This window comes from Canis lupus, chromosome 12 (genome assembly GCF_003254725.2).
Source record: "Canis lupus dingo isolate Sandy chromosome 12, ASM325472v2, whole genome shotgun sequence".
Taxonomy (NCBI): Eukaryota; Metazoa; Chordata; class Mammalia; order Carnivora; family Canidae; genus Canis; species Canis lupus.
The window spans coordinates 12,466,748-12,537,718 of record NC_064254.1 but is presented as its reverse complement, the minus strand read 5'-3'; the positions used below and the strand labels follow the sequence as shown (position 1 = coordinate 12,537,718).

Below are 70,971 nucleotides of genomic sequence, written 5' to 3'. Positions count from 1 at the left end.
CTTAATCCTTGGGATAGGTGGGAAGGACTTTGACCTAAGGCAGGAAATGGTGACCTCTTGGTCTTTGCTCTCTGAATGGGGGTTGAGGTGTTCAAGGCCAAGTCAGACCAACCCTGAAGGGACAGTGGCTGGGTTTCCCTTTTCAGACTGAGGACTGCTGGGGGGTGGGGCTGTATTTCCCCCCCGTTGGAGTAGGATATTCCAGAGGAAAAGGCTTTGTCTTCCACCAGATTGGGAGCTGGGGCCCTTGGGTGGCTTGGTCAGTAAGTATCCAGCTCTTGATTTCAGTTCAGGTCTTGATCTCAGAGTCATGAGTTCAAGCCCAGCATTGGGCTCCAGTGCTGAATGTGGAGCCCACTTTAAATAAATAATAATAATAAATAAATAATAAATAAATAAATAAAACCTCAGGGAGCTCCCTGAGGACAGAGCTGTGTCTTTCCTCTCAGAATGAGACTCCCCCAGGCAGGGTCAACAGTGACCTTCCCTCACCATCCTTACCTCTAGGTGTGCCCCACTGCCCTTATGTGCGGAGTGGCTCCTGTGAGAGTGGAACCCCTCTGAGGACTCCAGATCCTCATTGTTCAGGAACCCAGGGCTGGGCTGAGAATAGAAATGAATTGGTTTCACTTTGCCAGAGCAGAGCAAAAGTGGGATAACCTGGTTGGAACCCACTGCCTGGTGGGTTATAGAATCTACTCCTTCTAACACTTTGCAATGTGACTGCCCAGTGTGGAGGCAGGGGATGGAAGAGAGGGCCTCCTCCAGGGCTCCTCCTTCCTTCTCTAGAACACTACATGTACCCTTCTTGTGAGACATTCCCAGGTTGTGAGGGGCTTCAAGATGGGGGGTGTGAGGGGCTTAGGAGCAGGAGGTGGATCTCAATGGGCCCTCCGTGGGCTCTTGAAGAAGTTCCTTCCTCTGTTACCCTGGCCTCAGCCAGGACTTCGCTGTGCAGAAGCAGGAGGAGAGATGGCTCAGCCTTGTGCAGGGCTGAGGGGAATGGGGATGACAAGACCCATGGAAACCGGACCAAGGCTGCCAGATAAGTGGTGGTGGAGTGAGGTGAGTGGGGATGAGGGAGGGGCCTGCAGGCTCCCCTCAGGGCCAAAGCTCTGAGGCCTTCAACCTGACCCCAGGGATTGGTCCCATCACAGTCTCCTGTGGGGAGGCTGCCTGACTGGGGAGCCCACTCCTATCTTCTCTCCCAGACCTGTGTGCACACACCCCAGCCCTCAGCAACCCACAGCACCCAGGCTTGTGTCCCAGATACTGCATAAAGGCCCTTTAGGTCTCCCAGAGGACCTGCCACTGGGCTTTGCATGCAGCCAGCACTGAAGCCAGCTGACTCCATGCTGAACCCTCTGATTGCAGCTCTAGTTTGTCCTGAGCCAAGTGCTCGGAGAAGTGACCCTTTATCAGCACTTTCTTCCTCAGGAGGACGCTACCCTGCCCGGCATCTCTGTCCATCAGGTTCAATCACCCATCACTCCGTGGTGCAGGAATATAGCTGGATAGGCTGATGCTTAGACCCCTGCATCGTGGGGGCTGAGAGAGAAAAGGACCCCCAGTCTGAGGGGGGAGACAGAGCTCTGTCCTTAGGGAGACTCAGTCTGAGGGGAGACATAGCCCTGTCCTCAGGGGGCCCCAGTCTGAGGGGAGAGACAGAGCGCGTCTCAGGAAGTTCCAGTCTGAGGGGAAGACACAACTCTTAAATCAGGGAGCTCGCAGTCATTGAGGGGAAACCTATCCCTTCACCTCCCGTTCACTATCAAAATAACACTGAAAATTTAGAGAAGGAGGAGAGTAATTAATGGCTAACGGCTCCCGCATTGACTTTTCTCAAGTTCCTGACGCATTTCTGCCCTCAGCCAGGGTCAGGGTGAAGTGAACTTGCTGCTCAGACTCTTGCAGGCTTATTTTCACCATGAGGCCCTAAGAACAGGAATGCGTGGGGCCTCTAGCCCTTGATGACTTTTTCTGGAAGAGCTGAGCCTCATGCCTGGCCTCCATAGGGGCTTGTCATTGGCAGCCATTTGACTTAGTCTTTTTTCATCACCTGCATCAAGTGAACCTCACCCAGCCACGTGTCATAATGCACCCCCATTTTCCCAGATGAGGAAACCAAGACACAGAAGCTTCAGAGGATGCCCAGAGCCCCAGAGCTAGGAAGTGACAGAGGCCCAGTTCTGCTTGGCTTCAAGTTGTCTGTTCTTTTCAGGACCCAAGCTTGGGAGGGCGTTGCCCCTCTGTTCACGTGGGGACAAAGCTCCTTTCAGCCCCCCAGACTTTATATAGTCCCACCAGGAATGTGAGGATTGGCTATGAGGCTCCTGGAGGTGTGTGTCTTGGGGCCTTTAGGAAAATAGCCTGTGGATGCTTAGAGAGACCTCAGAGAAGGGTATGGAGCAGAGCAAGGGAGGGAGGAGGGGGAACTTTACCAGCCACCATTGTGTCATGGGTAGGGGCTGCCTGGAAGAATGAAAGAAACAATTTCAGCAAATAACAGCAGATTCTGTGACCAAGCAGGCTCTGCAAACACTGACAGACTGATGGGCTCTATGTTTTGATGGGCCTCACAATGGCAATGGGTGTGAGGGACATTATGGAGGGGAATATCTTGTGGTCCAGAGATGCTAAAGGAAGTTTCTACTTACCTTAGAAGTGAAGGCAGATACTTGGCTCCCAACAGTGGCTCTGCCTCTGTGAGGAAGTCATGGAGAGGGATAGAGACCTTGTGTCCTCCTTGTACAACCCTCTTCAGTGCCTCTGCCTGGCGATCTCGCCCTTAGCAGGCTGTGGAGGTGCCAGGGCAGGAGGGCTACAACTGGGGGAGTCCAGGGGAACACCATGGGGAGCAGGCTGTGGGGCAGGGAGACGCCTAGGTGGAAGCCTGGGCAGCTGGGGCCTGAGGTAGCCTCGGAGCAGGCTGAAAGCCCTGCCTGCCCCAGCCTCTGGCCCCCCTGAGCTCCAGAGCGCCTCAACCCTTCATCCTCAGCCTTGGGAGCGGAGGAGGGAGTGGTCAGGGCAGCAAACTTTTCCAAATGGAAAATGATGAAATCGTTCTGGAAAGCTGACTTTCCCAGGCTCTGGTGGGTACAGCTGACAAGGGGAAACCCGAGCCCTGTGGGTAGGCAGGGGGTCCGGCGGCAGGGGCTCAGAGGCGCCTCTCTATGACAGAGTCATCCAGTGCCTGTTGCCCATTGGCTGCCCTCATTGGGGTGGGGGAGTGGGTGGCTGAGTTACCACTTTAGCCCATGGTCCCCCTTCACTCTACGTAGGCCCAACCCAGCAACTAGAGTGATGCTGTGACAACAAAGTCAATTCCTGTCTCTCTTCAGCTCAAGGCTCCTGTATCACTCCAAGTCAAGGCCAAAGTCCTTACTGGGACCTGCGTGGCCTGTGTGAGCTTACCTGCTACCACTCTGTCCCTCACTCACTCTGCTTCCTTATTCCTTAGATGCGGTAGGCATACTTCTGCCTCAGGACCTTTGCATAGCTGATTTCCTCTGCCTGGATGCTTTTCCCCCAGGATATCCACATGGTTCATCCCCTCACTTCCTTGGCATCTTCAAATATCACTTTTCCAGCAAGGCTTTTCCTGACTACCCTATTTAATATTGCAACCTACCCTCCCCACTCCAGCCCTGGTAACTTACCCCTTTCTATATGACCATGCTTTATTTTTCTTCAATAATCTCCAAATTATTTCTTCTAATATATTTGTAGTGGGTTAAAGAGGCCATCCCCAAATGGTATATCCACATCTAAACCCCTGGTACCTGTGAATATGCCTGTGGTGGGTTGAATGTGTCCCTCTTCTAAAATTTAGGTACACTCAGAACTTCAGAATGTGACCTTATGTGGAAATAGGGTCTTTGCAGAGGTGTTGAAGGCTCTAAAGATGAGGTCATCCTGAATTTAGGGCAAACCTTAAATCCAATGCCTAGTGTGCTTATAAGAAGCAGAGACATAGATATGGTATATGTATATAATGGAATATTATTCAGCCATCAAAAGGGGTGAAATCTTCCCATTTGCAATGATGTGGATGGAACTAAGGGGCATTATGCTGAGTGAAATAAGTCAGAGAAATACAATTATCATATGGTTTCACTGATGTGTGGAATTTAATAAACAGCACAGAAGATCATAGAGGAAGGGAGGAAAAAATAAAAGATGAAATCAGAGAGGGAGACAAACCATGAGAGACTCTTAACCATAGTAAACAAACTGAGGGTCGCTGGAGGGGAGTGGGGCACAGGGTAACTGGGTGATGGGCATTAAGGAGGGCACAGGATGTGATAAACACTGGGTGTTACAGGCAACGGATTGAACTCTACAGCTGAAACTAATGATATGCTGTATGTTAACTAATTGAATTTAAACAAAATAAATTTTAAAAAAACAAAGAAGAAGCAGAGACACAGAGAGACACAGGAAGACGCAGGGAGAAAGCCATGTGAGCCAGCAACTGGAGGGATGCGGCCGCAAGCCAAGGAACTCCACAGATTGCCAGGAGCCACCAGAAACTAGAAGAGGCATGATTCACCCCTCTGGGAGCCTTTAGAGGGAGGATAGCCCTGCCAACACCTTGATTGCAGACATTTAGCCTCCAGAATCGTAGGGGATAAATTTCTGTTGTTCTAAGTCACCAAGTTTGTGGTGATTTGTTATGGCAGTCCCAGGAAACGAGTGCAACTCTCTGTCATTTACTCCTTTATTTGTTTATTATCTATAAACACACCCCCCTCCTCAAATCTGAACTCCAAGAAGACAGAAGTTTTTGTTTATTTTGCTTACAGACGTATCCCCGGCAACCAGCGCAGTGCCTGGCACGTAGCAGGTGCTCAATAAATATTTGTCAAATGGTGAAGTAAATAAGTTAGTTGAGAACAAGCAGTGCAGGAGTGGTGGTAGAGGGGGGCTTCAGGGAATCGACTTGGCTGGCCAGTGCCTGGGCCCATTGAGGCCAGCTCAGTGTGGTGGGAACTCAGCACTTGTTCAAAGGACCACCTGGAAGAAGAGGAGAGGGTGACCTGGGGTCCCCTGGAATGAGCCTCCCAAGACTGGTGGCCTTGGTTCTGCTCACAGAAGGATGAGCAGAGCCTGCCCTGTCCCCTTGTTCAGTCTCCCCAGGTTCGGTCACTGCCGGAGCTGTTGGGGGATGGACTTCTGCAGGGAGAAAGTGCCCAGCCCCACATCAACTTCAGATGCCTCAATGGTTGGTACGAAGATGATCCCAAGCTCTCCCTGCAGCCCTATGCAGCCGTGACTCTAGCCCTTCCTGCTGCAAGCCAGGCCTCCATGGCCACTGCGTATAGAGGCCTGGAGACTGGGGGCTGATGGAAGAGAGTCCCAGGGGCAGGGGGTGGGGCCTCATCCCTCTCGAAGCCCTCAGGTGGCCCTCAGGACCTGGGCTCTATCCTGACCCTCCTGACACTGGTGAAAGACAGCTGGAAATTCTTTGCCACTCCCTCCCGCCAAGAGGTAGAGTCTTCGTTCCATCTCCTTGAATCTGGCTTTGGCATTGTGACTTGCTTTGATGGAAACAATGCAGCAGAAGTGATACTGTGCCAGTTTCAGGCATAGCCCTTAAAGGGCCTGGCTGCTTCCCCACTCCCCTCTCTCCCCCCACGACCCCCCTGCCCTCCCCCCACTCACGCCTCGGCCATGCTGGAGGGAAGTCCAGGCCATTCTGCTGGAGGGGCATGGAGGCCCAGCTGGTAGTGTAGAGGCCCACGGTTTGTGAGTGAGGCCACTTTGATTTCCCGGCTGAATGCCGCTGATTCGGTGACCTAACTCCAGGTGAGACTTCCAGAACAGTCAGGACAACCCCGAGAATTGTGAGAAATTCACAGACCATGGTTGCTTCGGGCCACTGTGTTTGGGAGTGGTTGATTTGCAGCCCTAAAACAGCCCTAAAACACTTAGAGGGCTGTATCTCAGAGGCCCTTTTGATTCCAACATGGTAGGATTTTTGAGAACTTAGCCTGAAGCTGGTTCCCTGGTGAGTGTAGAGACACACACATCTCAGACTTTGTAGACACAAGCTAGAAGGACTTGATTTTAGAATTTTGAACTTCCAGGGAGACCACACCCAGCCCTTTCTCAGCTCCCCTTCCTATCACCTCCCATCAGAAAGTTCCCTCCACACTCACTGGCCTCTGCTCAGCTTCAGCTCCAGCGCTGGCCTCTATAGCCTAGGCAGAGGTTAGGGAGCAGAGCCCCCCACATATGTATAGAATGACCAGCAGTCCCCCCTTTCTCTGTGTACTCCTTGCCAAGGTTAGTGACTTAAAAAGGCTGCTGGTACAATATCCTGTTCCAGATGTTGCCCCGAGATGTCAGGGGATGCCATGGTACTGAGGGCAGTCAAGCTCGGCCATCAGGAGCATAGTGGGAGCAGAGTATGCTCGTGTCCTGCTCCAGAATGAACCATGCTCGCCTGGCAGCTGGGGACAGAGAAGGCCATGAGGCATGGTCACTGGAAGAGACCATGCTGATCTGACCCCCATCACAGAGGACAATGGCCACCTCCAAGCTTGCTGATTCTGTGTTCAGTGGCCTGGGCTGTTTGAAGGGATGGGGAGGCCGGCCAGTGAGGGCCTGAGCAGGACCCCTTGCTCTTCTCACTAACTGTCCTGTGAGGTGCACAGTGGGGGTGCCTCCCCACTTCTGACCCATATCCTTGGGGTAGTGGGAGTGTTTGACAAGGGGGACAGACAGACATGACCCCAGAGATCCTTTTGGACTCGCAGGATCTAAGGTGCAAGGTTTCCCAAGAAACCAGTGCCTGGCCTGTGTCCAGGTCTCTGGTGGTGGCACAGGCCCATTTGGGCTGCCCAAGTTTCCCTTTGACCTCTGGAGACAAAGTCCTTGTGGTCCCTCCTGGGGGTTTCTGGGCCTCTGGATGCAGCTGACAATTTCTGGAAACAGCTCCTGCCTCCTACACCCTGGATGACCCACCAGCCCTTCCCCCACCTGGAAACCCAACCAGGGTGGTCAGGCGCTATGCCCCTATGTCCTATGCACCTGTGTGCCCCCTGCCCACTGCCCCAGGCAGGTGAGGCCAGGCTGAAAACCCTCCTCACCCCTTTCCGTGCCTCCCCCAACCCGTCCCCAAATCCCCCAGCCCCAGCTCAGCGGGGGACTCTCCACGTGACCTTGAGTGATCCTCTTCCTCATCTCCCAAGAGGAAGACTAAAAATTTCCTGAGGCCTGGCTCTGCCATCTGTGCCAGTCTAGGATTCTCTGCAGAAGTGGTGCTCACAGGCACCTCCCTCCCTTCTTCTTTCCTTCTCCCCTCCTTCCTCTCCCACCCTCCACCCTCCCTCCTTCTCCCCTCTCCTTATGTAAGCTAATGAGCCTCTCCAAGCCTCAGTGTCCTTATCTACCAAATGGGAATCATAATACCCACTGTGGAAGTTGGCCTGAGGATTACGTGAGGGAGGGTAAAGCGGAATGGGAGGGCCCGCAGAGGGCACCTACAGCTTGGGGAGGCCCGGACCTGCTCAGGCTCATTTCTGCAAGCGGTAGGCCCCCTGTGTGCCCTAGCGGGGCCTGCATGCCTGTTTTCTGCACCTGCCATGTGGCTCTATGTGAGGGACATGTCGGGCCTGAGCGTGACATGTCGTGGCTGGACACGGCATGCACGTGGTGCCTGTGACCCTGGGTAAACATCCTTTCTCCGCGGCGGCATGAACGCGCTGGTCCTCCCTTGTGTGGTGGACAATGGTGACCTTGTGTGAGTGAGAAGGAAACGCGGGTACTTGTGATTGCTGATTTGGGCCGGGCCCCAAACAGGCTTGGAGAGGGCCAAACCCCAGGGGGTCCAGGGGGCCAGTGCCAGTGTCTGGGGCCAGTGGGTGGGCAGGAAGGGCCCTGGGGGGTGCGGCCAAGGGAGAGCGTGCAGACGCCCAGCTGAGCAGAGAGCCAGTGGAGGAGCCCCATCCAGCTCCTTGAGAAATGAAGTGACACGGGCAGGGCAGGAAATAAAGGCGGGCGGAGAGGCCAGGCGGGCGCGGGGCTGCCTGGCGCTCTGGGAGGGCTCCCCGCAGCTCCAGGCAGAATGGGCTCTGCCTCCTTCCAGACCTAGGCCCCCCGGTGAGGGAAGCATTGAAAGACGGAAGTCAGACTGGCCCTCGAGCCGGACAAAGCAGAGCAGAGTCCTCGGCCCCCGCCGCTCCCTTACAGCTTGCCCGCTCCGAGCCAAGGGCCAAGCTCCGCGCTTTCTCGGGCTGGAGGAAAATATTTCCCCTTTCTTTATCTTTGCTATTTATGTATTCATTTATTTACTTACATTCAGTTTGCCAACATATAGTAGAACACCCAGTGCTCATCCCATCCCGTGCCCTCCTTAACGCCTGTCACCCTGTTACTCTGTCCCCCCACGCACCTCCCTTTTTGCACCCCTTTGTCTGTTGCCCAGAGTGAGGAATCAGTCTCTCATGGTTTGCCCAAGGAAAATGTTTATCACACTCTGAAAAGCCCCGCAGGAGGCTGCCGATGCTGCTGATGGCCTGGTGAAGGCAGCAAGGTGAAGACCGGTATCGGACACTTGGGTCCAAGTTCCTCCAGGCTGACGGCCCGGTCCCCGCGGGCTCCCTGCACTCCATAAAGGTACCATCAGACGGTGCCCTGCCTTGGCCCGGAACCTGTGCTTCCAGCTTGAGACTCCTCTGAGGCCCTGTGCTTGTGGACATCAGCCTGTGGCCACTTGAGGGTCTCTCAGGTCCTCTGATCGGCAGACCTCAGAAGGGAGGCCTGTGGGGACACCTTTTCCCAACAGAGGGACAGAAGCCAACAGATGTTTCCCCCTTTTGCCCTCCTGGGTAGATGGTTTTGAATCACATTTAATAAGGCTCTTATACAGGTCCCCATGAGGTCACCAGTCACCCACAGGGGTGGCCGATGTGATAAAATATCCGAGTGTTCACCAATTCCCTTCTGTCTCACTCTGTCCCCTGCCTTCATCCCTTACTCCTGCTCCCTGGGGTCACTTCCCAAATAAACTATCTGAACCCCAGTCGAAAGCCTACCCAAACTCCACTTTTAGGGGCAACTAGGCTAGGACAGATGCATCCTCTCTGAAAGAGTCTAGTTCTTGGGGGTCCCAGGTGGGCAGCAAGTGGGAGCATGCCCCTGGAAGGAAGCTACCTTTAACTTTCTACCAAGTTTAATATTTTATTTTATTTTATTTTATTTTATTTTATTTTATTTATTTTCAAATTTAATATCTTAAAGTAGCTCTAGGCTGGCTCCCTCAGTGCACAGAAGCCTGCAGCAAACTTGTCATTTGCCTCGCTGCCCTGATAGACTCCACTAGGCCTGAGCATCTCCCCAGACCCTGACAGCCCGAGGGAGAACCTTGTGGCCGGTGCTCCTAATAATTAAGTCTATTTGGCACAGTAGCAGGTGCAAGCACATCCCCTCTCCCATTGGCCCTGTTTTGGGAATTTGTTGGTGGTGAGACTGCTTGGCTTGGCCTCTGATTCATAATTCCCAAAGGCAAGGGCCAGCCTCCTCCATCTGGTTCCTCCTGTATATAGCACGGCCTTCAATCAGCAGAGACTCAGACTGTTCTGTTCGGGGCACATGTAGGTGCACAGAACCTGTGAAGACTGCCCACCAACACCATCCCAGATGGGGGCTCTGAGACGTACTGGCTTCCCTCTGGGGATGCCTCTAGGACAGCAGCGCTGGTGTCGTGGGAGCTGGGCTGGGTTGACCTGCAGTTAGGACCCGGGAACACAAGAGTGTTGGATGGGAATCTGGACTGGCCTGGGGCCTTGATCTTGACCCTACTCCAGGGATAGCCCATATCTCCTCCTTTGAGGACCTTTGAGGTATGAGGAAGCACTGGCTTCTTCCTTGCTGTCGACTGTGTCTGGCACTGAGTCACCAGGACTCCCTCCTCTCCAGGGGCCTTCATTCCCCACGTGCCCAGCTTCTGTCTGGAGCATGAGGGGAAGTTTTGCCTCCAGCCTCGCAATCGCCACCCTGACTTCCTCTTACTCTTCTGTTGAACTTGCCCTATGTGCTCCCTGCCCCCATTCCTCACCCTGTGACCTGCTGCATTTCTCCAGGTGTGGTGAGTGAATGGGGGACACAGGAAAGAGGATGAGGAGTGAGCAGCCCCTGCCTGAGGGCATGCATGTGTGCAGGGGGCAGATCTGGGCAAAAAGCTTCCATAGACCCTGACTCCCAGGTGGAGGACCTTGGAGTCAAACAAGCTGAACCCTGTCTCCTGCTGAGAGACTGGGTGCACCTGGATCTGTCCCCCTGTGCCCTCCCAAGTTGCGGGTGTGCTCCTGGAGACAACAGAGAAGAGCATGGCCCCACGCAAATGGCTGATCCCCAGAGGTTTGTAGACCATGTCCCTGGTGACCCCAACTTCTCCTTTCCTTAAGCTAAGGAAAGTGTGGAGCTGGGGCCCAGAACTCGGAGGATGCTGATCTGAATCTAGTTTTATCACTTCCTGGCTGTGTGGCCTCTGAGCCTGTTTCCTCAGCTGTAGAATGGAGACATGGGACCCCCACCAAGAGTGGTGAGAAGAGTAATCAAGGCAATAAGCACAAGAGGCCTTAATGCAGGTCACACCTTCTCGCCCTGGGTGGTGAGTCCCAGGCTTCCTGTCCATCCCCTTCCCTCTGTTGGCTACACTCCAAGGGACCAGTGTCTGTATGGGGGTATGCTGCTCAGTGCATACAGAGGGGCTGTAACCTTACCTGTCCTCTCCCACTCAGGTCCCACCCACCAGGCAACCAGGTGCCTCTCACCCTACAGAGGAGTGTGGGCAGAATTGGGGCTGTCACTGCTCACCTCTACAGGGGCTGCCAGGAATAAGGCAGGAAGAGGGGTCACTTGGGGAGACATCAGGGTGGGTCACTTGACCAGGCACAAGTGGCTTGGGTAGACGCAGGGGGAGTGGAATCTCTCTCTGGTAAATAAATCTCTCTCTGGTAAATAAAGTCTTAAATAAAAATAGATGCAGTGTTGGGTACGCTGTTGACCATCCTCTCAACTCCTCCGGTAAAACTTGTTAGGTGAAGGACTAATAAATGATATTGACTAGCACTCTGATGTCATTAATGAACACTTACTACGTGCCAGGCACTGTGCTGACTTTTTTGCAAGCATAAGCTCATTGAATCTTCACAACCCGGCAAGGCTGGTAGCATTTGCTTTTTTTTTTTTTTTTTTTTAAGATTTTATTTATTTGTTCATGAGAGACACAGAGAGACACAGAGACACAGGCAGAGGGAGAAGCAGGCTCCATGCAGGGAGCCCGATGTGGGATTCGATCCTGGGAGTCCAGGATCACTCCCTGAGCCGAAGGCAGATGCTCAACCTCTGAGCCACCCAAGTGCCCTGTGGGTAGCATTTTCAATCCCATTAACAGTTAGGGAAACTGAAGTGCAGGAAGGTTAAATAACTGCTTCAAGATCACACAGCTAGTTAAGTGGTAGAGCCAAGGTGAGAGCCCAAGGGGTGTGCTCTTAGCCACCACATTATGGTGCGTTTTCTCAACCCCATTTTGTAGATGAGAAAACTGAGGCTTGAAGATCCTAAGCAAGCTGCCTAATCACACAGCTGGTAAGCGGTGGAGCTGAGATTTCCATTCAGAAATGTCTGCAAAGGGCTGTGCCCCTGACCTCTGGGCTCCCTTGTCCCATAGCAGGGATAGTCATTCCTCAAGATATCATGTGGGGTATGAGCCCCTCCTGCTGAGAGGGCAGGCAAGGACACCGAGACAGGGACATGGCCTGGAGAGGGGCTGTCGTCCCCTTCAATTTGATGGTGACAGTGCTATCAGGGGCCATGGGGACCCTGGGCACAAGCAGTCCCTTCCGTTTAGTGCTGGGTAGGGTTCTTTCTGCAGGGAGCGGCCAGACGTGACCTTGTGCTCAGCCTCTCCACCCTCTCGTACTTTCCCTCCAGCCAGATGTCAAACCTCTTATCTCACTGGGTGTGCATCTCTTCTGGGCTGTGTGAGGACACTCTGGCCCAGGAGGGGTCAGTGACTCAACTAGGGGCTCTGGTGAGGCCTGCCAGGGCAGGGGCCCGCCTGGGGCTGCGTTTCACTTCCCATTTTGCCAACCTGTCACCACGCTCGTTGTCATTGCACGCTCTGTGGTGCTGTAGACTGGGGGGGGCTTTCCGGGACATGGCATTCCTAGTGCTCAGAGAGACGTCTTTGGGGCCAAAGCCCTGCCCGCAGCCATTGAGTGAGCCACCGCTGTGGTCAGCGGGCTTCCTCAGAACCAGTTCCCGATGTTGAAACTTGAGTTAGGGCAGAGCTGCTTGCGTGCTCCTGACGCTCCCTGGGTGTGTGGCAGGGGGGCTCACAGCCCCAGATCCATTCACACAGGTCTGGTGGAATCAGCAGTCTGGGCTGAGTGCAGGGGGAGCGATCCGTCAAAGAGTGGGCCCCGGGCGAGCAGCTGTGTTAGACTCCTGTTTTTCCTACGTCAAAGAAACACAACCCTTACCCTTTGGTTTATCTAGGCAGAATCAGACTCTGAGAAGTGAATTACTGAGCCAGGAGACTGGTATGAGACTGTTCGGAACAACACTGTTACCGACGGCAAGAAGCCAGAAGCTGCCCAGTGCCCGTGAGCCGTGGAGAGGAACAAGGGCCTGTGGCTCTGTGGCCACATGTGAAATACTACATAGCAGTCAAAATGTGTGACCCACTCTAACGTGCAACAATGTACATGAATCTTGGCAACATAAAACGGAGACTAAAAGGTTCCAAGACACAATGCACCACATGATACTCTTTCTAAAGTTAAAAACCATTACGATTTTTAAAAATGTGTTTTATGGAATCCATATGGATGCGATTAAATTCTATAAAGCATTAAGCAAGAGAATGATGAACAGGAGGTTCAGATGACAGTAACCACAGGTGGAGGGATGGGGGTGGGGGGGCCACGGTGTGATGTGGTTATTGTCAAGAACTAGCTATTGTTCTGGATGGTGGGTGTAGGGACGCTTATTGCATTATTAAAACCAACTGACTAACCAACATAGATCAAAGTGGGCTGTGCCCAGATCATTGAGGAGCATCATGACCGTGGATCTTGGGATCCAAATAGAAGAACAAAGCAAAGCAGAAGGCATGAACTGGGAGGGACTTCATGCCCCCCAAAAGAAGAAGGCATTAGGATGTGCTTGAGTGCTGAAGAGCAGGAGCTTGGCAGTCTCGGGACCCATGGGTCCCAGCTCTGGAAGCCTGGGAAAGGGCCTTGTATTAGTTTTCCAGTGCTATATAACAAATCACCTCGAACTTAAAGCCACACCTACTTTTTATCTCCCAGTTTTTGTAGGTCAGTAGTCTGGGCAGAGCATAACTAGATTCTCTGCTCTGGGACTCACCAGGCTGAAATCAAAGTGTCGGCTGGGGTTATGATCTCATCTGAGGCCCTCCTCTGCCAAGTTCCTTCTGGGGCTGAGGGCCTCAGCTCAGATGTCATGGCTGTTCCCCACTATGGGACTCTCCACAACGTGGCAGTTTGCTTCCTCAAGGTCAACAGAAGAGCACCTCTGCTGCTTTGAACCTCTCTTACATCTTCCATCTAGACTCTAGATTCCCTAGATTCTCGTTTAAAAGGTATATCTGATCAGGTCAGGCCCGCCCAGGAAAATCTTCTGGGTGATTAACTCAAAGCCAAATGACTAGGAACCTTAACTGTATTTGCAAACTCCCTTCATCTCTGCCATAGAATGTGATCTAATCACAGGAATGATGTTCCCAGGTCTTGCCCATACTCAAGGGAGAGGATTTTATAGGGGGAGTACGCCCAGGAGTGGAGTGAGGTTTTGAGGACCATCTTAGAATAACGCCTACTATAGCTTCTTTTCAAACCTTGGTTCTCTCCTTCCTGAAGTTAGGAGTATAACCTCTACCCTGGAGGAATTGTGGGAAGATTAAATGAGATGACAGGTGCAGAGGCGCTGTCATCCATTCAGAGATGTTTAGTTTGGGCCTGCACATGCCAGGCGGGCTGCTGGGAGCTCACTGAACATAGCAGTGTGCAACAGGGATGTGCTCCCTGCCCTCGTGGGGCTGATAGTCTAATGGAGAGGCAAGTGGTAGCTGAACGAATAAAGACCATAGTGGGAGAGAAAGGACACAGATGATGAAAACAACAAAATGCTATTGCAAGAAATCGATGAAGACCCACATACACGGAGAGATACTGTATCCAACTCCACATAGTTAAGATATCCATTTTCCCAAAGTGAATTACAGATTTGACACAATGCCAATCAAAATCCTGCTGGGATTTTGGTAGTGGTGGGGGTAGAGATCAACGAGTGGATTCTAAAATTGTACCAAAGGGCAAGGAACTAGAATAGCTAAAACAATTTTGAAAAAAGACAAAGAACAAAATGGGAGGAATCTACTCAATTTTAAGACCATATAAAACAACATTAATGAAGACAGCATTGTATTGGCAAAGAGATGGACACATAGATCCGTGAAACCGAATGGAATGTGCAGAAATTGATCCACACAAATGTGATTGATACGTGCAAAGGTCCAAAGAAATCATGATGGTGAAAAGTTAGTCTTTTTAAACAAATGGTATTGGAACAATTGATCACCCAAAAGAAAACAAACAAAAACAAAAACAAAAACAAAAACCTTGACCTAGTTATAAACATCAATTCAAAATGGATCACAGATCTAAATGTAAAGCATGAAACTATAAAACTTTACAAGGGATAACATATGTGAAAATCTCCCAGGGTTAGGTGGGATTTAGGTTAGATTTTATCATTTATAAATGATACCAAAAGCATGACCCATGAAAGAAAAATTACTAAATTGGACTTTATGAAATGAAAAACTTTGGGTCCACCAAAGACACTGTCAAGAGATCACATAGCCAACAAAGGACTTCTGCTTAAAATATATAAAGAACTCTCAAAATTCAACAGTAAGAAAACAAGTCGCCCAATTAAAAACAATGGGCAGAGGATTTGTACAGACACCTCATCAAAGAGGGCGTTAAGGGATGACAAAGGAACAAGAGAAGATACGCAACATCACCAGCTGTGAGGGAAATGCAGACGGCTGGAGGCCTCAATGAGATATCACTACATGTCTATCAGAATAACCATAATAAACAATATGGACAAACCAAAGTGCTGATGGAGGTGCAGAGGAACTGGGTCTCTCATACGCTGGTGGAAACATAAAAAACGGTACAGGCGCTTAGAAAAACGGTTAGTTTCTTGTAAAGTTAAACATCCACTAACCGGAGGACCTGGCAACCCCACTCCAGCAGAGACCCCCCAGAGAAATGAAGTGTTCTTCATGTGCAACCCTGTCCATGGACATTCATGGCAGCTTTATTTGTAAGAGCCCAAGGCTGGCAACAGTCCAAATGTCCTTCAGCGGGTGGTGGTTTAATTAAGTGTGGTATGGCCAGACATCGAAATACTACTTGATGGCAAAAGAAACAAACATTGATACGTGCAAGAACTTGGATGAATCTCAGACATTCACACTAAATGAGAGAAGCCAGTCGGAAGGTTATATATGGAAAGACTCCATTTATTTGACAGTCTCGAAGAGACAAAATTACAGTGATGGAAAACAGATTAGTGGTTGCCGGGGTTATGGGTGTGGTGAGGGTGTAACTATAAAGGGATAACATGAGGGATTTGGGGAGATGAGGAAACATTCTATGGCCTGATTGTGGTAGTGATTACACGAATCTACACATCAGTTACATTTCATGGAACTGGACACTAGAAGGAAAACAAAAGACATTTCACTGCACGGTAATTAAGAAACAAGAGCATGGACAAGGGCTCTAAGAGAAATGCTTGGCTCTTGGGCAACAGACTCGGGTTTCCGAAAGATCCACGTAGTGTGAAGGCGGCACAGTGCACAGAACTTTATAAATGCTCAACACATAACAGCAGAAAAGAGATAAATTACCTATGAGCTCAGTGAGTCGAGGAAGTGATGTCGCCAAGAAACCAAGAACTAGATTCTTCTAAGTGGATTCCTAAAGTGAAGGTAAGGTGCTAGAAGATGCCCCAAAGCCAGACCTGCCCTGATACAGGTGGGAGATGGGAAGCCCCCTGCCTCCCCTTGTTCCCAGTGGGGGGTGACTGGCAGCCTGCAGGCCTGGGGGGGAGGGCGGTGCTAACCCCAGCCTGCTCTCCGTTGTCAGATCTTGCTCAGAGCTGCCCAGAGGGGCTGGGTCTTCTTGGATGAGGGACCGAAACAGCTGGCTCTGCATGGGGATCTGGCTCCGGCTCTTTCACCTCCCAGGTGGCCCTGAGCCATGACCTACTTTTCCTACCTGTCCATGCAGGTGAACTCCCCTCCCCACAGCTATTTTTATTCCAGAGGGATTCCCAGCTATTTTTACCATCCTGCCTTGTGGGGGAGTCGGATTGTGGGACTGGGGTTCCTGCTGCTTGGGAGACCCCCACGGACATTCCCTTCGCAGTGAGGACCATTTTGCCTTCCCGTTGCCACCCCTGCCCCAGGGTTCTGTCCTGCTGCAAAACTGCAGAAGCTCCACATTACCTCTAGGATAAAGTTCAAACTCTAACTGGACATTCGAAGCTCTCTCTACCTGGAACCCAGTTTCCCTTTGGCCTCATGTCTCTCCACACCTCATGGCCTGCCCGCCCAAGGAGCCAGCCAGCCCAGGCCACTTGCCAGATGCTGACAAGACCTCTCAGTTTCCTGCTTGTGCACCTGCTGCTGCGAGTGTCCTTTCCCTCCCATCTCCATGCCCCCCGCCCCCCCCCCCCGCCTCTTCCATGGAGCCCTCCTTGGTTCCCTGGCTGGCAGGGATTGTGCCCTCCCCTAAAGAAGTATTATTCTGGCCACTCTCTGCTCTTCTGCTTCAGGGGACATCCATTCATGATCTGTCCCTCTCTTCCTGGTTCCTGAGGATGGCCCTTGCCCACCTCTCCACCTGCCACCCCCCCCACCCCCCCACCCCCCGCCTCACAGCATGTGTGTGTGAACATGCTGCTGCCTCTCCTACATCCTCCAGGCTGCCCCCTCCACGCCCGGCCCCATGATGCCTGCTTTCCCTGGGGCAGCGCTAGGGCCCTGCCACCTCCTGACTGCTGGACTTGAGACTCAGTGAATCAGCAAACCCTTCCCAGGGCCTGCAATGGGCTCAGCACTTTTCTGAGCACTCTGGGGAGGGTGTGGGGAGGAAGCCTAAGAGGCCCCGCCTGTCCTGTTGGAGGGAGCCTAGTAGGCAGATCTGAAGCTCCCGGGATCACTCCCATGGTGCCCCCACCCCCACCCCGGGGCACACTCCCACCACCCCTGTAACTGCTGCACCAGCCTTCTCCTCTTCCTGGAGAATGCCTCACCCCCTATGGCGGGTCCTCCTGGCCTCCTCACCCCACAGTCCAGCCCTGGTCCCCCGCCCTCTGCAGTCCCTGCTAGGACCTCCTAGGTTTTCCTGACCTGCTCAGAGCCTTTGCTTGCTACTCCTCCTCCATTGCTTTGAAGGGCTCCCCCTTCTGCTGGTCCTGGAGAGGTCAGACATGCTCCGCTGTCCCTGAACGCTGTAGGGCCTCAGCTGTCAACACTGACAGCTTCCAAATCCTTCCTTCTACCTCAGGCTTCTTGCCCTGAGCTCCAGATCTCACAGCCCTTTGGACTTAACAGGTCTAAACTCAACTCATTCCCCTTCCTTCCCATTCCTTCTCTGTTCCCCTGCCCACCCCCCACCCCCAATCTGGAATTCCCTCCCTCTTCCTCCTGACTTGGGTTTTGAAGCCCTGCAGGGCACAGGCCCCCACCCCTTTCTCCATGACTACAGCCCTCCTGTCCCTTCCCATTCCCACCCACCCTCCGCCGCCCCACTCAGCAAGCTGCACAGACCCAGCTGACCTTCCTTTAAATCTGCTGCTTGCAGAATAAAGCCTGAGAGTGTTAGGAAGGAGGCCGGGTGTGGCAGTGCTGCCGGGCCCTGGGGTGTGCGACCTGCCAGCTTTGGGGCCCAGGCAAGTGCCCTCCCCTTCTGGAGCCTCTCTGCTTCATCTGTCAGGTGTATCTTGGCCTCAGGCAGCTGTGAGAATGAAAGGCCATGATGCTGTGGTGGGTAGAGAAGAGCCCTGGTCTGCAGGGGGCGCTCTGAGACTCGGGCAATAGTGTTCTCAGCCCCTGCCTCCCCTCTGCAGGCCCGCTGCTTCAACACTTGCCCCTTTCCCACAGGGCCACGCAGCCAAGCATCGAAGTCTCTACACATCTGGCCCTGCTTTTCTTTTTATGGAAATGCCTTCTATGGAGATGCCTTCCTCCTACCTGCCCACCTAGCCAGTTGCTTTTCCTACTTCAGGATCTGCTAGGAACTGCGTCTCTTCTAAGCAGCCCCTCACAGCTCTACTGAGGCTCCCCCACAGCTTGCTTTGAGGGACCAGAACAACTCACCCATTGGGAGTCCCTGGGGCCTGGGGCCTGACACCATCTGGTACTTCCAGCATCAGGGAAGAGCCCTGGGGTGGCAGGGGGAGCAGGAGGTCTGTTAGGACACCCTGTCAGAGTCTCCAGGGGACTTCAGTCTCCAGGGGAGGGTGCGACCCAGGAGTGATCCACCAGCTTGAAGCTCTGGTGTAGGCAGGCTGTCCACCCATGTCTCCCCCATGGACGTGGGTCACTGCGGACTTTGTCCCTGGTGTCACTCAAGCTTGTCAGCACCAAGAGGGCCAGGTCCTGCAGGCAGTTCATTCAGACCCTAAGGACCAGACCCGGCCCCCGCATGGGGCTACCCATGACGTCTAGGACACCTTCAGGACAGGTAGGCATATGGAGGCAGATGCAGGTGTGACATGGGAGCCCTCACCAGGGGAATGCGGGAGGAAGATAGAACTTTCCTGCAAGTTCGGGCTGGGACTGGCCCAGAGGAGGAGGTGGAGGGTGAGGGGGCACATCTAGATGGCCCTTGTCTTGCCCAGTGGCTCAGGAGAGTCTGAGAACTCCACTGTCTCATACAGTAGCTGCTAGCCCTGTGTGGCTATTTATGTTAAAATTAAGTAAATTAAAATCAAGTTCCCCAGGGGCATGAGTCATACAGCAAGTGCTTGAAAACCTCACAGAGTGGTGGCTACTATGATGGACCGCATGGATACAGAAGATTTCCATGAGTACAGAGAGTTCTAGCTCAGACTCAGCCCTGCTCTGGAGCCTGGCTGCCCTGCTAGTGCTAAGCGTGGGCAGGTCACTGGATCTCTCGTTCCTCGATTTCCTCTCTGAATGTGGATAACAGTAGTCATTGAGAAAATTAAAGGAGTTAAATGCATACAAAATATGTGCAGGAGCATCTGGTGCGTGGAAAGGGCCCCAGAGTCTGCTCACATGTAGAGAAAGGCACAGCCTCCACCACGGTGTTAAACATAAGGCATGTTCACACTTTTGATAGGTATGCGAAGTTCAAATCTATAGGGAAAATCCACTGGCAGCACTGTCTCCCAGCTACCTTGTCACCCTGCCACTGGCAGCCCATGCTGGCCTTGTTTGCTAGGATGGCATCAGGACCTCCCTTCTGCAGAAGAGGGAAAGGACCTGCTCATGGCCAGCGAGGCGAGAGATAACCCTGATTTCTGATCCCAGGCTCAGAGCTTGCTGCCAACCACTCTAGGTGGGGGCCATGACCTCCCAGTTCCCTAAACTTGCTCCATGCCACCCCTCCTCTGATGATGCATCCTGCTGCCTTATTATCCTGTCACTCCTAGTTCCTTCTTCAGGTCCTCCCTCAGGTCTGTTCCAGCCGCTGAAGTGTGACCCCTATATCTGAGGCTTCCCCCATGGAGACACCACAGGCACTGAAGGGGTGGGGGTAGTGAGGGGGGAGAGAGCTGTGATATGATCTCTTTCCAGAAACCACCCTCATTCAGAAGTCAGTTCATCCTGAGGTCTAACCCTACTCCAACCTACCCTGGGTTAAAGCCTGCTGCTTCTTGCTGTCCTTTGAAGACACGGGGCATTGAATCCAGGGCTTCCACAGCTACCCTCAGCATTCCTGGCTCGCTCCTTGGCAGGGCGGGTCCCACAAGGTGGGCTCACTGCCGGCCCAAGCACATCCTAACCCGAGCTGTCCGAGGAGGCAAGATGTCCGGCAAACTCTCTAAGGGCCATGCCTCCCATTGGACAGATGGGGAACTGAGTCCCAGGGCGAGAAAGGGCTTTCCGCATGGCACACAGCCAGGACTGCAGTTTCTTGATGTTCATTGCAATCCTCTCTTCAGTCTTTCCAGGTCCCTAGGAAGGCACTGGGGGTTTGTAGCATCTAAGAGGTAGAGGAAAAGCAGGCCGAGTAACTGATCTTTATGACTCCAAAGCAAGAAGTTTCATCCTTCTTGTCTCCTGAAGGTCCAACATGGAGTTTAGGAGAGAAAGCAGAAAGAACTTACTGCCAATGGGAAGTGAGAAGCACTGTGGAACTCACTTTTCTGAGGGTAGTTAACAAATACACGGGCAAGAAGGGCTGACTGGTGCAGTGGTACAGGTTGTCTACTGTACAAAGGGCAAGGGGGAGGGTGAAATTTCTCTGACTTGAACTAACATGCTCAAAAGCTTATGCTTTATGCTTATGCTTTATGCTTATGTAGGTGCTGTGGATTAGTCATCCTCGACACCATGCCTGGCCTACATCTAGCCTGAGAGAGAAGCAGTGGTGTCCTGAGGGGCAACTCCCTCCTGCCCACCCCAACTGCCTTGAGTCTCTTGTGATTGAAATCTCCCTGCTGGTCTCAGAGCTGAACTTCCCGCCTTTAATTCAATCAGGAATCACAAGCCCTTTTAATTTAGGAAATGAAAGGCTGGCTGCTGAGCGAGCTGCACCTGATTGACGGGGCTGCCAGCATGGCCAGGCTGGCCTGGGGAGGGGGCACAGACCCGTGACCTCAGCCAGACTCTCTGGGGTTAGGACGCTCCTCAGAGGCCTGGGGAACAAAGGAGAACCACCCTTCTCCTGACCCTCAGCCTAGGAGGGGCCAAGGCTGCAAGGTAGGGGGTGGCTGCCTCTTGGCCCAGAGAAGCTCTGGAATGTCAAGCTCTCACTGCAACCTGGAGGACTTAGGGTAGACAGGAGGGAGGACTTCCCAACCAACTCATTCTTCCCTTAGTTGTTATGTGACCCTGGGTCGATGTTCCAAAGAGTCCCAACAATCTATCTTTCTTTTCCAAGAAAGAAGAGGAGGTGCAAAAGAAATCAATACTAACTTTTTTGGACATTGGTTTCTCATCTGTATGAGGATAATCATGAGACTCAGCCACAGGGCTGTTTTGAGGATTAAATGAGTTAATGAAAGCTCACTGGCACATAATAGCCCCTCATTAAATTATAGCTAATAATATTATTCTGCTAGAGGCACACAGAGGCCCCCACCTCTGCTTCAAAGTGGCAAGGACTTGGAGAAGATTGTGAGGGCCCTGGGCCCTGTTGCTCCCTTTCCTTTCCAGGAGAGAGTCAAGGGCAGCCCCTCCCAGCCCCTCACCAGGGCCTAGCCCCCATTCCGGGGAGGCAGAAGGGGGCAATGGAAAGTTGCTGGTTTACGATTAGAATTCTAGTTGAGCACGTTTTGAGCTATGTGACCTTGGGCAAATCACTACACTGCTCTTGAGCCTCAGTTTCCTCCTTTGGCAAGTGAGCCAGTAGCACCTACCAGCAGAATTGTTTTGATGCTGTGTGAAGTCTCCAGGTTGGAGCCCGGCCTTTAGAAGATGCTTAGAATATGGTACCTTCCTCCCCAGAACTCCGATCCAATGCTCAGCATTGGCCTCTCCAGGCAGGAAGCCCTATTTCCCTGTGGTCTGAGGCTGAGCTCTGAGCATCCACTGTGCTGTTCCTAGTCAGCCACATTACATGAACATCCCGATCGCCCCCGGGTTCCTGTTTGCCTATACCCAGGGCCTACCCAGATGCCCCCACTGTGGTCAGCCTCATCTCCTTCCTGAGTTGCTCCTGTGGAAGGAACCACCTACGGCAGACCGGATGGCCAGCTGCTCCCTGTATGTGCAGCGCCTGGCACAGAAAAGATGCTCGGGAGACCTCTCTCCAAACTCTGACCTATCCTCCTGGTCCAGAAATGCACGTACTATAATATCATTCTCTGGTTTCTCAATAAGCAAATGGGTTTGGAGCTGAAGATCACAGTCACATCCAGCTTCTGTATAAAATGGATTTGGAGCTGAAGATCACAGTCACAGTGGCCACCCACTGAGCTCCATCCAGGCTTACTCCATCCCAGGCTTGGGCCGAGCACTCAGCCCTCCCGCTGCTGCATCGTGGAGCAGGCTGGGGAGACGGAAACTCAAGGAGACAGAGTGCATTTTCCCACCTGACCCAGCTCTGCAGCCGCAGTGCTGGAACCTAGCCCGAGCCCTCTCATGAGTTGGCTGGACAGTTCAGAGAAGTCGCTTGAGTCCATTTGAACATCCGATCTCCCAGCAACCTTGGGGTTATGCCAAGAACCTGATTGCCATTATCATCCCATCTCACAGAAGAGGAAGCGGAGGTTTCTAGGTGCCGCAGTGACTCATAGACTCTGACACTGCCCAAGTGTAGCTCCACCGCCACTGGATTTGAAAGCAGTCTCTTACTCCCCAAAGTCAGTTGTTCCGACTGGATCATTCCTCCTTCATTCATCCATTTGGCAAATATTTACCAGGTCCTGCGTTGCAGGTTTGTGCTGGAGTACCGGGTTGCTAGAGCAAGCCCGACGCTAGCGCCTTCCCGGAGCTCACCATCTCTGCAGCAGGGAAGACTCGAAACAATCACACACACACACAGAAGGATAAAAACAGTGATAAGTATTGTTTCCCAGGGTGGGGTGAGAGGTCAGGGAAGGTCTCCCCCACCCCTCACCCTCCCAACACTGAGCTCTGAAGGCAGATGGGGAGTTTGTCCTGGAAGCAGGCGTGAAAGCTGGGAAGAGCACCTTAGGCGGAGGTAACAGGTGCCCTAAGGCAGGGACAGGCAGTACTCAGAGGAAGAGCAGGAGGAAAGTGGGCAGAGCCTGCGGAGCCTGATGGGCTGCCTTCATCCTAACAGCGGAGCTGAGAGCTGAGGGGTTGTTGCCTGCTAGGCTAGTGGAGGGGAGATTGGAGGAGAGCTGAGTGGGCGTGGGGACCGCAGTCAGGAGCCACCTTAGGGGTCCAGGCGCAGGGCTGCAGTGGGAGGAGGGCTGGAGGGGGGTAAGAAGGAGGTAGGTCAGGCCAGCTCTACCCACAGCTCTTCCGGGGCTCCTCTGGCTCTTTCCCAGGGGCTTATCCAGTGCTCAGGGTCCCCTGACCCCCAGGTAGCGGTGTGCTGGTAGTTGCTTAACCACTGGCTCTCTGGGGGGAAAGTCCTTATTTGTAGCATTTGTCAATACCCTTGGTGTCCATACTCTCACTAAGGTTGATTTCAGTCTCCTGAGCTGGAGTCCATGAATGAGAAGTTGGGAAGGGATGTTTGTAAGTGTCCAAAGCCAGAGCAAGCTGGCTCGAACACAGGGCTGGCCTCAGCTCTCAGGATGTCAGTGGGTCAACCGAAATGTTACTTATCTGTGTCTCAACTCTCTGTGCAATTCCCATGTCTGTGTTGGGAGGAAGAGGTTGAAGCCTGGATGGGGAGGGTCTGTGGGGGGAGGGGGTAATAGTAATGCCACTCTCCATCCCAGTCTTCTCAGTAACCATAAGAAATTGGTACCATTATTACCCTCACTTCCTAGATGGAGAAACTGAGGCACAGAGAAGTCAAACAGCTTGTCAAAGATACCACGCTAAAGGGCAGACCTGGGAACACAGAGCAGGTTAGCCCTGGGGTGATCCCCGCATCCTCCTGAATCCCTCTGCCCTGTCCTGCATGTGAGGTGGCCAAAAGTCAGTGAGATGAGGGAGGGTTAGGCAGAGACCATGCACAGAGGATGGGATAGCTGAGAGGAGCTGGGAAGAAGGAAGAAGCTGTCATCTGGGGAGATTGGGGTGGGAGGGCCTCCAAAATTCTCTGGCTGGAACCCTAATTTTCAGAGGGGGGTGACCGCTAGAAGTCAAGTTTAGATAGAAGTGATTTTTAGAGGTTGATCATGAGCTTACTCTGTGAATGATTGCTGGAGGGGGTGCTGCAAATTAGAATGGAAAGAGGTTGGGCTACTGGAACCCCACCCTGCACCCCACTACTCCCCGGTTCTGTGCAGGGTGGTGGTACCAGGGCAGAGTCCATGCGGCTGCAGCTCTCTCTAGGCTTGCAAGGCAGTTGACTCTGGGGCCCCCCGATAGCTCAGCTAGGACCCGAGCTGGGGGCAGTCAGGTCTGCCCAAGCAGCCCAGGAACAGCTCCAATCTGAGGTCATAAACTTGGAGTTGGACAGTCTCTCGGAGCCAGCAGGGATTCGAGGAGGCTGGTGGAGGCACAGAGGACGGAGCGCAGGCCCAGGGCGGGGTGAGCCAGTGAGCCTCACTGACAAGTCTTGGGGAGTTCAGAGCCCTGCCCACCCTCCACCAGCTTCCCTGCTCCACTGGAGCTGCTGGTGCAGCGGCGGCTCTGAGCAGAGCACCAGGCTGCGGCTCCCCCATGTCCACATCCACACCCTGCTCTGTGCACCACCCACTGTCCTCAGCTCACTCCCCCTCTCTTCCCTGCGCTACTCAGAATGCCATTGCACTTTTGACATTTTCTTTTCAAAGTTCTTTCCAGCCATGGGAACCTCCAGTCCTGCCAGTGTTCCTGAGTTACTGTCTTCTCTCTAGACCTCAGTTTCCCTGTCCGCACAATAGAGGTAAGTTCTCATTAGACTCTGTAAACCTATGATGTGTCTGGAGTAGAGAAACACCATCCTTCAAACCTGAGTGCTCGGTGCTAAGTACACAGCAGGTGCTTTATGGATTGGTTTGGTGAGTCTGACTTGCCTAGGAGTTGGGAATGAGGAAGACTTCTAAGGGGCAATGGACCTGTGTCCACTGTTACTTCCAGGGATGCGTTGGGAGTGGCTCCTCCCCACGGGCCCGCTCCAAAGAGCCCCTGGATATTCTGCTTAATTATTATTCTCATCATCCCCATTTTACAAAACAAAAAGAGGGAGCCTCAGAGAACTTACATTGCTTCCTCACAGTTACTCAGCTAGTAGATGGCAGAGCTAAGATTTTAACCTAAGCAGCCTGGCTCCAGGGCCCACATCTCCAATGATTGGACCACCTGCTCCTCCTTCTAATTGAGTGTAGTGGTCTCCAGAGTTGGAAGGGTTCAGGAAGAAATTACTAGAAATTATGTTACATTAATTTTATCTCATCCTTTAAATATTCGGGTTTTTTTTTAGTGAATGTGTATTTTACATGCAATACATGTATATAATTTAAAGAGCTCTATTGAGTATGATTCACATACTATTCACCTATTTTATTTTTTTTAAGTTTTTATTTATTTATTCATGAGAGACAGAGAGAGAGAGAGAGAGAGAGAGAGGCAGAGACACTGGCAGAAGGAGAAGCAGGCTCCATGCAGGAAGCCCAACGTGGGACTTGATCCGGGGTCTACCAGGATCACGCCCTGGACTGAAGGTGGCGCTAAACCGCTGAGCCACCCAGGCTGCCCAAATTCACCTATTTTAAATGTACAGTTTAAGACTTTTAGTTAACATATATAGTAGTGGAATCATCACCATTATCCAATTTCAGAACATTTCCATCATCTTGCTTGTTTGTAGTCAATCCCCAGACTGTCGTTGATCTACTTTCTGTCTTTACAAATTTACGTTTCCTGGACATTTCATATACATGGACTGAATACAACGTGTGGTGGTTTGTGTCTGGTTTGCTCAACTTAGCATGACGTTTCTGAGATTCATGTTTTAATATGTATCAGTATTTCTTTCCTTTTTTATGCCCGAATAGTATTCTGTTGTGCGACTATACCACATTTTATCCATCCATTCACCAGCATTTGATCGTTTTAATGATTTCTGCTTTTTGGCTGTTGTGAATAAAACTGCTAAAAACATTCATGGATTTTATGCAGACAGAAGTTTTCATTTCTCCTGGGTATATACCTAGGAGAAGAATTGCTATATCATCTGGCAATTTTACATTTAACTTTTTAAGAAACTGCCAAATTTTCAATTTCATTTTACATTTCCACCAGCAATGTATGAAGGTTCCAATTTCTCCACATCTTCATCGGCACTTATTATTATCTTTTTGATTGTAGCTGTCCTAGTGGTTCTAAGGTGGTATCTCTTTGGGGTTTTAATTTACATTTCTCTAATGATTGATGATGTTAAGCATCTAAGTGCTCAAATTTGTTGGCATAAAGTTGTTCGTAGTATTCCCTTATTGTCCTTTTAATTTCTGTGAGATTGGCAGTGATATTCCCTCTTTCATTTTGATTTTAGTAATTCATTTTCTTTTCCCCTCCCCCATGGTATGTCTATCTAAAGGCATTATCATTTTTGTTAATCTTTACATTTTAGTTTCATTGCTTTTTTTCTTATTGTTCTCCTCGTTTCTATTTCATTGATTTTTATTCTAATCTTTATTATTTCCTTATTTTTTATTGCTTTGGGTTTAGTTTGCTCTTCTTTGTCTGATTTCTCACATTGGACATTTAGGTTTTTGATCTGGCATGTTCTTTTTCTAGCGTAAGTTCTTAAAGCTATAAATTTACTGCTAAGTACTGCTTTAACTGCATTCTAGAAATGTTGCTATATTGTGTGTGGTTATTCAATTCAAATACTTTTACATTTGCCCTGTGATTTCTTTTTGACCTACAAGTTATTTAGAAATGTGTTGTTTAATTCTTAAATATTTGGTGACTTCCCAAATTTTCTACTGTTGTTGATTTCAAATTTAATTCTGTTGTGTTCAGAGAACATTATTTGTATGACTTTAAACCTTTTCAGTGTATTGAGACTTGTTTCATAATCTAGCATATGGTCTATCCTGGTGAATATTTTCAGTGCACTTGAAAAGAATGTGTAATCCTGCTATTGTTGGATGCTATTGTATATGGTAGATTAAATTGTTTGATAGTGTTGCTCAAGTCTCGTATATCCTTGCTGATTTCCTGTCTGGTTGTTCTTGCGTTATTGAAATTGAAGTGTTGAAACCTCCAACTCTTATTAGCAAATTTTCTATTTCTCCCTTCCATTCTGCCAGTCTTTGTTTTGTATATTTTGGGGCTCTGTTGCTAGGTGCATGTGTGTTCATTACTGTATCATTCTGATGAATTGACTGTTTTATCATTATAAACTGTCTGTCTCTAGTATCATTTTTTTGTCTTAAAGTCTGTTTTATCTGACATTCTGTTTCTCTAATGGTTATTGTTTGCATGCCATGTATTTTTCCATTCTTTTGCCTTCAACCAATTTGTGTCTTTGGATTGAAAATGTTTCGTGTAGGCAGCAGATAATGGGATCTTGTTTTATTAATCCAGTCTGATAATGTTTAAGTCATCACATTTAGTCTGAATGTTTTATTTACATTTAGTATAATTATTGATATGGTTTGATTTATCACGGCAATTTTGCTATTTTTTTAAACATGTTTCATGTCATTTTCTTTGTTCTTCTGTTTTTCCTTTACTGCCTTCTTTTGTATTAAACACAGATTTTTCTAATGTATCTCTTAATTCCTTTGTTGTCATTCCTTTATTATATTTTTGAGTTATTATCTTAATTGTTGTTATGGAGATTATAGTATGTAATTTATCACAGTCTACTTCAGATTAATACTAATTTAGTTCTATAAATTATCAAGACTTTGCTCCATGTAACTCCATTTCCTTCCCCACCCTTTTTGCTAATATTGTCATGTATATTATATCCATGTATGTTATAGATCCAATAGTTGTATTATAATTATTGCTTTATACTATGTCTTTTTAAAATTTTAAGAGAAGAAAGGAGAAAAAATGTATTTTTAGGATCTTTTATATTAACCCACATTTTTATCATTTCTGGTGTTCTTCATTTTCTGCTGTGGATTTAAGTTACCATCTGGTGTCCTTTCCTTGCTCCAATATAACTCTATTCCCTCCTTCTCTTTGTGCTATTATGTATTTGTTATATATAATGTTATTTTTATGTTATAAGCCCAACTATATAGCTTTCTAATTATTATTTTATGCAATTGTCTTTTAAATCAGTTAAAAGTAGAAAAGAGAAAAACATATTTGGAGTGTCACTTAAATTTATCTACATGATTACCTTTTTTGGTGCTCTTTATTTCTTCATAAGGATTCGAGTTACTGTCTAATACCATTTCCTTTCACCCCGAAGGACTTCCTTTTTTATTTTTTATTTTTATTTATTTATTTATTTTTTCCGAAGGACTTCCTTTAATATTTTTTTATGAGGCATGCTTGTTAGCAACAGATTCTCACTCTTTATTTGGGTGTGTCTTCAGTCTACTATCATTTTTGAAGGATACATTTATTAGATATAGATTTCTTGTTTGGCTTTTTGTTTTCTTTCAGCACTTTGAATATGCCACCCCACTCCTTCTGGCCTCCATTGTTTCTGATGTGAAATCAGGTTGTTAGTTTTGTTGTGGTTCCCTTATGTGATGCATCATTTTTCTCCTGCTACTTTCGAGATTTTCTCTCTGTCTTTCAACAGTTTTATTATAATGTCTAGGAATCTTTTTCTATTTCTCTTATTTGAGCTTTATTTGAATGTGTAAATGTTTTTCATCAGATTTGAAAACTTTTGGACCATTATATCTTCAAATATATTTTTCTGGCTCTTTTTCTCTTCCTTTTCTGGAAATCCCATTAAGAATATTTGATATGTTTGATGATATTCCACAGGTGTTTGAAACTTTGTTCATTTTTCCATCATTCTTTCTTTTCTTTTTGTTCCTTAGATTGGATAATCTCAATAGATCTAGCTTCAGGTTTGCTGATTCTTTATTCTTCTAGCTTAAAGATGCTGTTGAATCCCTCTAGTGAATTATTCATTTCAGCTAACGTACTTTTCAACTCCAGAATTTCCATTTAGTTCTTTAAAAATATTATATCTATCTATTATTTATCTATCTATCATCTATCTATCTCATATATATAAATCATATACTTATATATATATCATATGAGATATATGTATCTATAGTTTCTATCTCTACTGATATTCTCTATCTGATGAGTCTTTCCTTAATTCTTCTTTTTAAAGAGTTTATTTATTTGACAAAGAGAGAGAGAGAGCATAAGCAGGGAGAGTGGCAGGCAGAGGGAGAGGGAGAAGCAGACTCCCTGTGGAGCAGGGAGCCTGATGTGGGTTGATCCTAGGACCCTGGGATCATGATCTGAACCAAAGACAGATGTTTAACCGACTGAACCACCCAGGCACCCTTCTTAATTCTTTATACATAGTTTTCTTCAGTTCTTTGAAGATATTTATAAAAGCTTCTTTGAAATCTGTGTCTATTAAGTGCAACATGTGGATCACCTCAGAGGCAGTTTCTACAGACTGCTCCCCCACCCCTGCCAAATAGATCACATATTGCTGTTTCTTTGAATGTCTTGTAATTTTTGGTTGAAAACTGGACATTTTGGATAATACATTGTGGCAACTCTGAATTCTGCTTCCCCGTGACCAACACCAGGGTTGTTGTTGCTAGGGTGACCCCCTACCCCCATCCTGCTGGTGCCTAAACTAAGAATCTGTCTTCCCCATAATATGAGGCTACTGGTGTCTCTGCTCAGGTTTTTTTTTTTTTTTTTTTTTTTTTTAATTCTTTTTATTTTTAAGCCTGGTGTCCTAGAAATTGCCCTGGATCAGCATAGCTTAGTGTTATGCCAATGACTGGTCAGAAAGTGTGCTTAAATACCTTGATCCAGTTAGGCTTCTATCCTCTGCCAATGCATCTTTGTGTTGGTTGGGAAACACATTCAAGATTTAGACAGTTTACAAATCTGCTCCAACTTTTAGTCTCTGTGTGCTTAGCCAGGGGATCACTAGATAGCTAAGGCCCTTTTCAGCCTCCTCTTAGTGTGCACATAGCATTCCACACCCCCAGGGATATGTGGGAGCTTAGCAAGGCTCACTATGGCTTTCTTGTTTCCGGGTATCCCTTTTAAATGTTTTGCTGTTCTCTTGATTTGTTACTTGCTCCAATTAGTATTAACCTCAGGCTAAGGCTACAGTGTTGGCCTCAGTGTACATAATTTTTAGAAATATACCTATACTGAGAGCATGTGCACATCACATTTCCATACCTATACTGAGAGCATGTGCACATCACATTTCCTGGTAAGAGTGCACAATGAAACATGTTTGGTGACTGCCAATCTACTTTTGGGCATCTCTGACTGGTCTGCCCTGGCTGGGAGCTATGTCTCGATATTGAGCTTGGGATTGGCATCCATTGGGTTGGGATCTAGGGGGCACTTGAGAAGAGCTGTTGCAGCAATAGGATTCTCCAGGGGGTACCTGAGGGGCAAGTGGTGGTCATCCAAGGTGGTTGAACTTGCCTCCCTAGGACAGCTGGCTCTGCCCCTCCTGGCTGGGCCTTTGCTCCCACAGGGATGCAGGCCTGGTTGCTCTGTCAGCAGGCTTGGGGTGTGGAGCCAGGTGCCCTTTTCCCTGGCTTCCAGTCACTGGTAGCCTGCCAGGCACTCAGGAGAAAGATCTAATGGAGCCAAGAGAACGATCAATTCCCTCAGGGCAGGGCTGCCAGCAGAGTGGGGGTGAGGGTCACCCAGGAAGCAGCTGGCTCTTGCCCCAAGAAGCCCAGGCTGGAAAGAGCTGGTGCCTGTGGCCTCCTCAGTCCCCTAGGTACTCACTAGATGATAAGGATTCAGAGAACAGACCCTTCCTCCTGGTTCTACCCCTGTCCTTGGGGTGGGCACACAGAGAGGCCCGTGTCCATGAGCTGAAGGTCAGTGTACACGGCAGGCACTGTGGGTAGGAGGGGTGAAGGGCAGAGAGGAAAGCTGGGATGACAGTCACGTACGCTGATGTCACTGGTCACTCCGCCTCCCTAAGGTATCACTTTCCTCATGGCCGGGCCTGCAGCTGAGTTCAGGGGGGCAGTCACGTCCCATCCCTGGCACGGCTCTTAGGCTGCTCACTGCACCACCTCTGGGGCTGCTGAGGTCACGATGGTACTTGCCAGCACTGCCTAGTGTCAGCTCAGCTCTGACAGTGGGGAGGGGGAGCCTAGGGAATGGCAAGAGTGGCAGGGACAGGTGTCTGGGGGCTGGAAGTAGCCAGGCTGCTGAGAATCTGTCTCAGGGTACTTGGGGGGCTGCGCTGGGCTTACTTCCCTGGTGGGCAGCAGCCCTTGCCCACAGGTGGCTCCCAGTCTGAGGAAGAGGACAGAGCCCCGGTCCGCAGACGCAGCAGCTGTGTCTGAGCCGAGCATGGTGGTGGCAGCAGCTGGAACCACCTCCCCCCCCTCCCCCCCCCCCCGCCGGCTACTCAGTACTCCTGTGCAAGGCTCTCAGGTCACCCAGGAAAGATACTTTGGAGAATCCCTTCCCTGGACCCTGGGAGGACCCAGCAGGTGCCCTGCTTGTGACAGTCCACATGGAGTAGGGAGGGGCTGCCAGAGCCTAAGTGAGGACAGACAGCGGCGTCCCTGTGTCTGAGCTCGTCCTCAGGGCTGGGTCCAGCAGAGGGAGCTGGCAGCCAGCAGGAGCTGAGACAAGCCGGCCCTGACCCCCGAGTTGTCCCGCTGCCTACCCAGGGTGGCAGACTCACCCATGGCTGGAGCTGGAGCATTGGCAGCATACGTTGGGGCCCAGGACCCTTCAGCCCACCCCAACACTCAGGGCTGCCCCACCGAGACTCCTCTGCAGAGTCACAAATTTTATACTCTTCCAGCTCGATCTATGGAGTCCTTCCCACTGCTCTTGGGCTAGGTTGTAATGCAAGGGATCAGAGTCCTGGGTGTGAATTCTGATCCTTGACCTACTAGTTCTATGACTCTAGGCAAGTTATATAAGTTCTCTGGACCTCAGTTGCTTCACCTGTAAAATGGGCTGCTGTGAAGATAAAGCGCATGAAACATGCCTGGCATGTAGTAAGTGCCCAGTTAGGGCAACTTCTTTCCTCCTCACTCCATTCCTCTTTGCTTCCCTTTGAGCAACAGCTAAATGGCTGGGGATGGGAGAAGCTTGCTGGGGCGAATGCCAGCCATGGGGCAGGTGGCATTAACCACAGCAGCTTCGTTTGGAGACAAGGTTTGAACTGGGTTTAGAGAAATGCTTCCTCTTGGCCCCTAATGCAGGCATGTCAAACTGCAGCCAGAATGAGGTGGCAGTGAGAGGGCAAGGGTCATAGCCTCATTGGCTCTTCACTGAGCACTTGTCTAGCAACCCTTCCATTCATGTGCCCCTGGCTGTATGTCAGCCCCCAGTAGGACTTACTGGCCTCTTGCACTGCCATCAATTTCAAGGTCTCCTTGGGGTATGTAGCTCTCCAGGTGTTCTCTCATTTTCCTTATGTGCCAGGCCCTGTTCTAGGCATTAGGGGGATAGCAGTGAGCAGAGCTGAGCATAGTCCCTGACCATGTGGAGTTGGCACTCTAGTGAGGAGTGAAAACATTCAATAAAATGAATATATTAGAGGGTTATAAGTGCTCTGGAGGAAAATAAGAAGAGGTTGAGAGATGGGAGTGCAGGTGTAAGTGGGTGATGCAACATTAATAGAAAGATCAGGAAGGCCATGAGAAGAAGATATCTGAGTAAAAATCTGAAAGGTGAAGCCACATTTACAATTAGGGGAAAATATTCCATGAGAGGGAATAGCTAGTGCAAAGGCCCTGGGGCAGTCATGAAGTTGGCTCCTTTGAGGAACAGCAAAGGGGCCAATGTGAAATTAGTGAGAAGGAAAGTAGTGGCAAATGAGGGCAGAGGGGCAAGAGGGACCAGATCCTAAAGGGGCTGGTAGGCCATTGTCAGGACTTGGGCCACAGAGCAAACATGGATGCAGAGAAGGAACACGGACACTTTCTTTTCCCTAACGGGCAGTGGATGAGAAAGAAAATGCTACCTGCTTTAATAAAGATGAGCCCCGGAACTTCAAGATTGGTACTGGAGGTACACTCCTGATTGAGAAGGGCAGCACTCTGAGTCTTGAGGCTCTGTCCCTCATGGTCTCTCATCAGCATCCAGCGCCATCCACATTGGTCTTGGGGAGAGGGGCCTCTCTAGGAAGGGTCAAGAGCAACCTGAGGGCAGGGGTGCCTTGTTGACTCTATGTCCTTAGTTCCTGGACTTAAAAAAGGTGCTCGACACAACCTAGTTGAATGAAGGAAGGACAAAAAGAAAGAGTGAAGGAATGGTGGACACAGGCTCTGCCCTTCATTCCCCACAGCAGCAGAGACTAAGCTGCTGGGTTTCAAACACTGAGGGCAAAACACTCAGAACCAGGCCTCTGAGATGTGTGGCCAAGGCCTCACCTGCCTCTTTCCCCTTGGGGTCTCCTGTGGAGTGTCTCTGCTGGCTCCTTGGTGACATTTCTGTACTGAGCCACCTCCCCAACACACCCCCACATGCACACCGTGGTTCCAGTACACACACACCTCAGCCATTCAGCAGCTTCAGAGGCTCCACTGTGTGCCAGGACTCCCACCTTCTGAAACCCAGCCTCTTGTCTGAGGTTCTTCTCTTTCCCCTCTGAGCCTCATCAGAGGGGCCACCGCTTATGGGGAGCTGCCATACACCCCACACAGGGTAGTGGCTTTGTGGGTCTCAGCCAAATGATCCAAAGCTTGGGCAGTGATGGGGAGTGGCCTAGCATAGTAATACAGATGACAACCAAGCAACAGCTCACCTTCATCAGGCACCGACCACACACCTGGCCTCTGTCCTAAACACACCATCGGCATTATCTTGCTTAGCTCCAGAGGCCTCCATGTGCCAGTCAAAGGGACTGGGGCTCCAAGAGGTCAAAGGACTTGTCTGAGGGCGCTTCCAAGGTGCCCCTCCTGGATGGGAGGTAGGAGGCCTACAGGGCCCTGGCCCAGAACTGCCCCCTCCTGCCACTGCCCTGGAGCAGCCAAGTAGACAGGTTTCATCTCAGGGCACCCCTACCTCCTGTGAGAGCCAAGCTGAGTATGTCAAACTTCAGCCTTGCCCTTCAGAGGAAAGGCTGGGGTCCTGGGAGCTAGGAGAGCCCGGGGCTGGTGGGACTGAGAGGCCACTCCCATCCCTGGCTCTGCTCCGGGAGTGGAGCTAGCTGGCAGGGCTCGGACCACCACCAGAACGTGCTGCTGCTTCTTTGATCTGCTGTGACACTTGCTGCTCACCCTTCATGTCTAGGCCAGCTGTGTCCTCTGGAGAGAGGTCCTGAAAACAAGGCCAGGTCAGCCTCCCTACTTGGGCTGAAAATGGGTTTCCTGTAGGCAGAGAGCAGATCTGGGGGGCCCACATGTATAGGCTCCCACTGAGGCTGTCAGATCCGTGCCTCCTCCTGGCAGAGGAGACTGAAAGCTGCCGTCTCTGAGCCAGGACGCTGCCTCCTTGACTCCAGGAGGTGAGTGGACAAGGTGGAGGAAAGCTGCCAAGTAGCAAAGTGCTCTGCAAATGGGAGTTCCGCACAATTGCACCTCCTGTCTCCGCTGGGTGGCCACTCTCCTCTGAACTTGAATGTCCAGGAACCATACCTCTCACCTGGACACAGCTTTCCTCCCCTTGACTGACAGTCATTCATGCACATTTCTAATCTCCCATGCGTAGAGACAAGCCCCGGGGCAGCAGGACTTGGGTCTGAGTCTGTTCAGTGCAGGGCCTGATACCCAGCTAGGTCTTCCTCACTGCCTCCCTTCCAGAGGATAGCAGGACAGAAGTCGGTCAGGGGTGGGGAGGACAGTGGGGTGGGAGTTGCTTATGGAACAAACAGAACCTGGAGTGGGTGGTCTAAGGATGCAGGTTTGTGTCCTGACTCTGCCTAACAGCCCCAATCTCCCTTTAAAGTGTTTGAGAACAGAAGAGATGCCTTTGGGAACACATGCTCTCATTGCCCCATGAGACAAAGGCTCTGCAGGTCTCCGAAGCCAGAGCTGGGGGGCCGGGGCGGTGTTGGGAGGATCATTTCCTGATGGAGGCTGTGAAATTGGCAGAGAGGAAACCTATGAACACACTGGCCCCATGGCCTTGGCACCTGCAGCAGCCTGATCCCCAACCCAGTGTGGCAGCTGGTGGTGCCCAGGTCTCCTCGTGGCTCCTCCAGGGAAGGGCTGGCACATGTTCCTCTCTGCTCCCAGTGCTGAGGGCAGGGTCTGGCCCACAATAGGCCTTGAACAGTTGATTATTGAAACAATTTGGCGGAGGCAAACGGAGTCCTCACTCATGGGACCATCAGCTGGAAATGACAGTGGGTTTTATCATTGTGAACACTAGCTCCACAGTAAGGCCAAGGAAGTGGGCCCCTGGCTGGACACCATGGTCTCCAGGAAAGGAAGGAACCCATGGCTTTATGCTGGGGAGGACATCGGGAGGGGGATGGATGCAAGGCTGGGGAGTGGAGTGTCTCCCAAACCGTCCTAGCTGTGCTCCAGCGGGGAGGCCAGAGGGGCACCTCAGGTGGCATCATGGTAGAGATAGTACTAAAACAAACACCATTTTTGAAAATCCATGTTCGAAATCTGGTAAGATGGGCTCTTGGCCAAATACCAGTGCGTGGCTCATCCTGCAGAGAGTGAGGCCATCCTGGAAGGAGGGACTGAGATCTCAGGGATAAAGAGCTAGGATGGCATTCTTTCTTTTAGCTCAGTTGGAGCAAGAAATAGATCCAAGTCTCCCTGTTAGGGGGACCAACGGAAAGCAGAGGAAGAGTGAGTCTCGGTCAGTCCCAGCAGAGGGAGGGGATGTTAGGATGGAACTGGCCATACTTGTGGTGTTTAAGTCTGGGGCCAGAGGGAGTCTCGTGTGGGGGGGCTGGAAGACCCACTCCTGAACACAGAGCCTCAGTTCGGTGGTGGAGGAAGGGAGCAGAACACCAGGGCTGGGCTGATTCTGAAAAGCAGGAAGGGTCTATTTGGGAAATGACAGACTTCTGAGTTTGAAACCAATCCCCGCTGGTTACCTGGGAGTTGATCATTTGGCCTACAAGTTCATAGATAAGGAGGACAGACCGATTGGCAAGACAGAACAGACGGCAGTAGAAACCCGAGTGAGGCAAGTGATTCCATACATCGTCACAGCACCGAGAGGTGGGTTTTGTTACCGCTGGTTGGCAGGTAAAGAAACAGGCTTCTGGAAGTTAGGTAATTTGCCGGGAGCCACATTGCTAGAAACAGGCAGGTCAGGACCCCAGCTCTGCTGATCACAGAAGTCAGGTGACCTTCCAGTCACCTCTCCTGGGATGCCACGTCAACAGCCCCAGCTCTCTTTCTCACAAGGGTACTGGAAGGCTGCTGGAGACAGGGGTGCTGGGTCCCCCTACCCACAGGGTGGCAGAGCTTGTCGTGATACTCTAGGGAGGCTGGCTCCCATGACAACAGCGGAGACACAGCCCATGGCAACAGCTGATGAACGGGACACTGGAATTCTCTAGGGCTTGTCCCAGGGCCCTCCTCCTTGGCCCCATTGTCCTGAACATTTTTATCAATGGCCCGAATGGAGGCCTGAGTGGCTACATCCCCCCCCCCACCACCCCCCCCCCCCCCCGCCGGCTTGCAGACACCCCTCAGCTGAGAGAAACAGGTTCGGCAGCACAGAGAAGATTCAGCCTCCCCGACAGCGCCTGGAATGAATGGCAGGCAGAGCCAATGAGAGCAACAAGCGGTAGGCAGAAATGACAAAGGCCAGCTCTAGGATGGGAACAAAACCGGAGGGAAAAGGCACATGGGTACTGAGAAGCTAGCACACCTAGCGAATGGTTTCTGTGCAAAGGGACTCCTGGCAGGATGGTCTTGATGCTGCAAAGGACTGGAAACAGTGTATGTGTCCCCCAGGATGGAGGGGTCTGTTAAATATTTTGTGTAGGTCTGTGCAATGGAAGGCCACAGGTCTGATACGAAGAATGAGGGAAGAAGCTTTAAGTTACTAATAGGAAAGGCTCCCCAACACACCCGGTTAAGTAAAAAAGCAAGGTCATGGCTGTGTGCACTGGAGTGTAGACCATGCTTCTGTTTGCATAATCAAAAAGATGTGTATATATTTGTATACGCAGATCATCTGCGGAGGATACATGGGAAACCAAGTAAGCAGCTAGGGTCTTGTTTTACACTGAATATCTTTTGTGCTTTTATATAATGCCATATAGGTGTGTGTGTGTGTGTGTGTGTGTGTAGGAGGGCATGGATAGAGAAATTTTGTGGAAAAAGACCTGGAAGTTTGGCTGACCATAAGCTCACTAAAAATTGCTTTAAGAAAAAAAGACCCCTATAATCCAAGGTTAATTAACAGGCTGTACCCAGAATGTGGGGCCTCTCTGAGGGTGCCATGTTTGAAGAAAAACCCTGGGGGCTAGATTATACCTCAGGGGATAACTTGGCTAAAGTAGAGGTGGGTGGAGGGAGGGTAACTTGACAGGTAAAGAGATGCCAAAGAGATCGAAGGTCATTAAAGGGTCGCCATGAGGAAGCCCGGGGGACCTGATTTTTTTTTACATGAGCCCCTATGTTTGCCTGTCCATTTATTTGGTTTCAAGAGTAGAATTTAGTGATTCATCACTTACACATAACCTCCAGTGCTCATCATAACAAGTGCCCAAGAGAAGCCTGATTATTTTAACTTGCTTCAAAGTATTGGACCTGGATCAATGGTTTGGAAGGTATGGGGAGACAAATTTTGGCCTCAGGAAGACCTTTCTAATCATTTGAATTGAATTATATAATAATATAATATAATAATCAGAGGAATATATAATGCATTATGTAATTTAACAATATAATGTAATAAAAAGTACTTTCTAATAATTAGTACCGGAATGAGCTCTGCGTCACTGGATGTATTCAAGAAGCCACTGATGACATCTCACTAGGATGCTGCGGAAGACATCAATAAAATCACCGGGTCCTAGATTTGGAGCTCACCCCAGGTCTATGAAAGCTGTATCTCTGGAGTTGAAGTCTAGAAATCTGCTTTACTGATTGATTTTTTACCACTGATGCAGACAACTGAACTAAGTACACTCCTCCGTTCATGGTGTATTATCATCATTGGTCTGGTCAAAGTCCCCTTTATTTTTTTATTTTTTTTAAAGATTTTATTTTATTATTTATTCATGAGAGATAGAGACAGACAGAGAGAGAGAGAAAGAGAGCCAGAGACACAGGCAGAGGGAGAAGCAGGCACCATGCAGGAGGCCTGATGTGGGACTCGATTCTGGGTCTCCAGGATCACGCCCTGGGCTGAAGGAGGCGCTAAAACGCTGAGCCACCCGGGCTGCCCTCCACTCCCATTTTCCACCATCCCCAAATCCCTGCTTCCAGACCCTCATTTTATGTGCTTGGTAGAGGTCATGAAACATGCATCTTCTGCGTATGCTGCATTGTGTTGTTTTCTGCATGTTTTATCATTTATATAAATGGTGTTATGCTGTCACTCCCCTCTGTTTCTTACTTTTATCTTTCAATGCTGCTGTTGTTATGCATTCTTGTGTTGTGTGTCTGCCTTGTTTCTAACTGCCTCTTGACATCTGACTGATCCGCTCCCCCATAGGTGGCCACTTAGGCTGCCTCCAACTTCCCACTACTCCCCAAGTTTTGCTGTCATGAGGATCCCATGCATTTCTTCTCTTCGTCCTCTATAATAATTTTTTCCAAGCCATATATCCACTTGTGGGATTCTGGGATACAGGGTGATGCATATTTCGCTTCAATAAATACAGCCAGATTGCTGCTTTTAGAATGGTTATTTTCATTTATCCTCTTGCCTGAAGGACACAAGGGTCTCATCTCCCTACAAAGAATAGAATTCACTTTTCTAATTTGTGCCATTCAGTAGAGTGTGTAAAAAGCTACAGTTGTTTGATGCGTCTCTCCAATGGCTAGTGAATTTGCACATCCCTTCATATACCTGGCCTTTGCATTTCCTCTTCTGTGGCATGACTCTTCAAATTTTTTTTTTTTTTTGCTTATTTTTTTCTATTGGATTTCCTGGTGTTTTTTTTGTTGTTGTTGTTGTTGTTTTGTTTTGTTTTGTTTTGTTTTTTACTTATTCCCTATTTTAGTTTTAATCCCAGGCAAGTTCTGAAGTTGCAAATATCTTCTCCCAGCCTGAGACTCTTCCATCTTAGTAGGTGTCTTAAGGATCAGCCAGGCTTGGGAAGCTTCAGGATGGATATATACCACTTGAGATCATTTCTAATTCTGTCACTGCATGTTTTTAAGCTTCTTGGGCTTTCTGAGGAGTTTCCTGGCCATCTCCATGGGGAAAACAGAGGCCTCGGGGAGGGCTGAGGATAAGGCGAGTCATTGTGAATGCGGATGTGGAGATGGGATGCACCCAGCTCCATCTCTAGCAGTGTGTTGCATTGTGAAGATGTTCATATGATGTGGCCCAGAGAAGCTTTTGAGATCCTCCTGGGAGATGATACACAGTTCATTTGGGTAAAGTCTAGAATAGCTCATTGTTTGGAAGAGGTCATCAATCCATTGGAGTTTTCTCAACAACAGAAGCTAACTCTTTCATCTGTGGAAGTCTTAAAATTTGACTGCAAATATTTAACACTCCTGTCTGAGAGGTTAGTGGAGAGAGGTCTGTGTTTCCTGCCCTTGAATCTGGGCTGACCCTAGTCACTCCTTTGTGCTCAACAGAATTTTGCGGAAGTGATGCTGAATGACTTCTGAGGTTAGGTCAGAGAAGACTCTGTGTCTTCTGCCCAGCTCTTTTGGGACTCTCACTCTGGAGGAAGCTAACTGCTGTATATAAGACACCCAACTACCCTGAGACTGCCATGCTAGAGAGGCCATGCATGGGTGCTTGGGTCAACAACACGAGCCGGGGTCCCAGCCAGTGTTCAGTACCAACTGCCAGCCATGTGAGCAAACTGCCTTGGATGTCCAGTCCTAGCTGACTTCTGACAGCAACTGTGTGAGACCCCAGGTTAGGATTACCCAGCTGATCCCTTTGTGAATTCCTGATCCACAAAATCAAGAGACAATAAAATTGTTTATACCACTAAGTTCTGGGACACTTTGTAATGTAGCGGTAGTAACCACAACAATCTTCTAGAACATAGTAAGCAGTTACTTCAAGTCTTTGCTGATGACTCTAATACATGTAGCCTTTATGGGTCTGTTTCTCTTGTCTGCTGTTCTGATGTTTTGAAATTATGTTATCTGACTCTGTCTGTGTAGGTATTTTCAATTATGTGTTGGACATTGTATTTATGGACTTCTTTGTAGCAATAACCTGGACCCTGGAATGATTACTATCTTCCTTCAGAAAGGATTTACATTTGTATCTGCCAGCTACTTGGGGCATTATTAATACAAAATTACCTATTTCAATGTTTAGCCCTGTGTGATTGGAAACTGAGCTACTTCTGGTTCACCCTTAATTCCTAGGGTATAGCCCTTTTGAGTTGCCTGCCCAAAGACAGAGGGCTCACTAAGTCCAACTCTTTGGTAAACCTGGGACTCCACTTCATGTCCTCTGCGTCCCACAGGGCCATCAGAATTGTTCAGCTTCTTGGACTCTGAGTTGACCTCTCCCGAATGGGCAAACACCCTTAGGAGGGGAAATGGCCATAAATGCCACTCTTTCTTCTCCGGGTCTCAGTCATGGCCGAGAAATTCTTCCTATCTTGTTAGCTCCTCAGTGCTTCAAGCAGATTTTTCAGATATTTTGTCCAGCTGTTCTAGTTGTCCTCAGTGATACATGGGTCTAAATCACTTAGGCTGCTATTATTAAATCTTATTTACTTAATTCTTCAAATGTCAAAAATATAAAGAAATATGAAATCATGATCTTTGAAAGTCCCTATAAAAAAATGTATCACATAGTCTCAAACTTTCTTAAACAGAGATTGACCATAATCCAATTTTCCACTGAAGCCTTGGGATCCTTGTTAAGAATATTCCCTACTATAGTCAAAATATAGTGATGCCTCTAGGAATTGGAGTATGTCTTTTTTTATTTTTATTTATTTATTTATTTTGCACCTACTCTGAATAACTCAAGATTGCTTTTGTTTTTAGCTCTTGGGTCTACCTTTGATTGCTTATGTGTTTGCTACCTGACACCTTTTGCTATCACTGAGAAGAATGTCCTTAGTGGCCTTTCCTCCATTCTGATTTTATTATTTTAATTCATACATAAATTAGATAACGATGCATATTAGAATAGTGTGTAAGGTAAGAGCAGATAGGCTCTGACTTGGGTGGGGGAAGAATCGAAAGGTGAAGCTCTAAAGTTTGTCAGACTCTAGTTGGACAATTGTCAAGCATATCTTTAGTCTGTTCAGAAGCCTTACAAGCTCAGACTTCAGTCTGAATGGCAGAGGTCATCAAGTATATGGCCTCTGGATAAGTAGAATGTTGTTCCAATTGCCCTGAGTTTGGTGCTCCCACTGCAAGCAGGGAGTTAGGGGGCATATCTATTGCCCTAAAACAACTTAGGGGCTTTGGCCAGTCATAGGCTGCTTTCTTTTTGTTTCCAAGGCCCCACCCTGTCTTCTGGCCAAGGAGACTGAAGAAATCTTGGCAAAGAATGCTATTCCCTGCTGCCCTGCGGAGATGACCACTTCATGGAGAGCAGAGGGAGGAAGGAGGAGAAAAGCGAAGAGAAAGGTTCTCTTTCAGGCTTAAGATGGTGTGGAGTGGCTGCTCTGTGGCCTGCCAAGAGCTGACTCACCGGGCTGGGACAAGGCACTACAGGTGCACTCAGGCCAGCAGACAATAGGCGCCTGTTGCAAATAGCCCCACACCCGAGACAGACCACCAGGGTCAGGTGGAGACAGTCCCTGAGGGAGTGTGGGGGCTGGAAGGGCAGGCGAGAGGCTTGTCCTGGGAAGTTGTTCTTGTCCGGTCTTCCCAGGGCCTGACTCTGAGTACTCACAGCCGTGGTGACTCTGTGATTTCATGGCCAAGGGACAGGAGCACTGGACCACGAGTCCAGACACCTGGGATGGCCTCTCTTGTGGGCCTTATCCTTCATCTGCCAGCTCTAATGTTCTGGTTCTAATGCCACCAGCTTGCTTTGTAGTGGAGAAAAGTCCACACACTTTCCAAGCTTCGTTTTGTCCCTCTCTGGGTGAATCCTTACCTGCATTATCTCTTTAATCATACTGTCCTCCAAAATAGGTGCTATTGTTAGTCTCTTTTTACAGATGAGGAAACTGAGGCACAGATGGTCTGAAGATGCAAGCCTGGTTTCAAAGCCGGAGCTGTGTGAGTCTGGATCCCATGCTATGTGCAGCACTGCCACCCAAGTAGACCAGGACCCAACACCTTGCATCTTGGCAAACACAGGGCCTACTCTGGGGACCTGGCAAGGCAATAGGGGTGGGATGGTCAGAAGGCTTCCTGGAGGAGGAGAGATGAGCAGCTCCTGGTATGGGGATGGGCACCATGGAGGGTAAGGGCTGGTGGGGATAGGGAGCCAAGACTCAGATTCCTAGCTGATTTCTGCATTCAGCAGCAGACTGGAGGGAGGGTAAAAGCATGGGGAGGGAGACTCACTTCTGCCCCTCTTAAGCCTCTTAACCCCTGGGGGAGTCACCTGAGACCCCCTTCAGGGCTGGGTACAGGGGCAGCTCTTCACTGCCCTGTCCATTGCTAGCTGTGTGAACATGGGCAAGTTGGAGAGACTTTCTAGATTTCAGTTTTTTCATCAGTAAAATTGGAAATATAAAATGAACCCCATGAGGTTGTTAACATAATGAGACCTATTGAAGTCTCATTAGGAGTGAGTCCTTTAGAGGCTTAGCACAGTACCAATGCCCCCTCACCTGTTCCTCTTCCTCTTCTCTGGGCTTCGCTTCTCCAGGCACCTTCACTTCTCTTGTCTTTCCTCAGAGGCCTCCTTGCTGGAGTCTGATACCCTCTGTGACCCAAACCATCACTACTCATTGGAGTTAACTTGCTGAGCAATGAGTGCCTTCCTACTTTATCTCTTCACCTCCTCTCCCCGGTGGGGCTTGAGCTCCTAAGACTGCGCTCCCCATCTGCTCTGCCAATGGGATCCCAGTCCCACCATGAGCTCTTTCTCTGCCTTTGCTCCACTGGCAGGAGATGAAGTGTAAATGCCCCAGAGTCCAGTGCCTTGGAGGCCCGGTTCAAGGTGGTCCCGCCTCATTGAATGGCTGGGTCAACCACTAGCCCTCACTAAGCCTTCCTGTCTGAAAAGCAAGGTTGTTTGGGGGGGCCTACTCCCACAGGGGCTCAGGGTGAGTAAGCAGAGATGGCTCCGTGGCTCTAAACCTCCTTGGGGAGGGAAGGACTGATGAGGCCTGGCAGGCTAGGATGAGGGAGAGCTGCCCTCCCTTTCTCCTCTGGTCCAGAAGCCTCTCAGGGTCCTTTGCCTGAAAAAGAAACCATCTGCCTTGCCTTGTCGGAGGACAGGGCCTCGATAAGGAATTAGGGAAGCAAATCCAGCCTGCATGTTAATCCTTGCCTGCCTTAAGTTGCCCACAGACATGGGCAGACTGAGGGCCTGGCCCAGAGAGGAGTCATGGCCAGACCTCCTGCTATCAAGGCAGCAGACGATTAGCCAATTAGCTTGGAGGAAACCAGGTCTGGCTCCTTGGGGGCTCTGAGCTGCAGCTCCCAAGGAAGCAGGGACCTCCGGGAGAGCTGATTTAGGTGAACAGGGGCAGCCGTAGGGCTTTGCCTGGAGCCCACAGGCTATCCAGGGGAGAGGGCTTTCCTGGCTGCCAATTACAAGGGAAGGGACAATGGGGATGAGGCTCTGCACTCTGTACCCCAGCCTGGCCTCCTGGGTATGAGCCCTGTAATGGCAGAGAGGGCTTGGCACACAGCCGGTCCTGGGTTTTGGTCAGCCCTGCCATTATTCTTCTTGATTCCACCATGCAGTGAGCACCTGTGATGTGACATCATCTCCGTGAAGTCATGCTATTAACTCCAGGGAAGCTGGGGAGACATTGAGTGGAAATTCAAACTCAGGTCTCTAAAAACCTGATGTCTCAGATACTACCTTTTCTGTATTGGCACCACTCGGGGTCACCTGGGGCACTTGTGGCAAATGCAAGATTTCCTAACCCACCTGAGGTCTGCTCAGTCAGGATTTCTTAGGGGTGGGGACAATCGCAGGCATCTGTGTTCTCAATGAGGTTCCTACCCGCACATCACAACTGACACTGATGCAAGAGATCTGCGGTCTGACTCGGAGACACTCGGACCTACAAGAACCCCTTTGCCTCCTTCCTCTCTCCTAGCTCACCCTCTAAGCTGGGTCAGGCAGGGGAGTCCCACTCCTCTCATCCACTGAGGACCACTCAGTGCCTTTGGAGGCCCCCAGAGGCATGGCAATGGTGGGAAGGCAGGTGTGCACGTCCTTGGCAGAGGGGCTCACCAGCCTCATCTCGGGCCACCGTGGCAGCTCCAGCCTCAGAGATTGCTTCTCTGCATCCACAATGGAGAAGGCCTCGAGAGGGCCTTCGGCCAATCTGAGGAGCCCTGGATCCCAGGAGAGGGCCAACCCTGTAGGAACCCGTGGGCCTGAGGGTTTGCCCTCTTCCTGCATTTTGGCCACCGACGCCCACGGACGTCTCAGGCAAATCTGTTTCTCATCAGCCTTTCTGGGCCTGGAAACCGAGGCTTGAGGCTGGCCCGTGGCCTTGTGGTTTAGAAGGAAGGGGAAGCCAAGTCCTCCAGTTCCCGGGGCCTCCACACTCATAAGTCTGCACAGGCACACATATGCGTGAATTGGCAGGCAGATGTGCAGCATGCAAACACCCACCTGCACATGTTCTCGGGCTCAGGGCTGCAGGCCCAAGGGACCCCCAGGCTCAGGGATGGCCTGCTACAGACAGTGGCAGCTGGGGTCACAGGAAGGCTGGTCTAAGAAGGCCTCACCCTGGCCACTCCTGGCTTCTCCCAGCCCCATCCCTTTCTCTTCAGGCTGCTGGGCTCCAGGACAGGAGAGGCCATCAGCTCTGAGACGCTCTGCTCTCCCTTTGCTACCTGACCTACAGGGGCTCATGAGCTTACGGGAGGGCCTCCGTGGTGAGCCTCCTGTGCCCTCCACCCCCACACAGTGAGGAACAAGACTGGTGTCCAAGGAGCACTCGCCCGGCCAGTGCTGGTCTTGTTGAGTGGAGCCCCAGCAGGCCTAGGTCAGACCCTAACTTCAGACCCAAACAACCCCCGAGCCACGCCCACTCCATGTTAACTTCAGAGACAGGAGCTGACTCCCACAACGGAGCTGGGGCTGTGGTCCCACTGTCCTGGGCCAGAAGGTGGGGGCATCTGGATCCAAGGGTCTTGGACACAGGCCTGGTCATCTGGCCCTGCCTCTGTGAAGAATGAGCTGGGCTGACTCAGGGGTCTGTCATCCCACTGCAGCCTTCCCTTCCCCACTTGGATTTGGGGGCCCATGGGCTACCCCTAACTACAACCCACTTTGGGAGCTCCTTTAAGGTGGGGGCCTCCATCCTCCTATTGTACAGCCAGTGCCAGTGTGGGGCCAGGTGCACAGCAAGTGCTCCAGACATGCCAAGTGTGCAAATGCATCCCTTCTGCTCCCCATTCCTGTCTTTCTGTGTGCTTGGTTTCTTTCTTTCCCTTCCTGTGTGTCAGACCTGAGACATCCCACACTGCCGGGCCTGCTTAGAACCCCCAAAGATCATAACCTGATCTTCCAGAGGCTTCCCAGCAGGGACCAAATCCCCAAATAATCCCTGAGCTGAGGGCTGCTTTTCAGCAGCCCCTCTGGACCTTGAGGAAATTGAGGCTTGAGGCTGGCCAGCAGGATCTTTTCTTCTGGAGACATACTTCCTCAGAGGAGGCATAGGAGACCATTTGGGACTTGGCACCTCCCTCATGGTCATCATGGGCAGAGCCCCTGTGCCGGCCAGCCGCAGCATTGGCGCTGTCAACCCTCATCACCCACCCACCCTCCTTTCAGTCTGAGGGCTGCCGTCCTCAGCCAACTAAGCAAGCTCCTCCCTGAGCCCATCCTGGGCTCAGTGCTGAGGAGATTATTGGCCATGCCTGCCAGGGGCTGACAGTCTGGCTCGGAGATATAGACTCCCCAGAGAGAGATGGGCCCCAGGCAGTCGGTCAGGCTCAAGAGAGCTCAAGTCTTCGGCATGGCCAAACGCAAGTCCCTTCCCTCAGAGATGGCTGACTCAGCAGTGGGCAAGGAGCTGGAACAGGTGCACAGGGCCCTCCCACCATGTGAGGGACAGGGGATGGATCTGAGGTATAGAGAAGCACCCCCAGGCTGTGAGGTCAGCAGCTGTGGGTTTGAGAGCTAAACCTCTGGCCCCGACTGCCTGGGTTCACATTCAGGTCTGACTCTCATGAGCAAACAGGACCTCTATGAAGTTGCCCTACCTGGTAGAGCTCTTTCCAGAATTAAATGAGTTTCTCGGTGTAAAACACTAGGATCACCCTTGGCACAAGAGTGAGCCCTCAGTGGACGTTAGATATTATTGTTAAAGACTGGAGTAAACCAAAACCCACCCTAGAGAGCTTTAATTGACTGTTGACATTTGGTTTCCTCCACTGGGCTCTAAGCTCCCCAGGCCCTTTATCTCCCATGCCTGGCACATCTCAGAGACTCAGAATGTGTGTTGAAAGGATGAACACAGGAATGAATGAATCAGGGAGCCTATGGCATCAAGAGACACTTCCTGGAAGAGGCAGCACTGGCGGCTAGGGTCCCAGAGAGGTGGAGAGGGAAGTCTGAGGGAAGGCCAGGAGGCCTCTGGCTGGGCTGGTGGCAGGGGAGGCCCTCAAGGAGAGGAGCCCAGCGAGGCCTGAGGGAGGCTGGAGGGAGGAGGGAAGCTGGAGGGAGGCTGGAGGGAGGCTGCCTGGGTTACAGGGGGCCGGGCTGGGTGAGGATGGGGAATGGGCAGGGAGAGGCAGCGGGGGCGGGGGGCTTCAGCTCAAACCTGTCTTCCTCCTCTGCCCAGGCACCGGCGGGCCATTTACGGAGTCTGCAATTCTGTTGTCACTGGGAGAAAAACCAGCCTCACTCCACAGACCCCTCCGCCAGTAGAGAAACAAGTGTTGAAGATAAGAGGAGTTTAAACAAATACATTCCCATACAGGAGGCCGAAGAAGGGGAAAGGTTGGGAGGTTTCTCTCCCTTATCTCTTTCTTTCCTTCCTTCTCTCTCTTCTTCACTCCCTGGCTTTCATCCTCCTTCTTTCTTTCATTTTTTTTTTATTCTGACTTTATTAACCACCTATCCCGCAGATCAACAGAACAAAATAAAAGCAACGCCCCCTCACAGTGCCATCCTGTACTCAACGCTGAGGACCTAGAAAAGGTTTTATTGACCCAGAGCCAATAAAAGGGTCATCTTGTTCATTCCCCTGCTCCAGATGCAACCACTTATAGATTCCTACAGAGGACGCCCTGTTTCCCTCAGAGGAGCCCCGTGACCTCCACTCTGGCTCCTTCTTTTGCTCAGCCTGCAAACAGAACTCTAGGGAATGATTCTTGGGTGGCAGGAGGCCCAGTCTAGACCAACCACTGACCACTACCCTGGAGCAGGTGAGGCTAGATGGTGGGCAAAGTGTTTCTGAATGGGGAGGCACAGCCCTGACCTCAGGGATGCACAATCTCAGGGGGAAACACAGCTGTATCCTTAGGGATCCCTAGTCTTAGGGGGAAGATGCAGCCTGAGCTCTAAGAAACCCCTGGTTTGAGGGAATAAAGAACCACACTACAAATATTAACCTGTTTTTCACGTTTGATGCAAGATGACAAGACATTGGGCAGAATGGCCCCCCAAATCTATATCACACAGAGGGGTAAGTGAGAGATGTGTGAAGCTGTGAAAGGTTAAGGGGCAGTGGGGAAAAATATCCTCAGTTCCCTCTATCCCTTTTCTGTCTCCAGCCTGACTGACCAACAGGGAGGGTCACTGGAATCCAGTGTCCCCTTGAGGCAGGGGAGAGTCAGGGCTGGAGAAGCAAGAGGTTGGGAGAGGCCTGCTGAGTGGCTCTCTGGTGTCTGGCAGGCGAAAAACCATAGGAGATAAGCCCCTGTGATAAGGGGCAATCAAGCCACCTCATTTAGTGGAGAGCCTGTCGGTGACAAGCCGAGCCCTGCACAGCTCAGGATGTGTGTGGTAGGGGAGTCGGGGAGTGGGCACCATTCAGGAGCTCTCAGCTGGAGGTCAGGGCTGGCGGGTAGGAGGTTTCCCAGGGCAGCCCCCAGCGCCTCCTGTCTCTGCCCAGGTGGAAACAGTCCCATTCCCTGACATGGGAGCATCTACAGTGGGACCTCATTAAGATGGAGACGGTGGGGATGGAATGTGTGTGTGTGTGTGAGTGTGTGTGTGTGGGGGGGTGGTGAGTGTGGGTGTGAGTCCTGGATTCCCCAGCAGCTTCTAGGCTCCTCCCTTGGTCACATCATATCGAGTGTGAGCTGACTGGCAGCAAGCAGGCACGTCCACTGAAGCTCATATGACCTGGAGGCCAGAGGGAGGCTATTCCAGGGAGTGAGAATGTGAGCCTCAGGGTGGTGGAGTTGGCTGTGGCCTTTTCATGACAGAAGAATCTCCTCTGGGGCTTGGGGGATGAGCTGGGGTTGCCTGTATGCATTTGCAGAAGCCAACATTGGGAAAACTTTTAGGTTCAGAAGGGGAAACTGAGGCTCATGGCAGGGAAAGTCTTGCCTAGGACCACCCAACCCGCACCGGAACTGCAGTCAGACTTCCACTCTGCTCCGTGTATGGGCATGGACGCCGTGGGCTGTGTTCTTCAGGTCCAGTGGCCGCAGTGGGGCCCTGGAAGGGGTCCCAAGCCCAGATCTGGCCCCTGATTGTGCACAGCCAAGGCGACCCACATGGGAAGGCCCCCAGACTTCCAGGCGACACTCACTCATCACTCCATTAGTTGCTCTCCAGCGAACAGTCCACAGATGGTTCTCATTCTGGCCTGGTGCTCCCCAAGGCCCAGCAAGAGCACCAAGGACAGGCTCAGCTTACGAGTCCCCAGGGACCTCTGAGCTCAGAGCAGTTGCAGACAGAGCACAGTACAGTCAGGCAAGCACTTAGCTCTGAGGAAATGCCAGGTAATGCCACAGAGATTGCATGCAGCTGGGCATGGCCCCTGCCCTGTCTTCCCTTCCAGAAGGGGGAGCAAAAGGCATGGGGACAGCCGGCTATGGGGAGGGGAGAAATGACATAAATCAAAATGCCTGAAATGAATATGGATAGGAGCATGCTTTATGCAAACATATGCAAATAGGCATGCAAATTGACCCCAGAGGATGGGGAAGTGGAGAGGATGTGTGCAAATCAGAGCTCCAGAAACTCTTGACATCGGGAGTCTGTTCCAGTGAACAAAACCCAGGGATCCCCAAATATATCCTCGCACAGAGCTTGGGTCTTCCTGCTCCCAACTGCGTCTCCATCCCCTCCATCTGCTCGGATCATGTGATCTGACCCCAGGTCACTCAGGGCTGTGGAGAGCACAGGATGGCCCAGACAGAGCCTGCCATAGGGCCCAGCCCCCTTGTACTTCCTCCAGGCTGCACTGCTCAATGCCCTCCAGCTCCCGCCTCGGAATGGCTGGGAGGGGTCCGTGGCTGCCCATCTCCTGTGACTGCAGTCTCCACGCCAAGTTTGGCCTGTCCCTGCCCCCTCCACCATGAGGTTGCCAAGACAGTGGTCTGCCCAGGAAAGATGACCTCCTCCATGGGCCCTCCTGTTGTTTCCAGCGATGCCCAGCACACAAAAGATGCTCAATAATGAATGAAGGGTGGAATAAATGAATGCACAAACACAAATTCAAATGCATGGTCACTTCCCTCTGGGGACCATTGTGCTCCCTTAGGATCTCTCACAGCTGCACGTGTATTGGAGCTGAAACATTTGTGTTCCTTCCTCATGTCCTCAAGCAGCCTGAGCTCACTATGGGCAGGAGTGTGTCCTGGTCATCATTCTGGTCCTGGCTTCTTCCGTGGAGGGCTCTCAAATGTTGACTGAATCGATGAATACACAACCCCATGATTTCTAAGGGTCTGCCTGTTTTCCTCTCCCCCTTGCCAGGCCTCGAGTGCCTGGAGGGTGAGGACAGGCTCACTTGTCTGTAGTACCCAATAGGTACTCACTACATGTGGGATGGATAGATGGGTGACTGGGGACCTCTGAGGGTCCTGACCTGCTGACAGGTCTCTTTCCTGTTCGATCCTGAGGGTCTGGACTCCTGGGCACATAAAGAATGAAGTACAGGGATGAGCAAGGAAATGAATAAGCGAGTGGATAAATGACTGAGTGCTGCCAGGCATCTGAACATACTGTTGCTGGCTGCCACTGTCACCAGCCCCAGCCAAGGTGGGTGAGCACACACGTGTGTCCTGCACTCAGATCCGAGCTCCTCTCTGTCTTCTCCCCAGGGCCTATGCCAGTCTACAGTCCTTTGCTCCCACTCCCACTCCCTTGATCCCCCATGGCTCTTCCTGTGCCCCCACCATCACCTCGTTACCCATCTAGCTGTTTAGCCTAGAGCCCCACAGCCTCTGGGTGGCTTTCTCTTTCCTTCTTTGAGGTTGCCAGGTCAAGGCAGCTTGGAAGCCAGCTAGACCTTCTGGGCTTGAGTCTGTCTGCCCTCTGCCATCTGCCAAAGGCAAGAGACTGAATCTTCTCCAGCCTCAGTGTTCACATCTGTAAAGTGGGGATGATATCAGCTGTTAAGAGGCTTACCCGAGGCTCCAAATTGACTCCTGAAATGGAGCCAACTGCTTGCTGAATTAAGTATTCCATCTGTGGCTCTTCCTTCACTCCCTGTGCCTGCCACTGCCTCTGTAGCCCCCTGTGGGGCTTCTGTCTGCCCAGGATAACCCCCTCCAATTCCCCCCACACACACACTGCTTTCGAGAAGCAGGAGTAAAGGACTCACTTCTGTATGAAGGGGAGTCCAGGAGCTGGTTCGGGTAGAAAACCACCAGGAGCGGGGAAGGGACCATTAAACCAGAAAAGAGGCACTCTTGTAGGCACCCTACCAGAGAAGCGGAACTGGAACCTCTGTGTGAAGCATTCCAAAGCAACAGCTAAAACTGAAGCAAGCTTGAGGTTAGGTACAAGAAGGGACTTCCCATAAGGCAGGTGGAGGGAGAAGTACATGGTCAGAGACAAAAGCCATGGCTTTCCTGCCTGAAGTTTAGGAGGACTTGAGGAAAAAGCAATTTGAATTTACCTTCTACCAAGCTATCAAAGTGTTTGCCTAATTCTTTATCTCATTTCATCCCCATCATGAGCCCTCAATACAGGGCAACAGCATACAGCAGGCCCCCCTCATCCGTGGTTTCGTCTTCAACGGTTTCAGTTACTCGCGGTCAACCTCGATCTGGAAGCAGATGATCCTCCTACTGGCACCGTCAGAATGTCGAAAGCAGCCTCGCTCCTCGTCACGAAGCCTGTGTCATTGCCCTCGCCTCATCTCATCATGTGGGCCTTTCTCATCTTAACCACGACACAGGAAGAAGGTGAGTATAACTCAGTAAGATATTTTGAGAGAGAGAGAGACCACATTTACATAACTTTTATTCTAGCATGTTGTTATAATTGTCCTATTTTATTATTAGTTATTGTTGTTGACCTCTTACCGTGCCTAATTTATAACTTAATACTTTGTCACAGGTATGCATGCGTAGGAAAAGATATGGTGTGTATGTGTATATATATAGGGTTTGGTACTCTCCACGGTTTCAGACAGCCACTGGGGGTCTTGGAACATATCCCCTGTGGATGACGGGGGCTACTGTGGTTTGTAAAAGAGGTGGGACAAGCATCATGATTCTCCTGTCATGCAGGGAGGGAAGAAGGTTCTGAGAGGTCACGGGACTAGCCCAAGGTTGACAGGCGGAGGGCCAGGCGACTGGACTGAGATCTCTCTCATGAGTGAGCCCAGATCATTGGCTTTCCCTCCTCACCCTTTCCAGGGTGTTTTTTGAAGCTGAGGTTTACTGCTGATTTTTTTTTTTTTCTTAAGGAAATAACGGGAAGTGGAGGGTGGAGGAGGTTTTCCCAACACCTGGAGTACAGAGTGTGGCCTGAGTGTGTCCCTTTACATCTAGAGCTGGGCTGGGACCTGTGTGGAGGTCAGTGAGCAAGACTCCCTGTGAGGCAGGAAAGGGAACATCGGGGCAGGGAGGAGGGGTTGGGCCTCTGAGCTTCCATCAAAGGCAGACGCCTCTTTGACCCCATCTGGGCGGCCAGCCTTTCACCCGCCTGTGTGGCCAGACACCCCCATTCCCACCCCAGCCCGGCCCATCTCCGCCTTGCCCCAAACCTACAAACAATGCGTTGTTGACAATCCATGGGGGCTAAACACTCGATAACACGGTCCCCACCACGCCAGACATCCTAACGGTGGGCCAGGGGGCTCTGTGCTGGGCCGGGAAGATGCTTTGAATACATCATCCTGTCAACCGAGTTTATTATTCTTTTAGTCAAGATAAACTGCAGCCGCCATCGAGCGGCTGTATAAATTCCAGGCTCAGAAGTCAAGCAGGCCCCACTCCTTGTTAAACACTCACTCACACACACGCACACACACGCACATACACATAAATCCTGCTGAGAAAATACTACCCCCCTTAGCCCCACGGGGCTCTCGGGGGCTCAGTAGCCTCTGTCTCATGGGGTGGTCCTAGGAGCAGCTGCAGACGTCAGGGGACCTAAGGCTTGGGCCTACCCTTGGGCCACTTCCCTTGCCAGGCCTGAGGAGACTCAGCCTGGGGGGCTCAGGAAGGTCTCCCCACAGGAGCCAGTTGTCCTCCCATCAAGCCCAGCCTCTCGACTCCCGGACTTCTGTCTGTCCAAGGCCACAGCCCCATGTGGGTGGCCAGAGCACCCCTATGGCTGTGTCGGGAAGGGCAGAAATTTTAAGACTCTCAAGCTGACAGCCAGGCCCTCAAAGCAGATCCTGACAAGGCCTTCCAAAGCAGCCAGCATCTAGCCTGGGGGAAAGGGGACCCCAGGGACTATCTCTTCTCCCCACCCCACACACATAGAGGAAATGCTGAGGAATCCGTGTCCTTTCCACATGCTGGCCAGAGAGAGGGGTCTCTGCACCCAGAGTTACAAACCCAGGCCTGTCCTCCCAGGGCCCTTGGCTGATTACAACTCGAAGGGAGGGGCTCAGCAAACTCCATTTCAGTCTTGCTCTGTCTCACTTGGGGACTTCAAATTAAATCAAAACAAAGTAAAACCACACACCCAGTGCAGGGGCAATAATAAGGAGGCAGCCAGATGCAGCAGAAAGAACATGAGTTTCAGTGAGAGATCTAGGTTTGGGTCTCTCACCTTCAGGATGCTTCTCCATAAAATGGGGAGAGTCATTTCTATCATGCAGTGTAATTGTAAGGACTGGAGGCAAAGCATAGCACGTAGCAGATGCCTGCATGAATTTTCTCTATTTGCAACGCCCTCTTCCTATTTCTCAACCAGGCCAGGGAGGTAATAGTATTTATTATCCCATCCTACAGATGAAGAGGCTAAAACTCTAAGGAGAGCCCAAGGCATCTCAGGCAGGAAACTCATTTATTTCACTTCTAACTCTAAAGCCAGCAGATCACAAATTATTATTTGGCACCTGCTGGGTGCAGGGGACTGTGCTGGATTTTGAAGGAATGAAGAGAAGGACTTCAGCCTGAAGTTGTCCTCCTCTAGGGTTCGGGCTGTCAGGTCAGGGATCTGTCTGTTTGTCTGCCTGTCTTCTGCAGGGCATGTCTTCCCCTGTACAAGAGGACTCCAGCTCTAGCAGATGAAAGTTCTTGGTTTGAGGTCTGAGGATTGGTCTCACGGCCTCTGTAAGCTGCTTGATTCTGCACACATCTCTTGCTCTCTCTGCTCGGATGGAGGCACTCTTACTAGCCCAAGACAAGGAGGGAGAGAAAAATCGAAGATACCAGAAGCCCAGCTTACGTAGAAGCAAATTCCTGCCCCCATCAAATGGATGGCTGCCACCTGCTGTCCTGTCCCCAGCAACCAGTCCAATGTCACCCCAGACATTTAGGACATGCCACTTCCCCATCCCCAGCAAGGATGGCAAGCAGGCAGGGGAACTTGGCAAGCTGAAAGAGGCTGTGTGTCCAGCCCCACGTCCCTCTCCACCACCCCCCCCCCCCCCCGCCCTGTTATCTGCTCGGCTCCGGGGTTGGGAACCCACACCAGGGATTTTGGCCCATTCCAGGGGACACTGCTTTGGGAAGAGGATCCAGCATGGATATCTGGAACTTGAAGCACCTGACCACATGCCTATGCTCTCCAGAGACTGGAGCTCAGGAAATCGGGTAAATTGTGCTTTAGAGGCTGCCGGGGGTGAGGTGAAGGGGATGGCCTGAACCCCACCCCCAATAAAGCTCCTCTGATCTGTTTTGTATCTTGGGCTCCACCTAAGACCGGACAACGTGGAGAATTCTACAGGTAAAAAGTGTGAGGAATTCGCTGATGGCGTTCAGCCCTCTCATTTCACAGATAAAGAGACTGAGGTTCAGAGAGGCTGTAGCCACTCAGATTAGAGACACGCTAAAGTCAGGCTCCAGGCCCGCGGCTTACTCTTCTGCTCCAGCCTGCCCACAGCCATTGCCCAACGGCTCACCAAAGCTAGGTTCATGAAGAACCACCTGGGCAGCTTGTTGAAACTAGGAACCTGGTGATCCGGGGACGCCTGAGTGAATCAGTCGTTCAGTGTCTGCCTTTGGCTTAGGTTGTGTTCCCGGGGTCCTCATGCAGGATGGAGTCCTGCATGAGGATCCCCTGCAGGGAGCCTGTTTCTCCCTCTGTCTATGTCTCTGCCTCTCTCTGTGTGTCTCTCATGAATAAATTTAAAATTTTAAAAAAAGGAACCTGGTGATCTGGATTCTTTCTGAGCTCCCTGGGTGATTCTCCTTCAGCCTCTCGACTGGGAACCAGTACTCTGCGCCATGAAGGATGCTCATAAATCATCAGGACACACCTAATGCCTGCTTTGTGACTTTGGGGATATTACTTTCCTTCTCTGAACCTCATCAGCTAAAGGGAATAACAATAATAACCCGTGCTCAGCATTGTCGTGATAATAAATTGAATTAACACACAACTGACACAATATCTCACCTCCTTCACTCTCCATTTCCCTCACTCTGCTCCAACTACAGCAGCCTCCTAGCTATTCCTTGAATACACCATGCCTGTTCCTGCCCCAGGGCCTTTGTACTTATTGTCCCCTCTGCCCAGCACTTTTGTTGCCCAGGTAGTCCCAAATTCCCTCTCTCAGCATCTTCTGGGCTTGCTCAAATGTCACCAGATCAAAGACCCCTGCTGATCAGCCCTTCTCCGGATTTATTTTTTACCACCTAGATTATGTTTTGTTTTTTACTTCTTGGCTTATTCTGTTTCTCCCACAATATGGTGAGCTTCCTCAGGACAAGGACTCAGTTTGCCTCATCTAATGCCATAGCATCCAGAACAGCATCTAGAAAATAGTGCCTGGCACTCAATAAATATGATTGATTGAATGTATGAAAATAAAATACTTGAAACTGTGCTGGGTACATCATAGGTGTCTGATAGATGAAGGTATTATTCTCATTCACATTTGCACCAACACTGGACATGGTAAAGACCAAATATGAGGCATGGCTCAGGCGCCCAAGGGTGGAAAAAGAGGGAAAGGATGCACTTAACAGGCTGAAGTAGGCTCATGTGATCTGTGTGACCTCAGGTAAGTGTGTCGATGTGTCTGCGTCCTAGTTTCCTATCTGATCAGATGGGGATGCTGTACTTGTTCTGTGTTTGGCATTTCTGGGAAGGGTTTCCGGGTGCTATGTCTCCGCTGATATTTTGGCTCTCAGCTCAGAAGCAGACAGGAACCCAAGGACAGATGCCTGAGTGAGGTCACGACTTAGGGATCTAATGTCACCCTGACATGGGAGCAGAGTTGTCACCTGCCTTGGCGGTGCAGACACAAGGACGGTTGCCTCACCAACAGGAGGACGTGCTGGGAGCTCCTGACAGGTGGGAAGAGGCCTCCAGATGGCCCCCTCTCTGTCACCACCTCCTCACACCCAGCTTCTGTTGACTCAGGGAGCCAGGAGATCCTGCTGATAAGGTACAGGCCCTGCCGGGCTAAGCTGACAGGGTGACCTCCCACTGCTGCTGTCTACCCTGGGGGTCTGCCCACCCTGGGTCTGCCTACACTGGGGGACAGCTTCAAGAACATTTTTCTCCCTGGGTTCAGGGGCTTATGCGGAGCCTGGAGGTGCCTTCAGGGACTGAAGACTGGTCTGGTACTTCCCCCATTCCTGGCTCATAACATGTATTCAGATTACACAAATGAATAAATGAATGAATGATGAACAAATGAGCAAGGGTCTCAGACTTCACCCCCCAGGCCTGGGTCTCAGGCTACGTCTGCTTCTTCCCCACTGTGGGAAAAGCCAGCAGCTCAACAAGGACACTTCTGAGCACCAATTGTATGCTGGAAGGGTCCTGAGTGTGGAGCATCCACTTCCTCCCCATGGGAGCTCATGGCCTAGTGAGGATACAGCACAGAGGCTGCTTTTCAATACAACCAGCACTCGTGAAGATAGAGCTTTGTTCAGGTGGGGAAGCACAGAAGGGGCGTGTTGTGGAGGGTTTCTGGGAAGGGGTGACACAGATTTCCTAAAAACTGAATCTAAAGTGCTCAGTTGAGGGGATCCCTGGGTGGCTCAGCGGTTTAGTGCCTGCCTTCGGCCCAGGGCGTGATCCTGGAGACCCGGGATTGAGTCCCACGTCGGGCTCCCTGCATGGAGCTTGCTTCTCCCTCTGCCTGTGTCTCTGCCCCTCTCTCTCTGTGTGTCTATCATGAATAAATAAATAAAATCTTTAAAAAATAATAATTATTATTAAATTATTTTTTAAAAAAGACAAAGTGCTCAGTTGAGGGACCTGAGTGGCTCAGCGGTTGAGCGTCTGCCTTAGGCTCCTGGTCGTGATCCTGAGGTCCTGGAATCGAGTCCCTCATCAGGCTCACCACGGGGAGCCTGCTTCTCCCTCTGCCTTGTCTCTGCCTCTCTCTCTGTGTCTCTCATAAATAAATAAATAAAATATAAATAAATAAATAAATAAATAAATAAATAAATAAATAAATAAATAAAACTAAAGTGTTCAGTTGAACCAGGGGAACGGTAACCTGGGCAGTGGGAACAGGTCATGCAAAGGAAGTAGCAGGAGAGGAGGGGAGGGTCCAGGCCTGGGATCTGGGGAGGGGTGACTTTGGTGGGTGTTAAGCAGAGCCAGTGTGCTAGGGTCACTAGTCTTAGCAAGGTCCTGTGGCCGCACAGTGGCAAAGGGAGTCGGGGGCTGAGACCAGAGTCCTTGGGCAACAGTCCAAGAGAGCGGTACCGGGGTCTGCAGAAAGGCAGTGCTCCCTGGGAGTCCATCCCAGCCTCCACTTACCTGTCGAGAGTCCCTATTCCTCTGTGTCAGTTCAGACTTGAGGAAACTGAGGCTCAGAGAGAAGATATGGAGGCCCAGAATGGCTGAGGGCCGCAGTTTAGGAGGTAGTGGTGATCTCTCTTCCACACTGGGAAGAAAACTCTCCTGGGGCCAGGCCTTGTTCAAAGAAAGTTTCCTATAAAGTAGTTGCCCCAACTCTGGTTTTCCTTTTGAGAGAGAGTGAGTTCACTGAACTCAAGGGCTGATCTATATACCCTTGTCCTTCCTCTGCAGAGATAATACAGTTAATGGGATTATTTCCTATGCCCAAGAACAGGGCTGCTAAGAAAATATTGTGAAGTGAGGGCTGTTTGCAGAGGCCAGATCGAAAGGCCAAATCTTTGCCACCAGGAGGAAGTAAAGGGTGTGCCTCCACAGGCTCCGGGACAACCGTGCCACCGGGACCTTGCTTTGCCCAAGCCTGTGCTCTGACTTCCCTCTGCCTCACTGGGCTCTGATTCACACAGATGGCCAGATTGCAGAGCTGCCAGTCCCATCTCCCTGGTCTCCAAGGTGTGGGTTGACTGGGAAAATTTCATCTTAGAATCGGAAAAGGTCCAAGCTGGACTTGAAAGATCGTCTGGGTTACCGCTCTTTTGTAAATGGGGACACTGAGTCCCCATTGACACGGAGGTTAGCTTGTTTCGGGTCACACGGACAGGCAAGGCCTGGTGGGGAAACTGAGGCACCAAGATGGGTGGTCACCTGGCCGGCTGATGGTTTGTAGTGGGAGAAAACAGGCTCAGAGAGGAGAAGTGGCTTGTCCAGGCTCCCACAGCCTGCTGGCGGAAAGCCTGGGATTGCTCCAGGTCCCTGACCCCTAAAACAGAGCTGGCTCTGTCACCAGCCCTGAGTTCCATCCCCGCCCCCCTTCTACTCATCCGCAGAGGGAAGCCTCAGGGGATCGTTGCCACCCCTCTCTGTTTGCTGTCTCAGTCATCCCTGACGGTGTCCCAAGCCCCCTGCTCAGCCCCTTTAGATCTTATCGACCCGGCCCCTCTGAGGGCTCCTCACCTGGACCATCCTCAAATAGCATCCGTGTGCACAGGTGCACGGGCGGGCGGCGTGCTGGGCATTCCAGCAGGGGGGAGACAATGGCTGGGTTAAGAGGGTCGTCTTCTTTTCGCACCTCCTGATTCCCCAAGTTTGTAAATCATTATCCTAGGCTACACAAAGCAGGCATTGAGCGGGCCTTGGCGCTGCCCCGTGACAGGGTAGGCAGAAGCTACTGGGGTCCCTGAGCAGCTGGGGGGTAGCTCCTGGTCCCCCACCGCCCCCCCTCCTGGGCACCAGGATTGGGTTACCCCTGTAATCCCTGCTCCTCCATCCTCCGTCTTTGCATCCGTTGTAATTTATAATCGAGGGGCATGATGCAACCTGCTAATTACATTGCTCGATTTTGAACACATCCCGGCTTCTGTGACTCAGGCGGCAGAGGGAGGAGGGAGCAGCCGGCTCTGCTTTGTGGCTTATCAGGGCTGGGTTATTCTGCTCACACCCGCTCACGCCTCCCGGCCCTCGGCCTTTGTTAACTAAGGCTTGCATCACCTCCTGCTTTCCATTTCTCCAGAATTTTTTTAACGGCCCTTTTTATGAGCCACTCCATCTTGTTAGCTAATGAATGATTGTGGGGCAGCGATGGGGATCACTTTGTGTCTCTATTAAATGTTACATGATTGCAATTATGAGTTAACAAGGGACAGCTAGTAAAAAAAAAAAAAAAAATCATCTATTCTGCAGCCTGGGGCAGACCTGGGACTCTGCCTGATTCCCAGGCTGAACAATTCCACACCCTGGGGACCACAGGCTGGACCAGGAACCTGCCAAGGGAAGGACGGATGCTCCTGGGCCATGGGGGTGCAGCTGGCAGGAGGGCAAAGGCTGGAGCTCCAAATCTCTTTGGAGGGCTTCCCCACCCATCCAGGGAGTTCAAGCTCCCACAGGCAGGGGGCTGGACTATTGTGGCTTCTGCTTGTCTGCCACTGCTCCCGCAGCCCCTCTCCATGTCCCAGCAGAGTGAGCTTCTAAAGATGAGGCCAGCTGTGCCAGTGTATTGTCCGGGACTCCTATTCGTGGCCTCCAGGTCGTCCCCTTACCACTGGGCCCTCATTTCAGCTCTTGGCTTTCAGTTAGCCATCCCCATGGCATGTCTGTCCTCAGCAAATCCTATCGGGGCATGCTGGGCCCCGGGAAGCCGAGTGATCTTAAGAGATGGGTCTGAGGATTGGAAGGGGTGGTGAGCAGAGGACATGCAGCCAGCTGTCACTTTGCTATGGAGGAGCCTCAGACTCACTAGGTGGTGCCCAGGACCACGGGGTGGAACATGGAGTGGCCTTGGCTTCTCCATCACTGCTCCAAGGAGGCAAAAGGCAGGCTGTTGGCTTGGGATCATCCCCCGGGGACTGCCGTGGTATGTCCGATGAACGGCCACTGAGACTCTGCAGGTGCTGGATACACAGGAGGTTCTCAGTAAATAGCAGTCGGAAGGGGGGGCAGAGGCATAGATGATGTCTACAACCCACCCTGAAGACCTCAGCTCGTGCCCTGAAGACGGACCCCAGAACACAGCCTCATTCATATGGCACCCAGCTGCAGAGGAGCAGGACTGATGTCCCTCTGAGCAACCAGAGACATGGCCCAGCCCGTCAGCGAGGGGTGTCTGGCAGCCAGAGGGACAAGACTCTTGAGTCCTGGCCTAGGCAAGCCACATCCTCTCCCTGGGCCTGGGTTTCCCCACCGTTCCAGCTCACACCTCAACATTCAGTCTACATCTCTGCCTACAGCTCCCCAACCCACCCCACTTAGACTGGGAGCTCCTGCAGTAGGGCCTGTCCTTGGCTGGCTCAGCTTTTAATAGGCACTCAGTCAGTGTTGAGCTAATAAGCAGCTGAAATTAAATGCTCTCCTCGCACCCACTCTGTGCCAGGCTTCCTACCCATGCTCCCTATGTGTCACCGGGGATCCTCCCAACAGTGCTACTGGGAAAACTTCTTAATCCCCACTTTCCAGCTAAGGCAACCGAGGTCGAGAGAGTTTGCGGCTGGTGTCCGTTGGGGTGGGGCTGGGGCTGAGCTGCCGCTGTCCGGCTCTGAACCAGAAACAGAGTGCTACCAACTGAGGGCCCCCCTTCCCAGCTTCTTTATGGCCTGGGCGGCAGCAGGCAAACAATCATTGGGGGGTGGGGGGCGGGCGGCTGGCAAGGGTGACCGCAGGCTGGGCGACAGAAGGAACACAGTCTGAGGACACCACTGAAGTGCATCTTCAAACACTGCGGCCGCGCTGTGGGCACCGGGAAACCACAGCCGCCCACATCTCAGCAGCCGGGCCAGCCCAGGGCAGGAGGCCGAGCTGGCAGTGGCAGAGGGCGGCCGAGGGGCATGCAGGACGGCAGGAAGGCAGGGAGTGGGCAGGGCCCTGCCAGGCTCACCCACAGAAGGCCTCCGCTGGTGGCAGGGTGGGCAACACGATTTGCCAAGCCCTTGTCCAAAACTATTAGGAATTTCAAGATGGTAACAGCAGAACTTTAAACCGACCTTAGGGTCCTCTCAAGTGTGGGCCTTCAAGTCACATATTCATGAGGCCGGTCCCGGCCAGTAGGCTGTTTGCCCAGGCTCCCAGCCCCTGGTTCTTCTTGGCAAGGCTCTTGGGTAGTAGATACCGTGTAAAAGGTCTGGCCCTTCCTTGCCTAGCGGGGCCCATGTAACCCACAGTACAGGGCAGGGCATGGCAGGGCTGACAGAAGGGCCAGGCATCGGGAAAAGTCATGCTGGGGACTTTTTTGGAAGCCATGTGGATAAGGCCATGCCAGCACACTGCTGGGATGGCTGGCAGATAGGCAGGCAGGCAGGCAGTGTTGGGCCTGCTTGGTGACTCATACCCGCCTGGCTGCTCAGAGATACTGTGCTGCTGCTTCCACTAGGAAGATGCTGGGAGAGGTCCTGGGGTATCCAGATTCCCCGGCTGGGCTACCCACAGACCTGGAGCCCGCAGGAAAGCCCAAGGTCCTGTGGGTGCCGAGAACCGGGCAGGTAGCTTGGCCTCTGGAGGAGGGTATTCTATCACCAGAAAGGACTTAGAGCCTTCTTTGAGCCTACATCCCCCAGGCTGACCCTTGGCAACAGGGATGACTGTGTTCACAGGCTCATGGCCCACCTCTGCCCTGCATAAGATGTCCCTAAGGAGCTGGGCTGAGTTCCAGTTGTGTCTGCCACCATGGTCCTCAGCATAAGGAAATACTGGTGAACATACGAGGTAGGAGGACATCAACTCCTGCCTCATTTGTTTTAGGGCTGACATTTAGCTTGAAGGTCAAAGAACGGAAGTATGCTCTTGGTTAGCAAAATGGCAGGACATACTCCCTCCACACATGAGTTATGTGCACATCTGTGTGTATGTGTGTCCTTGTGGGAAAGCATGTGTGAGGAACATACGTGTATAGAGTGAACTTATCATATGGAGGGTGAAGTTCTCGATCTTGATCGAGGTGAAATATGCCTGTCTGTTTGGGGGTGCACATAATACACACATATGCGGGATGAGGGATGTGCAAGTGTAGGTAGGGACACGGGGCATGAGGTGCATGCACGTGTACATGTTCTAGGTGGGAGGCACCTGTGCCCACTTGGGGAGTACCTGCACACACAGGGGCCATCCTCTGCTGCTTGGACTTCATCTCTGAGCCAGTCACCCCACGGGTCCAGGGGCCAGACTTACTCATGGCCTTGGGATTTCAGGCTGCCTGGTTAAGTCTAGACTCTGCCCCTAACTCACTGTGTGCCTTTGGGCAAGTTACATAAACCTTCTTTGCCTCAGTTTTATCATCTGTAAAAGGGGCTTATGATAGCACCTCCTTCATAAGCTATGAGGTATGAAAATTGGTGTTTGGTACCTACCTAGTAAGGGCTCAACAAAAATTAGCTGTTATTAGTACCCGGGTTGGTACTGGGGGCTGGGGGCTGCTGCTGAATTGGCTGCTGAGAACAGGGTTGGGGCCTGTATCCATTCATCTCTATGAAGGCGATGGGCAAGTTCCAAACACTGGCTTCCCCGGCCTGAGAGGCGAGAATAGGGGAGGGGACGGCCCCTGACAGTTCCCTCAGACTCCATAGAAGACCCTGGGGAGGCTGCTAGGAATCCCCAGATTGGGAACACACACATGGCAAGGCATGGCAAGGTAGAAGCAGCTTTTTAAAAAAAAACAGCCCTCCTGGGACAGTTGAGCTGGGCCCCAGAGGCCACCCACCCACTGCAGGGACTGGCGGCCGCTGGGGACGAGGTAAATCACCCGCGATTGCCCTCTGGAATGCGGTCGCTGTGAAAGGTAACACGCATATTACTGCTACATAAACACAGTTAAACTATTTACCATGGCCTCGGCCTGGCGGCCCCAGGAAGACCCTGCCATGCAGGGGTGGGTGGGCCAGCCTCAGTTCTGCAGGCCACGATGGTTGGGGAGAAGGATTTATTTTGGCAGGAACCAGATCCCTGGCACTTTCCCCGCTGCCACCCAACCAAGGGCCTGGCATGGCCCAAGGGAGGCATCTTTTCCCAGCCCAGAAAAAAATGTATTTTGAAATTATGGCATGTCAAAGAACAACAAAATCTCTTTGTTTTGTTTAAGCCCTTGTCCTTTAGCCCATTTTGTGGTGGGCACTTTTTTCAAGTAAGCAGGAGCTTCAGTCCTCAACCCCGAGAATGCCCTGGGGTAGATTTCCTCAGGGATCCTGAGGAAGAAGGTTCAGCTCTGCTCCCCAGGAGCCCCCGGTGTGTGGGAAAGAAGCGGCCCCCGCCTGCCCGCAGCAGCCTCTGGTCTGAAGGCAGAGACGCAGCTCCGCTCTGTCCTCAGCTCTCTCCTTTGCTCTTGCTCACTCTCTAAGAGTGGAGGCACAGTTCTGTTCCTCAGAATGGGAAGCCCTGCCCAATTGGAGGGTGGACGGGACCACCTCAGGGCTCAAGGCCTCAGGCAGACTCACTCAGGGAATGGGCAAAGGCCCTCAGGGTGGCTGTGGCCTTTCAGGCCTTCCCGGGGGAAATATCCCAGTTGTTCCTTAGATTCATTCAGAGCAGGCATCCTTATCTGGCTCTGGTGCTGGTTCTAGCCTGGGTCCATTTCATTTCAGCAGATGAGCCATGGCTTCCTTCCTTTTTGGTTGTTTTTGTTGTTGTTTGTTTGTTTAAAAGTTACCAGGGTCACCAAAGAGGTCAGTGAGGCTGACAAACGTTGGAGGGATTTACTACCAGGGTGTGGAGGCCCTGCCCACCTCCCAGCCTCCTCCCTGGCCCCTCCAGGCCTCCCCCTCCTCCCCTGCTCCAGGGGCTGCCCCTGCATCCGCTTCCTGTGCCCGCTCCTGCAGCTCCTGTACCCGGAGGGCCCCCCTCAACCCTTCCCACCGGTCAACAAGCCCTTCTTTTCTCCCAGCGTCTACACAGCCCAATCCAGTTCATCCGGGTTAATCTGCTCATCCTCCATCTCTCCTGCTAGTAGTCACCACTATTCACTGAAGGGCTTTGCCACTCCCAGCGCTGGCCTCGGCCTCCTTAGCTCCAAGAAGACGAAGAAGACGCGCACTCCAATTTGCCACTACCCCGCGGCAGGTGGGAATTTCCCGGCCCATTACAGCAAGGAGGAACCCGAGGCTGGGAGAGGCTGGCTCTTCTCTCCCAGGTGACATAGCTGGCGAGTGGGATGGGGTCCGATGGCTGTGCTCTGTCCACGGCACCACCTTGCCTGCCCAACCCCACGCCTCCTGGATCCAGGAGCAACCCGTTCTCTAGTAGGTGGGATCAGAAAGGGTTCAGGTGGGGTTTTGTTTTAGTAAGTGAGTGAGGTGATCATTCAAACAGTTGATCTCCGAAAAGAGCAGTTGCCCTGATCATGCTGCTCCTTCAGTACATTTTTGTTCTTGTTTTTTGATTCACATTTCATTTATTTGTATCAACAAGTGCAAGAGGCCAAAAAGCAAGTCTCTGCCATATCCCAGTGCCATGGGCCCCTTCTTTCCAGGGGCTTCAGCTGTGGTGAATCCACCCTGAGGCATCCCCTGCCTCGAGAGCATTCTTGCCCGGCTTCCCGTGGTTTAATTCACTCACATGCACTTTTAAAGTCAATTAAACTCATCACATCAGAATCAGAACTTTTTTTTTTAACCAATTTAATCCAATTATTCTTTGAACTTGATTTCAAATAACAAATAAACTCTTTGCTTGAGGACAGTTTTAGATTTACAGAAAAATTGCAAAGGCAATGCAGAGTTCCCTTATACTCCACACCCATGTCTATGATAGACATCTTCCAGAGTTTGGTATATTTGTTCTAATTAATGAACTCATATTGATACATTATTTATTGTTAACTGAAGTCTCTACTTTTTTCAGATTTACTAATGTCCTTTTTCTTTTCCAGGATCCCATCCAGGACACTGTGTTGAATCTAGTCCTCACGTCTCCTTAGCCTCCTCTTGGCTGTGACAGTTCTTCATTTCCTTTTTTTTTTTCCCATTTGTTTTTTTTTTAATTTTTTATTTATTCATGATAATCACAGAGTGAGAGACAGAGGCAGAGACACAGGCAGAGGGAGAAGCAGGCTCCATGCACCTGGAGCCTGACGTGGGATTCGATCCAGTTCTTCATTTCCTTGTTTTGGATGACCTTGACAGGTTTGAGGGGTACTGGTCAGATATTTCTATAGAATGTCCTCCATTAGGATTTGTCTGGTGTTTTTCTCATGACTAGGCTTGAGTTAGGTATTTATGAAGGAGGAATACAGAGAGATAAAGTGTTAACTTTCCTCATGTCATATCGAAGGTACAAATTATCAAGATCACTTATCACCATGGATATTGACCTTGATCGTCTGGCTGTGGTGATGTTTGTCAGTTTTCTTCACTTTTCCTCATGCCCACCGCCACTCCCCTGCCCCCTGCCCCCTACCCCAGCCCTTTCCATACTAATCTCTTTGGAAGGAAGCCACTATGCAGAGCTTACACTGAACAGCTGAGGAGCTATGATCTCCCTCCTTGAGAGTGAAACATCTACCTCACTATTTGGAAGTCAGTTCTGCACAGGAGATTTGTCTCTTCATTCCCATTTACTTATTCAATCATTTATTTATACCAATATGGACTCATGGAAATTTATTTTATCCTTCAGGTTATAATCCAAACTACTTTATTTCATTTGAAACTGTTCCATCTTTGGCCCTTGGGAGTCCTTTTAGTTGACTCCTTTGGGGTTTTTTGAGCACTTCCTTACTTTCTGACACTACAAGATACTGGCTTGCCTTGTATATTTCCTGTCCCAGTCCCAGAATCAGCCTTTACTCCAAGGAGCCCTGGAGTATAGAGCCAAGATCTAAGCCCCAGATGTGCTTGGGGTATAGTTGCTAATAGACCCAGCTTACAGAGAAAGGAAATATATGTGTGGGTACTAACCCACGTATGCATACATTTCTACATGTATTTCTTTTTTTTAAGATAGATTGATTGATTGATTGATTGATTGATTTATTTATTTATTTATTTATGATACACACATAGAGAGAGAGAGAGAGGCAGAGACACAGGAGGAGGGAGAAGCAGGCTCCATGCCATGCCGGACAGGACGTGGGATTCGATCCGTGGACTCCAGGATCGCGCCCTGGGCTGAAGGGGGCGCTAAACCGCTGAGCCACCCAGGGATCCCTCTATAAGTATTTCTTATGTAACCATCTATATCTATTTGAAGCTAAACATGGCCCCAACTCGATTACCACATGGATCATTCTAGCCTTCTCCCCTTTACTTGTCTGTAAACTTTCATTCCAGCAGTGAGAAACCTGGCTCCCACCATCTGCTATTCATCTACTTAATTGCTTGACTCCAGTACACATGTATATGATTTCAGATTGCTAACCCATATTTCTATGGGAAACAACTTGATCAATGAGAGTCCAGTGCTTATGCACTGTTCCTCTGTCTTTGCTCTTACAGATTCTATTCATTTCCAGAGTGACTTAGCATCTTTCCTTCCATTCCTTTCAGTGAGGTGTTCTAAAGTTTTGAAGTTTTGTAATATAGTGATTCTTTTGCCACAGTCTACATTCTGTCCCATGACCTCCCAATCCCCTATGTGCTTTTTTTTAATGCACATAGATTGAGGCTCACTCTTTATACTGTTAGGTTCTGTGGGTTTTGACCATCACTGTGTTATGTATTCACCATTTTGGTGTCACACAGATGGCCTAACCACCCTGAAATATTTCTTGAGCTTCATCAATTCAACTCTCTCCCCACCCTGATCAGTTTACCATCTCTATAGTTTTGCCTTTTCCAGAGTGTCATATAATGGAATCATACAGTATATAACTTTTTCGTACTGGCTTCTTTCGCTCAGCAATACTCATTTAAGATTCATCCATGTCTCTGTGTGGCTTGACAGCTCATTTTTTTAATTGCTAAATACTGTTAAAATGAGTGAATATTCCACGGTTCATGTATTCACCCATTAAATGACATCTTGGTTACTTTGGCAATGATATTTTTGTAAATTCTGAATAAATTGCTTGTATAAATATTTATGTGCTGGTTTTTGTATTGGATGTAAGTTGTAAAATCAGTTGAGTAAACACCTAGAAGTGCAATGATTGGATCATATATGGTACACACACACACAATAGAATACTACTCAGCCATCAAAAAATGAAATCTTGCCATTTGCAACAACGTGGCTGCAACTAGAGGATATTATGCTGAGTGAAATAAGTCATTCAGAGAAAGACAATTATATGATCTCACTCATATGTGGAATTTAAGAAACAACACAGAGGATCATAGGGAAGGGAGGGAAAAATAAAACAAGATGTGATCAGAGAGGGAGACAAACCATAAGAGACTCTTAATCATAGGAAACAAACTGAAGGTCGTTGGAGGGGAGGGAGTGGGGGATGGGTTAAGTGGGTGATGGGCATTAAGGCAGGCATGGGAAGGAATGAGCACTGGGTGTTATATGCAACTGATGAATCACTGAACTCTACCTCTGAAACCAATAATACATTATTATGTTAATTAACTGAATTTCATTAAAATTTAAAACTTTTAAAGAGTATTTTTGTTTTATAAGAAGCTGCTAAACTTTTTTCACCTGTACCACTTTGCATGTCTACCAATGATGAATGAGAGTTCTGTTGTTCCCCATCCTCACCAGCAACTGATATTGCCAATTATTTTTTTGGATTTTAGCCATTTGATTAGGTATGCTGTGGCTTCTTGTTATTGTTTTAATTTACATTTCCCTAAGGACAAATGACAGTGAGCTTCTTTTCATATACCTATTTCCCATATATATTTTTTCATATATATATATATTTTCTTTGGTGTGCTGTCTATTCAGATATTTTGCCCATTTTTAGATTGAGTCATCAAATAACTTTTGATTGATTTATTTATTTTTAAAAGATTTTATTTATTTATTCATGAGAGACACACAGAGAGAGGCAGAGATATAGGTAGAGGGAGAAGCAGGCTCCCTGCGGGGAGCCTGATGTGCAACTCGATACTGGGACCCCAGGATCACAACCTGAGCCAAAGGCAGACACTCAACCATTGAGCCACTCAGTAACCCCAACTTTTGATTGTTTTTTTTTTTTTTTAAATCTGCCTCTAAGAGAGGAGGGTCCAACTCAACTGAGCACTGTCAGCATTTAGGTGAGACATCTAAGAAGTGTTTGTGGAATAACATGGAGACCTGGAATCCCATAGCTAAAAGACACCTCAGGGTTCTTTTACAGGAGAGGAAAATGGGATTTTGCGAGGGGAAGTGGTGGAGTGGCAGAGACATCTATTATTCACCACATATCCCAGCGCTCCCCATCACTTACTAGACCCCCTCATTCTCAGATGCGATGATAAGGGTAGTCCTGGCCAATGGGCTGTGAATGGAGATGCTGTCCATCACTTCTGGGCCAAAGCATCAGAGAGCCAGTACATAGCTCTCCTGCTCTTTCTCTATCCCTACAGGCACAACCATGGAAGCCATGTGTCTCAATTTGGTATAGCCAACATCTGGGGTTCCTAATAGACTATGTAGAGCAAAGCCCCTGCCAATCTGCCTGGGCTAAATTGTGTGAGCTAGAAAGAAACCTTTGTGGTGTGAATCCACTGAGATTTCAGGGGTCATCTGTTACCATGGCACAGCATGGACTATCCTGACTTACCCAGCCAGTCATTGGGTCATGCTTTTGGCATAATGCTTACATAATCAGAGTCCCCCAAACCTGCAGGTTTGCTGGCCCCAAGGAGGAAAGTTGCTTAACAGAGAGAGATCATTTAAACGAGTAATATGTAATAATATGTAATATGTACTGTAATATGTACTGATACCTACATGTCCTGGCCCCATGTTGGCACTGAACCTTCATTATCTCTGCTCCGTCTAGAAGATCCAGATCTCTGCTTAACAGTCTACTCTTGCCATTCACTGGGTCTTATCTCTCCAGATGACACGTAGGGGTTGACGTGTCATTGGAGCTAGATTTTCCAACAGCAGAACAATCTTTATGGGATACTAAGGTAGATCCCCCACCCTCAAGCCCTCAAAAGTCCTTATAAATCATATATCCCCCCCTCAAAGTGTTTCCTAATGGGAAGCAAGTCTCAGAAGCTCTGTTCGATCTTTTGCTGCATCTTTTATTCACATCCAGAACTTACTTTCAGCCAACCCCATCCTTTCTAAAAGTGGGAGACATTTCCATTCCATTGTTCAGAAGACAAGCACCTGCCAGTACTTAACACCCCTCTTTTCCAGCTCCACCCTGCCTGAAGCAAATTGCCCTGGGCTGGGCCTCATAGTAGCCTGCTGGCCCTGCTTGAAGCAGCCACATTATCCCAGCCTTCTGATCCCAGTATCTGGGGGCTGGATGCAGCCATTAGGGCAGGGAATGAGCCTCTCTCTGTGTGAAGAAGGGAAGTGATGTGCACAGGGCTCAAAAATTGAGACCTTGACCTCATTAGTGCAATGCTCTGGTCAGTGAGCTTGCAGAAATGTGATGTTGTTAATTAAGCACTGATTTATTTAATCCCCGTTCTTGTGAAATACATGCATTTGCCTTCTTCTTTCCCCAGAGACTGTAAACTCCCGGGGGTATGGGGGCACAGCAGGGGGTGGAGCAGGAGGAGGACCAGCCTGGGGTCACCCAGACCTGGATTCGTTCACTTCCTGACTGCTCTGACCCTGGGTAACCTTCCTGAGCCTGGGATTGGGTAAAGATTACAAACTTGGCACTGTGCCTGGCACGTAGGAAGCTCTCAGTAAATTATAGCCATTATTATCATGCTGTTAATTATTATTTTATTCTAGCAACTGAAGAATGATTTTCCATTGCTCCCTCTTGATTCTTCAGAGGCCATAACTTGTCGACTGTTATTGTCCAAAAGAGCTTTCTGCTGTGGTGGAAATGTTTAGTAGCTGCACCGTCCAGTATGGTAGCCATCAGCCTCGTATGACTACTGAGCACTTGAAAGGTGGCTGGTACAGCTGAGGAACTGAGTGCTTAGCTGTACTGAATTTTATTGCAAAGTTAAATGCAGAAGCTCCTGATTTATGACAGTTCAACTTACAATTTTTTGACTTTATGATGGTGCAAAAGTACTACGCATTCAGTAGAGATTGTACTTTGAATTTCAAACTTGGATCTTTTCCCAGGCTAGCAATATGCGGTACAATATTCTCTCATGATGCTGGGCAGTGGCAGCCACAGCTCCCGGTCAGCTACGCTATCACGAGGGTAAACAGCCCTTACGATGATTACAATGATTCTGTCCCCATACAACCATTCCGTTTCTCACTTTCAGTACAGTGTTCAATAAATTACCTGAGATACTCAACACTTTATTATAAAATAGGCTTTGTGTTAAATTATTTCATCCAGTTTTTGGCTAATGTATCTTGATGTTTAAGGTAGGCTAAGCTAAGCTATGATATTCAGGTTAGGTGTATTCAATGCATTTTTGACTCACGATATTTTACATTTACAATGGACCTATCAGATTGTAACCCCATAAGTTAAGGAGGATCTCTAGTCTCATGAACTTACTGGCTACTATATTAGGCACTTTAGGTGCAGAGGGTGAGAGCACAGGCTCAGGGGTGGACCATGTGGCTTCCCATCCTACTTCCTAGCTGTTAAGACTTTGAACTAGTTACTCAGCCACTCTGGGCCTCAGCTTCCTCATCTGCAAAGTGTGGATATTATAGTAGAGTGGTTTCTCTTCATCTGCGGTTTCACTTTCTGCAGTTTCAGTTATTCACGGTCCACCTTGGTCCAGAAGCAGCTGATCCTCCCTCGGACTTGGGATCAGAGGGTCAATAGCAGCCTAATGCTAAGTCACAATGCCTCTGCCATTCCCTCACTTCATCTCATCACGTAGGCATTTTATCATCTCACTCATCACAAGAAGAAGGGTAAGTACAGTACAATAGGATATTTTGAGAGAGAGCGAGCACATTCATGTAACTTT

The 70,971-nt window shown here is 50.3% G+C and overlaps 3 long non-coding RNA genes across 5 annotated transcripts; 2 read left to right on the top strand and 1 right to left on the bottom strand.

The window, feature by feature from the left end:
- Window positions 1-36,600: 36,600 nt before the first annotated feature.
- On the top strand, window positions 36,601-47,648 carry LOC118350393 (uncharacterized). Its single transcript, XR_004804085.2, has 5 exons — window positions 36,601-36,709; window positions 37,850-37,967; window positions 41,536-41,664; window positions 42,204-42,264; window positions 46,974-47,648. It is a non-coding gene; the product is annotated as an uncharacterized LOC118350393 (long non-coding RNA).
- A 3,316-nt stretch (window positions 47,649-50,964) lies between these two features.
- Window positions 50,965-56,847, top strand: LOC118350392 (uncharacterized). 3 transcript variants are annotated; one of them, XR_007401470.1, is made up of 4 exons: window positions 50,965-51,501; window positions 53,743-53,829; window positions 54,213-54,312; window positions 54,420-56,847. It is a non-coding gene; the product is annotated as an uncharacterized LOC118350392 (long non-coding RNA). The 3 variants fall into 3 exon arrangements; XR_004804084.2 differs by lacking the exon at window positions 53,743-53,829; XR_007401469.1 differs by having other exon boundaries at window positions 54,213-56,847.
- Window positions 53,542-58,852, bottom strand: LOC118350391 (uncharacterized). The gene is made up of 2 exons (XR_004804083.2): window positions 58,496-58,852; window positions 53,542-53,889 (listed from the first exon to the last, which is right to left on the bottom strand). It is a non-coding gene; the product is annotated as an uncharacterized LOC118350391 (long non-coding RNA).
- Window positions 58,853-70,971: the final 12,119 nt, after the last annotated feature.